The sequence below is a fragment of the Lutra lutra genome, chromosome 7, assembly GCF_902655055.1.
Source record: "Lutra lutra chromosome 7, mLutLut1.2, whole genome shotgun sequence".
Taxonomy (NCBI): domain Eukaryota; kingdom Metazoa; phylum Chordata; class Mammalia; order Carnivora; family Mustelidae; genus Lutra; species Lutra lutra.
Window position 1 is genome coordinate 87,499,154 of NC_062284.1, and position 72,089 is coordinate 87,571,242.

At 38.8% G+C, this 72,089-nt stretch overlaps 1 protein-coding gene across 1 annotated transcript; it reads right to left on the reverse strand.

Moving 5' to 3' along the window:
• Positions 1-25,678: 25,678 nt before the first annotated feature.
• Positions 25,679-28,743, reverse strand: CLEC14A (C-type lectin domain containing 14A). The gene has a single exon (XM_047738785.1). The coding sequence runs from the start codon at positions 28,641-28,643 to the stop codon at positions 27,174-27,176; it is 1,470 nt and encodes a 489-aa protein (XP_047594741.1). The 5' UTR covers positions 28,644-28,743; the 3' UTR covers positions 25,679-27,173.
• Positions 28,744-72,089: the final 43,346 nt, after the last annotated feature.

Consider the following 72,089-nt stretch of genomic DNA (forward strand, 5'->3'; position numbering starts at 1 on the left):
AGAAATAATAAAGATCAGAGCAGAAATCAATGAAATAGAAACCAAAAAAACAATAGAACAAATCAATGAAACTAGGAGCTGGTTCTTTGAAAGAATTAATAAGATTGATAAGCCCCTGGCCAGACTTATCAAAAAGAAAAGAGAAAGGACCCAAATAAATAAAATCATGAATGAAAGAGGAGAGATGACAACTAACTCCAAAGAAATACAGACCATTATAAGAACATACTATGAGCAACTCTATGCCAACAAATTTGACAATCTGGAAGAAATGGATGCATTCCTAGAGACATATAAACTACCACAACTGAACCAGGGAGAAATAGAAAGCCTGAACAGACCCATAACCAGTAAGGAGATTGAAACAGTCATCAAAAATCTCCAAACAAACAAAAGCCCAGGGCCAGATGGCTTCCTGGGGGAATTCTACCAAACATTTAAAGAAGAACTAATTCCTATTCTCCTGAAACTGTTCCAAAAAATAGAAATGGAAGGAAAATTTCCAAACTCATTCTATGAGGCCAGCATCACCTTGATCCCAAAACCAGACAAGGATCCCATCAAGAAAGAGAACTACAGACCAATATCCTTGATGAACACAGATGCAAAAATTCTCACCAAAATACTAGTCAATAGGATTCAACATACATTAAATGGATTATTCACCATGACCAAGTGGGATTTATTCCAGGGCTGCAAGTTTGGTTCAACATCCGCAAAGCAATCAATGTGATACAACACATTAATAAAAGAAAGAACAAGAACCATATGATACTCTCCATAGATGCTGAAAAAGCATTTGACAAAGTACAGCATCCCTTTCTGATCAAAACTCTTCAAAGTGTAGGGATAGAGGGCACATACCTCAATAGTATCAAAGCCATCTATGAAAAACCCACCGCAAATATCATTCTCAATGGAGAAAAACTGAAAGCTTTTCCGCTAAGGTCAGGAACACGGCAGGGATGTCCGTTATCACCTCTGCTATTCAACATAGTACTAGAAATCCTAGCCTCAGCAATCAGACAACAAAAGGAAATTAAAGGCATCCAAATTGGCAAAGAAGAAGTCAAACTATCACTCTTCGCAGATGATATAATACTATATGTGGAAAACCAAAAAGACTCCACTCCAAAACTGCTAGAACTTGTACAGGAATTCAGTAAAGTGTCAGGATATAAAATCAATGCACAGAAATCAGTTGCATTTCTCTACACCAACAACAAGACAGAAGAAAGAGAAATTAAGGAGTCCATCCCATTTACAATTGCACCCAAAACTATAAGATACCTAGGAATAAACCTAACCAAAGAGACTAAGAATCTATACACAGAAAACTATAAAGTCCTCATGAAAGAAATTGAGGAAGACACAAAGAAATGGAAAAATGTTCCATGCTCCTGGATTGGAAGAATAAATATTGTGAAAATGTCTATCCTACCTAAAGCAATCTACACATTTAATGCAATTCCTATCAAAGTACCATCCATTTTTTTCAAAGAAATGGAACAAATAATTCTAAAATTTATATGGAACCAGAAAAGACCTCAGATAGCCAAAGGAATATTGAAAAAGAAAGCAAAAGTTGGTGGCACCACAATTCAGACTTCAAGCTCTATTACAAAGCTGTCATCATCAAGACAGCATGGTACTGGCACAAAAACAGACACATAGATCAATGGAACAGAATAGAGAGCCCAGAAATAGACCCTCCACTCTATGGTCAACTCATCTTTGACAAAGCAGGAAAGAATGTCCAATGGAAAAAAGACAGCCTCTTCAATAAATGGTGTTGGGAAAATTGGACAGCCACATGCATTAAAATGAAATTGGATCATTTCCTTATACCACACACGAAAATAGACTCAAAATTGATGAAGGACCTCAATGTGAGAAATGAATCCATCCAAATCCTTGAGGAGAACACAGGCAGCAACCTCTTCGACCTCAGCCACAGCAACATCTTCCTAGGAACATCGCCAAAGGCAAGGGAAGCAAGGGCAAAAATGAACTATTGGGATTTTATCAAGATCAAAAGCTTTTGCACAGCAAAGGAAACAGTTAACAAAACCAAAAGACAACTGACAGAATGGGAGAAGATATTTGCAAATGACAACACAGAGAAAGGGCTGGTGTCCAAAATCTATAAAGAACTTAGCAAACTCAACACCCAAAGAACAAATAATCCAATAAAGAAATGGGCAGAGGACATGAACAGACATTTCTGCAAAGAAGGCATCCAGATGGCCAACAGCCACATGAAAAAGTGCTCCACATCACTCGGCATCAGGGAAATACAAATCAAAACCACAATGAGATATCACCTCACACCAGTCAGAATGGCTAAAATGAACAAGTCAGGAAATGACAGATGCTGGCGAGGATGTGGAGAAAGGGGAACCCTACTACACTGTTGGTGGGAATGCAAGCTGGTGCAACCACTCTGGAAAACAGCATGGAGGTTCCTCAAAATGTTGAAAATAGAACTACCCTATGACCCAGCAATTGCACTGCTGGGTATTTACCCTAAAGATACAAACGTAGTGATCTGAAGGGGCACGTGCACCCAAATGTTTATAGCAGCAATGTCTACAATAGTCAAACTATGGAAAGAACCTAGATGTCCATCAACAGACGAATGGATAAAGAAGATGTGGTATATATACACAAAGGAATACTATGCAGCCATCAAAAGAAATGAAATCTTGCCATTTGCGATGACGTGGATGGAACTAGAGGGTATCATGCTTAGCGAAATAAGTCAATCGGAGAAAGACAACTATCATATGATCTCCCTGATATGAGGAAGTGGAGATGCAACATGGGCGGTTAAGGGGGTAGGAGAAGAGTAAATGAAACAAGATGGGATTGGGAGGGAGACAAACCATAAGTGACTCTTAATCTCACAAAACAAACTGAGGGTTGATGGGGGGAGGGGGTTTGGGAGAGGGGGGGTGGGGTTATGGACATTGGGGAGGGTATGTGCTATGGTGAGTGCTGTGAAGTGTGTAAACCTGGTGATTCACAGACCTGTACCCCTGGGGATAAAAATATATTATATGTTTATAAAAAATAAAATTAAAAAAAATGTTACACCTATTTATTTCTATTTTCTATCAGATTTCATCACCACTTGAAGGTTAGTTTTGAGTTAGAAAACATGTTTTAATAGTATGTCTACCAAGTTAAAGACTCAAATAATATTCTTTAAAATCAAATATTCATGATAACATGACTATAAATAGCCTAGTTCTACATCTTTGTTTCAATTGTTTGTCAACCAAAACGATTTATTTCTTTTACAAAAATTACAAATTTTAGATAGGTTTGCAATTGTGGGTTCTTAAAATATATTGCTTTAAATGATTATATTCATATTGTTTCCTCACTGAAGTAATGCCCTATATATGGATTATCATCCCCAGATAAGTAACATTCATTAATAATTGTTTGTACAACTGAAGTGTTATGAGAAAAAGGTCTTTAAAAATGTGGTTTTTTTTTCCTTGGGATTTGTCTTTTTATGAAACTAGAGTCATCATTCATATGGGCTAGGAAAGCCCAGCCTTTATTCTTCAGGATAAAATTTCATTTGTCCTGTTACCGAACAAACAAATAGTCTAAGTGAAAATAGGAAGATGTTGAAAAATTTACATTTGTTTCACATATTAAGAGAGATAATTGGCAGTACCCAGTTTTGTTATATCTATTAAACAAAGTATTTATAGCACCTGATTTTTATAAGGGCACATGAGTCTTTAGGATACCATAAAAAATTGCTCAAGGGCACATGTGTGGCGCAGTCAGTTAAGCATCCAACTCTTTTTTTTTTTTTTTTTTTTTACTTATTTGTCAGAGAGACAGAGAGAATGAGCACAAGTAGGGGGAGCAGAAGGCAGAGGGAGAAGAAGGCTCCCCTCTGAGCAAGGAACTCCATCTGGGACTGGATCCTAAGACCCTGGGGTCATGACCTGAGCTGAAGGCAGATGGTTAACTGGTGGAGCCACCCAAGTATCCCAAGCATCCAACTCTTGATTTTGGCTCAGGTCATGATATCCGGGCAATGAAATCGGACCCCAAGTCAGGCATGGAGGCTGCTTGGGATTCTCTCTCTCCTGGTCTTCTACATGCACCACCTCCACACACTTGCTCGCTCTCTCTTTCTCAAAAAAAAAAAAATTTTTTTCTCTAAATTTCATGAATCGTATACCTGATGGTTGACAGATTTTTTTAGTTGATTTTCTCTTTTGTTGATAAATAACTAAATTAAAATTTTACCCGTATTTTCAAGATTCCTGTTTCCAGAATTTATTTTCCACCTCAGTGTCCAGAATTAAAGAAAATGACTAATCAAAGTTATAAATAAAACATTATCATAACTTAAGGAAAAAACAAGTACATAATAATCTCTTTGCATGAAACAATGCCATAAGAAATAATTTAAAATTATATTTAAATAAATCTTAATATATTTAAGTTTAAATCTTAACATTAAAGTTTTAATCTGAGGTAGATAAAATTATTCTTGTGGTGTATTTGTCTATGATTTGACTATATGTAAGTGATGAATCATTAAATTCTACTCCTGAAACTAATATTGCTATATATATTAACTAACATTTAAATAAAAATTTGAAAAGAAAAGGAAAAAAAAAGAGTGGATCTTGACATATAAAGGATTACTATTATTACAGTTCCTAGGCTAGTATTTGAAAACAGAGATTAAAGTAAATGCAGTGGTTTCTAAAACTTTATTGAATTCTAGATCTTCTTTGAGTTTAAATTAAAAAGAAAATCAATCTTATTTTGTGGCTAGGTGGAGAAATTTTCATCTATATGGCATCAAATATCTTGACAAACATGGAAATGGAATGAAGGTATAGTTGATAGTGAAAAAATAATTGTTGTTACTGTGCAAATCAATGTTAATTTTCTCACTCACACAAGAAATATTTTAATTACCTACAACCTTGAGCAAGACAATTCAGATTCAAACAAGACAAGAACAGGAATTCATATTCTAATGGGGTGAGACAGACAACAAACACATAAACATAAATATATTAAGAGCTATAGTGAAGATAAAACAAAGTGATATGAGATAGTGTTTCTGAGTAACTAAAATTGACTTGTCAGAAAATGACCTTCTAAGGGGGAGCTATTTAAGGTGAGACTTGGATGACCTGTAGATTATCCTAGAAAGATTGAGGGAAAGGGAATTCCCAGCTGAGGACCTATTATGGGAATGATATATTCCAGAAACCAACTGGAAACTGAACAGAAGAGGATGATCAGGAAAGAAAGGGCCAGTGAGGAAAGAGGAAAAATTAAGAGAGGAAAGTTTTTCTATAAAGAGAAGTTTTCTCTTGTGCCAGATGTTCATTAGAACTCCAGTATGATATGGACAATCAAGTGATATTGAAGGTGATAGAACATTGGTAGTTGCTGACCTGAGGTAGCACAGTTTCAGAGGATTAGGGGGTAAAGGCTAATTGGCATGGGTTGAGGAAAGAAAAGAATGGGAAGGAAATGGAGATAGCAACTTTAGTCAACACTTTTGAAGTTTTTCTCTGGGGTGCCTGGGTGGCTCAGCAGGTTAAGCCTCTGCCTTCGGCTCAGGTCATGATCTCAGGGTCCTGGGATCGAGCCCCACATCGGACTCTCTGCTCAGCAGGGAGCCTGTCCCTCCCCCTTCCCCGGCCTGCCTCTCTTCATACTTGTGATCTCTCTCTCTGTTAAGTAAAGAAATAAAAATCTTTAAGAAAAGATTTTCTCCAAAAGGGAGCTGAGAAATATAACAGGAGCCAGAGGAGGAACCAAGAGAGCATGTTTGTATTAGTGGGAAAACTTAAGTTAGGAGGGATACATTGATGAAAAGAAGAAATATTTCAGGAAGAGAGTTCCATAGTAGGACAGGCATGGGCTGGAGAACATGAACCCAAGTTTTGGGTTTGGCAGAAGCATGTTCATCTTTTATAATGGAAGATGTGAGAAAATGGGTACATAGAAAGTGATTTTCATCTTGTTGGCAGTTTGAGGAGATATGAAAATCATGACATAGTCTCATTTTGAAGAGTGGGAAGACAGCACATATTCAGGTAAAAAGATAGCCAAGCAATATTGACTACCCAGTAAGAATTTGTGGTCCTGAGTTAAAATTGGAATCAATCAACATAAATGCATGATTTTCTCCAGACTTGTTCAGCAGTCAATGTGATATAAGAAATAGTGGGATAACTAGAATTAGAATTTTTTTGAGGAAAAGTAATACAGAAGAAAAAAGAAGCAAGGTAGTTGCATCTTTTAAAAGTACATAGATATAATGCTGTAGCATGAAATATCAGCTGAATAAGGAATAAATAATAAAAAGCGATCAGTTAGAACAAACAAGAATAGGGGCGCCTGGGTGGCTCAGTGGGTTAAGCCGCTGCCTTCGGCTCAGGTCATGATCCCAGGTCCTGGGTTCAAGCCCCACATCGGGCTTTCTGCTCAGCAGGGAGCCTGCTTCCTCCTCTCTCTCTGCCTGCCTCTCTGCTTACTTGTGATTTCTCTCTGTCAAATAAATAAATAAATAAATCTTAAAAAAAAAAAAAAGAACAAACAAGAATAAAGATTGATGATTTGGAGAACTTGGTATGATCAAAGCACAGCTGGAGTGGGAATGAGAGAACGAAGAGCCGTAAGCTTAAAGAACGGAATACAGAAAATTGGAGGAACAGCACAGCTGTCCATGGTAATTAGGTCAAGGATGTAACTGTGGGTTTGGGAGTGGCCAGCTATTGTAAGATGGCGAAAAAGATGCCGCAGACGAAGAAGGTCAAGGAACTATGAAGTCACATGGAGGATGAGTTTTCACAAAGATATTGAAGTCACCAATAAAAATTATGGATACAGGCATAGAGATGACAGAGATCCACATACTGAAATCTTCTACAAACAGAAGGAAGGGACCAGGCAGTTAGCAGTTGCCAGCTACAGAAAAGCGGAGCATGGGGTGATATATATAATTGTTGAATCATTGTATTGTACGCCTAAGGTTAATAGAACACTGCATGTTAATTATTCTTCAGTAAACAATGGTGGTATAATTTGATATGAGTGCAAAGATGTCTGAAGGTTTCAAAGATGGAGAAGAAGTCACACAAAGCATAAAGAGAACAGAGACACCAACTACGCTGTCAGACCCCAAGGGTTATCTGTATTAATGTCCAAATTCTTCTCTTCACATCAAGTAAGTGATATTGTGTGGACAACACAATATTTGTTTCATCGATGGTTATAGCTGGACATGGATAGGATTCGTTGGCATTTAACCCTCTTGTTTAATTTTTCTTCTACTATATAAAGATATTTAAACTCACCCACATTACTCTAGAGAATAACTAGCTATTACACATAAAGTACCTGAAATTATGAAACACTCAACTCCATTATTCATTTTAAAGTTTTCCTTGTGTGAAATAAACTTTGACATCCCTGCACTGGACAGGAGTGGGGAATTGTGATATAGTGATTAGAAATATAAGACTAGGAAGAAGCTAGTTTTCATAGATAATAAGGTTGCATGCTTACACTTTCCTTTTCCTTCTCCAGCAGCAAATATAACAATTTAACACTAAAGAATCAACCTTCCTTTTGGCCAAGTGAAGCTAATAATGCAAAATAATCAGCATATCTGGGGTACAATTTACAGGAGCAACTTCTAATACACACTTCTTCCAGTTCTTTTGACAAATGTATGGCTCTGCTGACATCCTATGATGGATCTATTTCTACCTGTCTTCTTTAATAATGTATCTCACAAGAAGGATAAGCAGAAAACATATTATACAACACAACTGTTTGTTTTCTCATTTCACGTTCATGATTACTTGAGTCACGAATGACATATGATCCAAACCAGTAACATATGTCTGTGCCTGACAGAGGACATTTTTCATCTTCCGGGTCTGGGTTACATCTTCAGTAGCCTGTGTGATGAATCTGAGTGAAGTGAAACAAGCTTCTCAGGTTCCCTTCTCGGGTATGATATACTTCAATGTTTCATGGAACCAACAATGAAAGAAAAAGTTTTTTTTCTTCTGTTTTCTATTCTAATTCTAGTAAGACTTTAAAGCTTACTTATAGACTCTATAAACTTGGCTAAATAATTTTAATGTGGTGTTTCTTTTTTCAGTCAGAAGGTGAACACCTGGCTCAACTTTCCTGTCCTTTACCCCATCCCTTTCCTTGGCACACCTTTGATCTTTTTGGATCATACAGGTGTGGGAGCAGTTCCTATACATCAAATGATTGTTCATACCTTCACATCTTTCCTGATGCTTGGAATGCTCTTAGCTTCTTCAGCCACTTGGAATATTTCCATACATCCTTCAACTCTCTGGCAAAGCATTACCTTCTTCTTTTATTTTTTTTAAGATTTTATTTATTTATTTGACAGAGAGAGAGAGAGAGAGAGAGAGAGAGAGATCACAAGTAAGCAGAGAGGGAGGGGTAAACAGGCTCCCCGCTGAGCAGAGAGCCAATGTGGGGGCTCGATCCCAGGACCCTGAGATCATGACCTGAGCTGAAGGCAGAGGCTTAACCCACTGAGACCCTCGGCACCCCAAAGCATCACCTTCTTTATGAAGGCTTTTGAAACTACCCTATTCATCTCTCTTACAGTTAGTCATTCCTTCTCCTTTCCTTCTATGTGCATTTGGACTTATATTAGTTATTGTCGGGGTGGCCGTATAATGTATTGTCCAAACCAGGGCAATTTTGAGAGCACAGGGGTGCCTTGTTAATAACTACACTGGGATATCAGGCATAGATGACTGTCCTGGCTAGTCAGCGTATGTGGTTACCCTAATTACAGCACTTATGGCATTGTATGGTGGAACCATCCTTCTCCTGTAATGAGACTATGAGGGCAAGCCTATTTTGTACCTCACGCAATGACTGGTAGTATTTAAAAACTTAGTGGATATCTACTGCTTTGTTGTTACCTTTATTCTAGTAAAGTGTCTTTAGGGACAGCCTACTGCATTCTTTGGATGCTACAAATTCCCACCCATGTCATTTGGATGGAGCTGAATCCACCCCTACTTTGCCCTACGTGGGTAGAGTCATGACTTTGATCCCACTGGTCAAGGCAACACAAGTCACAGGCTAGTCTACATCAGTCAGTGATTGGTTCAGATCTGTACACGATGACCTAGAACCAGTTTGGGGGATTTTTTTCAAGCTGGAGTGGAAGCTCAGTGTCCACTTTGGTTTTCACACTCTGAGCCTGGAACAGCCAGGAGACCCCTCCCCTCCAAAAAGAGCTACTCATGAGAATGAAGTAAACATGGAAGAAAACAGAGCCAAGACCTGGATCTTCCAAAAAATCATTGCAGCTTTTATTTTTCCTCCAGTGTTGCCTGATGCTAGGTGGTTTTACCTTACATTTTTGAATTACATGAGCCCATAGATTCCTTTTTTGCTGAAGTCAGTTTGAGTTGTGTTTCTGTCTTTTGCAGAAAGTTAGTTTTGGTTGTCCTGATTGCTGAGGCCTGGGCTATAGGAGGCACTCCATAAGTCCCAGTTGAATGGGTTGAAATGGTGGTTCTTGGTGGGCAGTTTCAGGCCTGTGAATGACTACAGGTAACTTTCCCACTGCAACTCCCTAGACTTATGGCCAAGTTTTGTGGTTTTTAGGAGTGCTTTACCCAGCTCTCCAGGAGAGCTCCTGGAGCAGTCATCATTGGCTCTCATTTTTGTTTCTTTTTCTGTTTTATAGGCACTTTTGCCATGGGTGATTTGGTAGTAACTTTGGGACAGCTGGTGAAGTAAAAGGAGGTGCTACTTCCAGCTATTGCTTATAAAAGTGACCAGAAATTTGAAATATACTATCAACATGAAAACCATCTTCCCCAACCATTCTCCCATCCTTACCAAGACAAAGGGGCTACATCCAAGCACATACACACTTCAGAATGCCAATTTGGTCTTATTTGCACTATGAACACTGCTCTCCCGTGTCCTCTAATCGAAGAGGTCTTGAATAAAAATATTGAGAAAGAAACTATTTACGGGGTCCCAGATACCAAAACCTATGGAACATTTAGTGCTAGGGAGGGCATGGATCATTTCCTAATTCTTACATAAACAACCCCTACCTTGGTGAAAAGTCACCAAGGGTACCCCACATAGATTAGCACCATGGTGAACATGAATTAGTTCACTTAGTCAAATCATTCTGGATTTGTGGGTAAGTGAACTTCCTGACAAAATTTAACGTCAGAATCCAGATTTTTATTTATTTATTCACTTATTTATTTATAGAAAGAGAGAGGGAGAGAGCACAAGCAAAGGGAAGGGACAGAGGGAGGGGAAGAGAGAGAGAGAGAGAGAAAGAGAAGCAGACTCCCCGCTGAGCAAGGAGCCTGATGTGGGGCTGAGTCCCATGACCCTGAGATCACAATCTGAGCTGAAACCAAGAGTCAGATGCATAACCAACTGAACCACCCACGCACCCCAAGAATCCAGATTTTAAATTTTCTGAGGGCTGCAAGTAGGTGGAGCATAAGGAATGCTATTTTGATGAAACAGTATAAATGTGTATTTGGAATAAATTGTATTTGGGGGATTGTTGGATAAAAATTCACTTCTATTCCTCTAAACTAAGCAGTGAATAGTGTTAACATTAATATATAAAATGACAGGTTAATGTCATCCCACCCAACTATCAGTTATTAACCAACTTGTTTCTATGACTCATTTAGGCAGCAGGAGCTCTTACCAGTGATGACTATGATATAGGAGCTCTGCAGCTACATTCCAGAGACCCAAAAGATACTTTCTCCCTTTTCCTCTATGGCTTTGCCTATATGACTTATATTATCTCATATGGGTATTCATCCTCCATGCCCCAAATCTGTTCTCCTCACTGTTGAGTAAATTTATTTTAGTATTATACATTAGATCATATCTCTGCTTATCTTAAAACTTTTCACTGGATTTTTCATTCACTTAGAATAAAATCCAAGCTCCTTGGCATATTCTATCATGCCCTGTCTGCCTGGTCCCTCTACATTCAACTCATGTCATTCATGTCCTTACTCACTAAACTCCAGCCAGAGCCTTCTTCTGAAGTCTCAAATATGCTATGTTCATTTCTGCCACAGGGCCTTTGCAGATGCTGTTCCTTCTGCCCAGAAGGTTATTCCTTCTCACTCTCCTTACAACTATCCCCTCCACTTTTTCTGGTGTTAAAATCCTTTTTGGTTTTGGTAATTGCACATTTGTGTATTCCTTTATCTACTGCATCTCTTTACTGGAATGTAAGCTCTAGGAAGGCAGCCTGGGACCCAATCTGTTTTATTTATCATTCAGTTTGCCAGCACATAGAAGGTACTCAATAAATATTTGTTGAAATATGATAGAATAAATTCACACTGATGGCTCAGGAACACCTTCCCCATTCTAAGTGACCAGTAAGTGACCCCCAAGGACCACTACCCTCTCTTCACCAGTCCTGGATGGACTTGCCCCAAAAGAGGCTTTTTAAAATCATAAATGTTAGAGCTAAAAGGTACACTGGAGATTCTAGTTTACGGACAGAAAATGTTGAGTTTTAGAAAGCTGAAGTGACTTGCCTCAGGAGGGATCACTTCTCTATTCCTCTAGATTCCCTGATGAGGGAATGTTCCTAAAACGCTCCTGACCTCTTCCCCCTTGAAGGCAGAGTGAGCTGGAAGCTTCTGAGTTTGGGAGAAAATCTAGGCATGCAACTTCAGGACCTCAGGCTCTAGCATTAGGGGAATCTGTCACAGGACCTACACATTTTGCACTGCTCCCTGTCCCAGGTTTTCAGGGGTAGGCTCTGCCTGTCCTGGGCAGGGCTGCAGCTATCTTAGTGCTTCTGACTGGGGTTTGTGGAATAAGTTTGTCTCATTCTGGGTTCAATATTTGCAGGGCCAAGCTGCCTGTACACTTAAGCTCTGTTCTCTAATATAGCTTTTATTAGTTTAAAAGGAAATAATTTTCTGATTCCTCTGCCTATTTTTTTTATTTTTTATTTTTTAAAAATTATTATTATTTTTTTTTTACTTCTTTTCAGCATAACAGTATTCATTGTTTATGCACCACACCCAGTGCTCCATGCAATACGTGCCGTCCATAATACCCACCACCTGGCTCCCCAACCTCCCACCCCCGGCGCCTTCAAAACACTCAGATTGTTTTTCAGAGTCCATAGTCTCTCATGGTTCATCTCCCCTTCCAATTTCCCTCACCTTCTTTCTCCTCTCCATCTCCCTATGTCCTCTGCCTATTTTCATTGCTTCATAATTGGGTGAGCTTAGTCCCTTTGGATTTCAACACCAAATCTCTACAGCTGGTCACTGTAAGTTAAGGACTAGAATTCATATCTTCCCAAGCTCCAGCTCTGGTTTTCAATGTGTAGTGCACATACCTCACGCAGTTCCAGCTCAGCCACCCCGTCACACCTCAGCATTGTCTCTGCTACCTTCAGCACCCTCTGACCCATGCTACAGGGGCAAGGCTGTCCTCCAACCAATGTGTTCCCCTTGCTGATGTTGGCTAAAGACATATTTATAATAATTTCACCATGAACATGTTTTGAGACTAACAAAATAAATGTTTATAGAGCCAACTTAATAGGAAAATTAATCAGATTAATGAGATAAACATAAATATATCATTTTGAATTAGGTCATAAAACATTTTTTTATTATCAACATGTTTATTTTTATTTTTTTCTTAAATTATTTTGTTAATTATCTAATTTTTTGTTTTATTTAACATTGTTTCAAGTGGCCCCTTTAAGGCTATCATTTCTCTCTGACATTTGTCTGGATATGAGATTAGGATATTAACCCTCTTCTAGTTGGTGCATATTTCAGTTAATTGTTACTAACAAGAGAATTGTATTCTGCTTTATTATTGCCATAACATAATACTTGTAATATAGTATTTCTAATGGACAAACAGGTGAACCCTTTCTATGCTTAAGTGTAGTATACAAAATTATTAGGTATTATTATGACCTTACTTGTTGTAATACATTTCTCCCCGGTCATGCTACAAATAGAGGGGAAAAGAAAATCACTGATAATGAAAAAGCAAAAGAAACACAGCTCTTTACTGAAAATCCTTTATCACTCTCTACTGTCCCAATGTAAACAAAAAGCAAAAGAAATAATAATGTAAGTAAAATAAAACTTAAAGAGCAAACAAATAAAAGCATCTCCTATGTAGTTATGCTCTTCTTCTCTAATGGTGTTCAGAAGGGTGAAGCCATTTCACGTTGTGCATTTGGAGGAGCAATGGGTCAATGGATATTGCCACCTAAGTATCACCTCCTTTTCATTAGAAGACTGACCTTCCAAACTTTTGTGTGTCCAGGTGGTGTATGTCCTTCTCAATTTGGAGTACAGTTATATATATATATATATATATATATATATATATATATATACACACACACACACAGTTATACTTCAGAGTCCTTGTGTCTTTGATGTAGCTAGATGAAGATCTCTTACATTTTTGTTTCTTATTATTATCAATCAGCCAACAGTTATCTACAAAAGAACACCCTCTGGATGTAAAAATATGTTAGATCTTGAAGAGATCTGAAAAAAATTGTTTCTGTGTTTTAGTTCCTATTAGCTCAAAGTTTATTCTTGTGTTGGAAATAAACAGATGTGTCTTGATATTCCTTTTGTTGATTTTAATGCCATAATACTATTTCCTTAAGTAAGTCTTAACTTCAATTAACACCATTGTCTCCCTTGACTCCTCCTCCTTAGTTGGAGTACGGGCTAAGCTAATGAGAAAAACTTCAAGACACAGGGACTTGACCCTGATAGAAGTTTATTTCTCACTCCTGCAATGGTCTGGAGGTGGGAAGGCTGGTATAGTGGCCTTACTCCACAAAATCGTCAGGGACTCAGCTTCCTTTCATCTTATGGTTCTACCATCCCCTAGAGTGGTGGCCTTATTTTTAATGCCTCAAAAAGTTGAAAATAGAGCTACTCTACAACCCAGCAATTGCACTATTGGGTATTTACCCTAAAGATACAAACATAGTGATGCGAAGGGGCACGTACATCCGAATGTTTATAGCAGCAATGTCCACAATAGCCAAACTATGGAAAGAACCTAGATGTTCATCAACAAATGAATGGATAAAGAAGATGTGGTACATATATATATAATGGAATACTATGCAGCCATCAAAAGAAATGAAATCTTGCCATTTGCAATGACGTGGATGGAACTAGAGGGTATTATGCTGAGCAAAATAAGTCAGTTGGAGAAAGACAACTATCATGTGATCTCCCTGATATGAGGAAGAGGAGATGCAACATGAGGGGTTTGGGGGTAGGAAAAGAGTAAATGAAACAAGATGGGATCGGGAGGGAGACAAACCGTAAGAGACTTATAATCTCACAAAACAAACTGAGGGGTGCTGGGGGGAGGTGGGGTAGGGAGAGGGTGGTGGGGTTATGGACATTGGGGAGGGTATGTGCTATGGTGAGTGCTGTGAAGTGTGTAACCTGGCGATTCACAGACCTATACACCTGGAGCTAATAATACATTATATGTGAAAAAAAAAAAAAAGACTGGTGGATGCCACACATGTTTCGACCTTCAGAAAGTAGACTATAAGTCCACGATATGCAATTTCAGTTTTCATAAGTATAATAGACATAACAATATTTATACCAATATCCAGCTCTTTTTTCCTTAAGGGCACACAGAGGGTTATACCTCTTCACTCTTTGTAGTCAGGCACAGCCATGGGAGCCAATGAGGCGTGAGTCACTTTTGTGCTGCAGCTTTCCTTGCTGGCACCTGACTCTCTGTCCTTGCTCCCTTTGCCATGAGGACCATAAAACACATGTTGCTGTGGAGGTGCTAAGAGACAGGAACTTGCATGTAACCCAAATGAATGCAAAGAAATTCTCAGGCTTGCAGGAGATGTGAGCAAGACCTAAACTTATGCTGTTCATTCCACAACATAACCCATCTTGCGGTGACTATTACAGATGGTGACGTGGACACTGTACAGTACTTCTGTCCCCATGTTATCCATGAGAACATAGTCCCATGGGTAATCCTGGTTCAAGGGCTGGCTGGGCTGTTTATACCCTGTTACTTTAGAAACAAAGGGAAGCAGAGAGCTGGTGGTAGGGAGTGGGGGCAGAGCCTCATTTCCTTGTCTCACACTCCAGCCTTGTACCAGCTTGGGTTGCCCTCCTCCCACTTCTCAGGCTGTGCACATCCCACACATCCTCCAAAGCACAGCTTTCTGCAAACCCCTCCTCATTCTGATCTTTCTCCGCTCTAAATTCTGATGTCTCAATAGTTATAACCTCTGATTATGTGATTCATTCATTTAGAAAGGGTTATGGATGACTGACCTACCCCCAGACACTGTGCTAGACACTGGGTGTATGATGGCATAGTCTCCAACTACCAGAGCTTGAAGCTTCCACATGCCTAGCATAATGCCCTACCCGAACCACATGGTAAATAAATAATCCTTGGTTGAATATATGAATTAGCAATATGATGGCATGCAATTAATATTAAGTAGCAGAGCACTACTGTCAAATAAGACAAGGGAGAAAATGCCAAGTTAGATTGTAGGATACATGAAGATAGGGATCACGTCTGTCTTAAATTCTGCCTTATCTCCAGGGCCAATCACTGGGCCTGGCACAAAGTAAGTGCTTAATATGTTTCTATTGTTTTCATGGAGAACTGTGGTCTGACAGTGGTGTCTTAAAGACTCTTGGGACATAATGTTGGGCCAGTGCATAGGTAGGGCCAGATTTTAAGAAGTCAATCATGGATTTTTGGGTCATGTGCTATGAAACGAGAATCGTAAGTTTTTTTGTTTTGTTTTGTTTTTAAGGGAGCTGCAGAAAGACTACACTGGTTTTCTGAGTCGATTCGGATATAAATATTGCCTATGGCCATATCAGTCTAAATGCACTCAGTCTTGTCTGGATATGAATATTAAAATTAAAAAGATAACTAAGTGAAAGCTATGGCAATGAAAACCTAAAATGGAATGGCAATGGTGGATATCAATATAAAAAGGCAAACACAATGGACATGTCAAAGGGACGATCGATAGGAAGCGGTAACATTGAATATAAGAGTTAGGGACACTAATGAATGGAAAAGAATATTTTAGGGTTCCAGCCTGAAATTCTGGAATGAATATTGTACCATTAAACAGATAAATGTTACAAAAGGAGTCTGTGGTGAGTTTAATTTGAAGCCTGTTGTATTTGCTGCAGCAAGAGGCACTCTTTGTGGGGGATGTTGAGCAGGTAGCTGAGGCCTGGAGAGCAGGTGTTGTCAGTAATGAAGACATAGCCTTGGGAGCCACAGTCTGTGGACATGTAAGATCTGAACAGACATCTGCTCGGATTTTGTCTTTTCCAGCATATGTGAAGGTAAATAAGACTGTCGTCAATACAATTGTCAAGTGGGCCTGCCCTCTTGCAGACTCTTCCTCCATCAGTGGAACCCCCAGAACTTCTGTACATGTCAATGTAAAACAAAGAGAAGAAGATGCCAGATGGTTTAAAGAAAAAGTAGGGTAGAGGATGGAGGAGGGATAAAGAGTGGTGGAAAGAATGCATCTCAGAAAAAAACAAAAGGCAGAGCTGGGGAAATGCAAGGGGTCCAGAGGAGAGGCAACTTCATGACGTGAAAGACATGTGTATCTGTGTGTCAGTGTATGTTTGCGTGCACGTCAAATGCATGTGTATTCAGAAAAGATCAGCGAATGTGTCTCCGCCAACCCTGCCCCTTACCTACGTTTCAAACCACTTACCTCCATTTATTCAATAAGGACTTCATGCCATTTATGTGGACATGAAAAAGAACCAGGCAGACATGATTCCTGCCCTCACAGGACCTATCCATTAACGGTGATAGGGAAGGTGAATACATACTAATTGATTAATTTACTAAAATTGTGTTAAGTGAGAAGGAGAGAACTATGTGCTCTTAAATTCTATCAGTGTTGCCTCCTCAAAGTAAGAAAGTTAAATAGAGCTGTACGAAGCAAGAAGTACTTTAGGTGAACTAATACTTTGAAAATAGCTCATTTGGGAAAACACTAGCCTCAAGTCCTAGAGAGGAAGGCCTAACTGTGGACACACAGAGTCTTTCCTACCTCACCTGCCACCCACATCCGGAGATCCAGTACAAAGATGAACTCAATGAGAGGAGAAGCCTACCTTCAGCTTTGAAGGCCTGGAAATATCTATTAGCATTTTTCCCCACTTGCTTCCAATTTCAGTCTGTGGGTCTATCTTGGGGCTCAAGAAACAAGGGATATAAGGATGGTGGAAAGATGATATAAGTGGGCTATCAAGATGAGAACAATAACAGTAGAGGTTTTGGATAAGAGCAAAAGGACCATAGATGTACAAATTATTTTTAATTTGTTCTTTCTTTCTTTCCTTCCTTTTTTTTTTTTTTTTTTTTTTTTTTTTTTGTCTGTTGAATCACAGATTTGTTGGGTAATAGAGACTGGGTTGGTCTTGCTAGCTGGAACCACTAGAGATCCTAGTGCTACAGACTCTTGAGTGGAGAAGCCAGTGTGCCCAGAGATCCGTGTTCTCCTCAAGTTACAGCTATGGGACTGGAGACTGTCCCATTGGATAGGTCTTTCTACAGGCAATTTTATCCTCAGGGAGAGTCCATTGCCATGTGTTCTTCAGCTTAGAAGTTCACTGTCTTCCTTGGATCTACCCAACCTTTATTCCCCCAAACAATGGCACCTTCAAAAATCCAACTCTTGCTTTGAGCTGTCAGGACATCCAACACTGGTCTTCAGAAAGGAGGACGTTGGGTGTGGCGGATAGAGGGGGAAGGTGTTAGAGGGACTTTTTCAGAAACAGATTCCATCTGGATTTCTTATTTAGGGATGCCTTTGTAAGAAAAGAGGGAAGGAAGAGTGTCTCCATTTTTAACCATGTGGGAGGGAATGTGTGGGAACAAAGAAAGACAGACTTTCAGGGATAGAGAAAAAAGAATTCTGTTTCATACTTGCATGAGTTAATATGTACTCATCATGAAGTGGAAACTTGTAAAAGGTATCCAGGGAAGCTTTTGGTAATAATGCATAATATAATGACAAAATTCTTTTTTAAGAATTTAAAATTATAAAAACTTGATTATTCAGTGTAAAAATTAGTATTCATTTAAGCAAATTTATTATTTCTGCCTACTTATCATTTAGTTAGGAAACATCTATTGGTAACTTAAAATGAAAAGGTAATTTATTTTTTTACAAAACATGTAAGGTGTAATTCCTCACTTCAACAGCATGTAGTGTAGTTGGAAGATGAAAAAAATATGCACCAGTTGCTTTAAGAGAGATTCAAACAGTAAGGAATTGCAGAGAATTGGTTGAGTTTGAGGTGGCTGGGGAAGATATCTTGGAGGAGGTGGCATTTAAACTGGGATTGGTATTAGTACAGACACATTTCAGCACGCCAGCTGGTGACGGCTGGTATTCCAGGTGGTAGGAATGTGTGTTAAAATCATGGAGCTGCAATTAAGTGAAACCGAGTAATTCAGTTTAACAAAAACACAGGACACAATATGACGGGAGTGTGGACTCACTCGATAATGTCTTGGAAGGCCCTGAGCAAGGTTCGAGAATGTGGACTTCAGTGGAGGAGCCTGGGATCCTGCTGGGCAACAGAGTCAAATGATGGAGTAGTACATTATGAAGGTAAATGTAATACCAAGCTGGGGTAAGTCACCAGAAGGGGAGAGATGAAGAGGAAAGAGGAAAAGCACCATGATGAGATTTCTGTTTGTGGTGGTGATTTAGGATGGAGCAGACTTGATGTATAGTCCAAAGGGAAAACCAGGGCAGAGAGGAAAATTGAAGGTAAAAATGAGACAGTCTCAAATTATGGATGGGAATGTTAAGACTGTACATGGAAGGGTTAGCCATCCTATTGCTGCCTGCCCTGAGACCTGAAAAAGGGAAAAAAGAAGAAATGTAAAGGTTGTGTGAGGAGGTACAGATGAAGATGCTAACATCTGAAAGCAAGGATTTCCTAGCCTCGTTCTATACCTCTGCGTCACCTGCCAAATACAGGAGAAGCGTTGAGTAAGAAGTTTCGATTCTGACTTGGTTTTCACATAAACCAGTGAAGTTCAGTTAAATGTAGCTCCACCTTAGGAACATAGAAATTTTAATCCATATAAAATTCCTCATCTTCTTATGTTTCAAGGAGAAGAACCTCTTGTTAAAATGAAAAACCTGGCTGATCCGCTCTGATAATGGTCTCAATAATTCTGCAGGCCCCAGCTTGGGACAAGCTATCATAGACAGTGCAGATTTCTACCCATCTATCCTTCCCCTAGTTTAACAGGGATTTTGTGAGGATAAATAAAACAAGATAGTACATATAAAAGTATTTCTTTTGTAAAAAGTTGTTATGAGGTTATTATAGGTCTATAAAATGTGCTATGTGGATATTACCACATATCAGAATAATCTGGAACTATTTAGTTTGTTCTTTTTAATTTATATCCTACTTTTTTTATAGAATAACTTAAAGCATTTTTTCATGGTTTACCGTTTTTAAGAGCTTTCTGTATATGTTGATGAAGGGAGGAGTGGGAAAGGAAATATTTAAACCAGGCACAGTGTACTGGGAATAATGGCATCTGCTGAACAGTTCACAATTTTGATGGCACCACAATCACACCCCTGGATGACCAGGCCATCTGGGGCTTGTCCAGGCAATAAACTACAATTACTGCCTTCTGAGCCACTATAATTCTAGAACTGATCCTTTGTGGTGGGTCATTTAAAGGACATGTTCCTATCCAAGGCTTTGAGAGAGATGCTTCCAGGCCACTGTAAGTGTCCATCTATCTAGTGTCCATTGGCTGATACTTACACTTCCAGTTCTGCCATTTGAAATTTCAGAGGAAGAAATGTGGGAATTGGGAAGTGGTCATTTCTTCAAATAATGAGTCTTACTACCAGTTCCCATCACACCCTCATTTCACATAATAAGTTAGCTCACTTGGCAAAAACAAAGTATGTTTAGCTTAAGAGCATTGTTTGCTATCCATGGTCACATTTAAGTACTTTCCTCCCCCCTCCCCCCAGAGTTATGGGTCAGTAGTTATAGACTCGTTTTCTGGTTCTTAGGACCCTTGAATTATGTTCACTAGTTTGTAATGACATTAAGACTTCCTAAAACCCTGAATGGGTGTGGTCTGAGTGGTTTATATTAACTTTTCTGTCATCAGCAGAAACGGGACCTTAGAATTGAGTTCTGTTACTGAGAAATAAATTTCTGTGTACATACTTAGAAAAAATTATATATGTTCTTAGCTTTGTCTGCGAAATTGAGGTAATGTTAACTGCCTCCTACAACTGTTTTAAGGAAATGAATACAGAGACTTAGTACAGTAATCCGGAGTAGAAGTAAGCATACATCAAATGCCTTAGTAGCAGACGAAAAGGGAAGATATGAAATACCCTTATCGTGATATTTATAAATCAATTATTTCTGATTTTTCTTAGTGCCACCTGGTTAAATGGTCATTCTAGGATTCTATTCCTCTCCCTTGAGCACTTAACCATAGGGATGATCTAAGTTCTAGGGAGTTTACATACAGCCCTGGCAATGGGGTATAAATACCCAGTCCCATGGCTCATGATAACCAGATCTGTCCAGTCTGGTTTAGAGTGGAACATACAATCTCCTATGCTTTCTGGTTGTCTACATCTGTAGTTGCAAGTTTTATCAGTTTATATATAATACACATATATATGTTCTATTGTATATTTTATTATATACTATGTTATATTACACTTTATTTTACATATATTTACATATATTATATATTTACTATATATATCTATATATATTTGTATATATAGATATTTATATATATAAAGTCACCACAGATGATTTCAATGACGAGGAGGGTTTAGGAACCACAGGTAGAGTAAATTGCCATTCAGGCAAGGCAAGCCTATGGCAGCAAATTAATTGGTGTAATTTGAGGAGACTATCAGACTATCAACATTGCTCTGCCCTATTCCCATTCTCTACTCGCCAGCCCTGAAGAAGCCTTGAAATCCAGCAGAATTACAAAGTACTTACAAAAATCATCAGTGTATCAGCCACTAGAAGAGGCAGAAAGGTTTGGAACTTTCTGAGAGCTCTATCCACAGAGAATTATCACTATTGGATCAGTCTGTAATTGTGCCACCTCCCCCACATATCTAAGTCCTAACTCCCAGTCCCTGTGAATGTGATCTTATTTGGAAATAGGACTGTAATAATTAAGTTAAAATGAAGTCATATCAAATTAGGGTGGGACTTAAATCCAGTGACCAGTGTTCTTATAAGAAGAGGAAAATTTGGATACAGAAATAAATAAGAGGCACACAGGAAGGTAAGCGGTTCATGTGGTAACAGAGGCAGAGTCTGTAGTGATACAGCTATAAGCCAAGAAATATCGAGGATTGCATCAACCACCAGATGCTAGGGAGACGAAATGAATGATTCTTTCCTAGAGATTTCAGAGATATCAAAGCCCTGCCAACACCTTGAGTTTGGACTTTATCCTCCAGAACTGTGAAAAAATAAATGTCTGTTGTTTTAAGCCAGGCAGTTTGTGATAATTTGTTATAGCAGCTCTGGAAAACTAACACAGGTGGTGATATCAATGCAATAAGCCAGAGATGGAACAAAAACTAAAAAGGAAGATTTGGGGAAAGAGATGTCCATGGGGACTTTGCAATGCTCCAACATTTTTCTGGGAATCTAGGAAGGCAGATGCATGTGTAAGGCTGTGTATTTGCCAGGGAAGATATGAAAAGGCCCTAATTTCTCCAACTCTAGTGATGCTGAGGTCTTATGATAGCAAGAAGTGAAGCCTAAAGCAAATTTATAAACTGTCTGAGCATGGAAGGCCTGGTCCCATCCAAGAACCCCTCTACAAATGGTGGCAGATCTATTGGTACAATCCTTTAAAGAAATCTCTATTTAATCATTAGCTGACCACTAAGCTAACTGAGCAGAGTTACAGTTAATTCAGTGGTTACATATCACAGGGAATTCAGACCTTTCAGAATCAATCAAGGAACGTTACCAAATAAAAATCAGGAGCCAAACAGTGGTGTGGCTATCAGGGCATGGATTTACAGATTTGCCTGTTTTCAACAAAATTTCATGAACTATGCAAAGAAACAGGAAATCAGTCACAGGAAAGAAGCTCAAAAGTAGCAAGAGAAAAACAATCCAAAATATACGATAAAATTAACTAGCTTTTATCAGAGATCATGAAGCCCAGAAGTGGGATGACTTAGGCAAAGTGTTACAAGGAAAAGATGACCAACCCCCAATTCTATATCTAGTAAAACTATCTATCAATAAATGAAGAAGTAATTAAGGCATACTCAAACAAAAATTGAGAGAATTTCTCACCAACAGACATGCCCTATAAGAAATACAAGCAGAGTCCTTCAGGATGATGATGAAAGACAAATTATGGTACTGTCCTATAACCAGTAACAAAACCACACAAAAATAAAGAGCACTGGTAAAGGTATCAACATAGGTAAATATAAAAGACAATATAAATGTATTTTTTCATTCTATCTGATTTAAAAGATAATTGCATGATAGAGCAATAATTATAAAACTGTGATGATGGGCTTATGTTGTATAAAGATGTAATTTGATTGACAATAATAGCACAGAGATGGAGGGAAGGAGCAGGCCTTTAGTTAGACTAACCCCATCCCCAAAAAAGGACATAGCTATGTTGGAGCAAAATTGTTGTACACTATTGAAATTAGTTTGTATTAATCCTAATTGTATAGTATTTAAATTAAGATGTTAATTATAATCTCCATGGCAGTCCCTTAACAAAAATCTTTATGAAAGTATAGGAAACAACAAGAGAATTAAAATGGTACTCCAAGAAATACTCAATTAAAAAAAAAACAGTAATAGAATGCAGGAACAAAAGAGAGGTAAGACATGTAGAATGCAAGTAGAAAACAGCAGATATAAATCCTACCTTATCAGTAATTACATTAATCATAAATGTATTTAACATCCATCCAGAAGGCAGAGATTGGATAATGGATTAAATAAAACCATCCTAACATATACTGTCTATAAAGGAAACTTTAGATTCAAAGGCATAAATGGTTTAAAGCTAAAAGATGTAAAAAGATACAACAAGAAAAAGCAACCATCAGACAATTGAAGTTGCTCTACGAATATCATGCAAAATAGACTTTAAAACAAACAATGTTACTAGAGATAAAGAAGGACATTTTATGAAAAAAAAAAGCCCATACATCAGGAGATATAACCATAAGCATATATGCACCTAATAACATTTAATACATTTAAAAAAACTGGCAGAACTGAAGTTAGAAATTGATACTATAACAATAAAAGAGACTTCGGAAGCCCTCAATGAAGAAAAAGATCAAACTGAAATAAAGGACTCGAAAGACATTTTAAACAAGATGTTTACAACAGACTCCTATAGTACATTTCCCAAGCAGCAGAATATACTATCTTCTCAAGTACCTGTGGAACATTTGCCAGGATAGACCATAAGCTAGGCTCTGGGACAGACCATAAACAAGACTCAATGAATTTAAAAAGTTTGAAACCATACAAAGTATGCTTTCTAACTGCACAAATTATGCTTTCTAACCACACAAAATATGTTTTTTATCCACAAGGGAATCAAATTAAAAACAGAAGGAATTTAGGGAAGTTTGCAAATACATAGAAATCAAGCAATACACTCCAAAATAACCGATGCATTGAAGAGAAAAATCACAAGGGAAATTAGAAAATACTTTGAGATGAATGAAAAAGAAAATAAACTTGCCCAAATGTATCACATAGCACTAAAGCAGTGTTTAAAGGAAAATTTATAGCTATAAATACTTATATTAAAAAAAAGAAAGATCTCAAATCAATAGTCTACTTAGCACCCTAAAAAAATTAGAAAAATAAGAACACAATAGACACAAAACAAAGATAGGGATGGAAATAATAGAGATTAAATGAGAAATAAATGAAATAGAGAATAGAAGCACAATAAGGGAAAATCAACGAATCCAAAAGCTAGTTCTTTGAGAAGATCAACAAAATTGACAGACCTTTAGGTAAACTGATCCCAACCCCAAAGAGGAAATACTCAAATTACTAAAATTAGAAATCAGTAAGAAGACATCACTATGAACCTTATGGAAATGAAAAAGAATTATATGAGAATACTGGGCAAACAGTAATGATTTACTTTTAATCAGTGACAAAACTCAAAAGTATAGCTCTCAACATATGTGCAAAGATATGGATGTGTGAATTTGTGATTTCATATGTAGAGCATTTTCAGAATCATCTGAAAAGCTAAGTTGTGGCTGTTGGATTGGATGACTAAAATGAAGGGGAGGTCTTTGGAAGTGAGGCAGTCAACGAACTGAAATGTACAGGCATTGGAAGAATCATACATGAGGGCTTTGAAATTGTGTAAAATAATGGCAGGACTTAGGCTAAAGACAAAGACTGTAAATTAGATACCAAGTCTTCCTTTGAAGCAGATGACTGAACAGGTAGTTATAGGAGATGAGTGTGGGGACAGAGGCTTTTAAGTGAGAAAGGATTGAACTTCAAAGAGACTGGAGAAGTAATGAAACAGTAGTAGAGAAGTAGTAAAGTCCCTAATCTTAGCTCACAAGAGATGAAGCTTGGCTGGCCTGATTCTGCCATGGATTCGAGATTGTATGGAAGACTTCATAGCCAGAAATCTAAGACAGTTGTATGAAACTTGGTCTGCAATCGCTATCTGTCAGGAAATCAAATATGAAAACAGATGGTTTTCTCTAATTCTTTCCTGACCTACTTACAAGGGGAAAGAATGACAGGTAATATTTGAGTAATTGAGCTCAAACCTATTTGTTTTTCACATCAGGGCATTTGGACCCCAAGATTTGTAATGCCACAAGGTCATGTTGCATACTAAGTTAATGAAGTCTAGTCCATTGTATTAGAACAATGATACAAAGGCAATCTACTTTAAGACAAAGCATGTGTACACACAGAAATATGCACACACAGATATAGATAATTTTAGATATATTTATAATTATAGATACAGATAATTTACAGTTCAGTTCATTTATAGAGGAGCCTATTTTTCAAGTTACAAAATAAAGGATCATATATTCTGTTCATATAGTTACCTTCTTACAGAAAGGTCATGTAATAAAGAGTGAGGATAAAACACCACAACTGAGGTGAACTGAGGCACACTCTGACAAGTTAGGGATATTGAGTAAGGCATTACTTACCCGATTTTAGTTCTCTTGTGAAATGATTTTATTTAAAATTCCTTCAAATGTTAATTCTAATTAATTTGTGATTTTATTTTATATATGACATATATTTAAAATTTTTTTTTATTTATTTATCTGATAGAGAGAGATCACAAGTAGGCGGAGAGGCAGGCAGAGAGAGAGGGGGAAGCAGGCTCCCCGCTGAGCAGAGAGCCCGATGCGGGGCTCGATCCCAGCACCCTGAGATCATGACCTGAGCCGAAGGCAGAGGCTTAACCCACTGAGCCACCCAGGCGCCCCTATATATGACATATATTTAATATATGAAGCAAATTACCTGCTACTTTACTCCTCTAATGTCACAATACCATATATATTTTATATATGTATTTTATACATTGTACACTTAAGAACATCAAAATGGTCCCATGAAAACATAGCGCAAACTTCCTATTTTCATTCTTCCTGGTTACTAGGCTTGTTTTTCTCTCTGCATGTCACAACCCTCACACATTTCGTCTTAAAGTCTTAGCATACTATAGAAGTGGAATCTTTTTTAGGGGTCTCAACTCCACTAGATAATGATTATTACAACGTAATTGTTTTTTAGATGAATGTGTCATTTAGATTACTTTCTAATGCTCCAAGTCATAAGAAGATGATAAACATTTGTATTTACCACTGACTTCTTATGCTATTAATTCTTAGGGAGAGCTGTTACCATGACTGTTATTATAAACATTCCAAGATAGGCATGTATGGTCACTGCACACACTTTTTAAAAGGGAGGTAAGGAAATAGTTTGGAATTCAAGTTTTTTTTTTCATGAAGTAAAGAGTGCATGAAAACCTAGCAACTTTGGAAGAAATCCAGCTCATTTTTGCTTTAATGCACCCAAAAGATTTCAAATCAATACTTAGCATTAACGTTTTAATTGGAAATTAACATTGCCATAATTGGAAGTGAGGATCAGCATCCTGATGCTTAGGAGAGGGCTACTTGGTTGGGAAGGTCATTACACTGGAGAGCAAATGTTGGAAAAGGAAAACACAAATCATTTGTTTCCTTGAGCAAGGACACACAGTAAACACTTGAATTGGTGGTCAACTCTAATTTGCTTCCAGAGCCAGCTACTCTGGCAACACTACAGTTTGGATTTATAGCTGAGCACATAAGTAGCAGTGACTTTGAAAGCAAAGTATAAAAGAACTAGGAAAAAGGTTGCTGGTTGTTAAAGAGCGACTCTTCGTTACAAGGACTTGAAGATTTCCCCTTCAATCTGAGAGAAGGAGGTGCCCTTGTTTCTATGCTCAGCATGTCCCTCAGCTGTTTTTCCTAAATAATCAATCCTCCAGAAGACCAATGATATCTGAGTGTGGGTTATCAACAATCCTTTATTTTTTTCCTGGGAACTTCAAACAAATATATGTCCAGCCTGAAGGAAGCAGACAGTTTCCTTTCCAAGTTGGTTAATTTTTTTTTTTTATTGTACTGTTCTCTGTTTGCTTCCCATATCTCAAAAGTCCAACCACTTCTCCAAATCCCCCAGAATCAGCACAAGTAAATACCACTCCCCAGTAGGATTCTGGCCCCCAATCCCACCATAAGGCACTTCGACATCTTCCATCTTCAGGAAATGAGTGTCTAGTTCAGATTTGGCTCCTTAGTGGAGTAGAGGGAATTTGGGGGAAGGGGATTTCCTATAAGAATAGTTAGTCCCATAAATAAGGGATTTCTTCTCCCTTTTCATTGAAAGTGAAAAACTCTGCTCTGAAGTGCCCATTGTTCCATTTCCCTATGTGTCACCAGAGCCAAGAGAGGACCCTGTCTGGGAGGCGCCCTCTGCTGGGTCCCGCAGACTAGAGGCCCCCACCTTCACCCCATTGTCTGTGCAATGTACAGAACTGGAACGCAGAGCAGCGGCTTCAGTATCACTCTCCATGCCCTGCTGGGTCAAGGGTTCCTTTCTCCGCTGGGAGGAAGGGCTTTTGTGGAAGCACAGTTTGAAAAGCCCCAGTACTGTCATGGTCAAGATAACCAACACTACGACCGCTATGCTCACAAGTATGAATACCACCGTGGAGGAGGAGTCGAAAGTTTGGGGAATGGCAGAAGAAGACGTGGAATTAAACTTGGGAGTCACGCTTCCTGAAGAGGTGGTGGCGGCCTGTGAGCTGGCTTGAGGGGAGATCGGAAGGGTAGACGTCGTGCTCTGTGCTCCCCAATGAGGAATCTCGGGAAAAGATGTTGCTGAACTGCCTTGTCCAGGGACATGGGGTATATCTGCTGGCTTCTCCTTTACCGTGGGTGCCCATGTTCTCTTCGGGACGGGGCTGGCAGTAGCGGCCGGCCTGGTGGGCACCTTGGTCCCCTCAGGGGCCGGCTGTCCTTCCCCACTGGTTACACAAGAGCGTTGGTCTTTCCCCAGCACGAAGCCCGCGGCGCACTCGCAGGCAAAGCCTCCCAAGTCGTCTAGGCAGTTAGGGAGCTCCGCGCATTTGCCAGCACGGAGGTACCTCCCGGGACAGGGACAGAGCTCAGCCCCGGCGGGTATCCCGTCCCAGCGCGCACTGACCGCGTCCGCGATGCAGGTGGCTATGATGGAGAGCTGCCCGGGGCAGAGCGCACTCACCTTGGTCCCTGGGGGACTGAAATCCAGCGCCGCGCTTGACAGCTGGAAAGGCGCGCGGTAGCTCAAATTAGAGGCGGCCCCGGGGCGCGGAGCGGGGCACAAGCCCTCAAACTTGTACTTGCACAGGTAACCATTGGCGCGCGAGTGGCATCGCATCTCCTTCCAGCCTGCGGGCTCGACCCCCCGGGTGGCCTGGAGTCCCGCGCAACTCCGAGAGGTGCAGGAGCGTTGGGGTTCCTCCACCCATTGCAGCGTGTCGCTTTCGGACCCACTGGCGTCGGGGGACAGCCAGGAGAAACCCCGCAACGGCTCGTTCTCCAGGGTGCAGTGGGATCGCCCGCGTTCCAGCGCCACCCAGAACAGAAGGTCTTTGGAGCCCCCTCCGGGTCCCGGGCCTGCCCGCAGGAGTGCAAGCACCGCGCGGAGCTCTGCGCCCCCGCGCACGGTGCTGAGCGCCCCGCCGCGCAGACTGCAGGCCTCCTCGGCCGCCAGCCTCTGGATGGTAGCGTGGTGCAGGCTGTAGCAGGCCCCCGAGGCCGAGCAGCCCGCGCGGTCGGCGGTGGGGTGCTCGCCCCAGCCAGGCCGAGGCCAGAAAGCCTGCCAGAGGAGGCACAGGGCGAGCGTCGGCCTCATCTTGGATGCCCGGGTCCCACAGCTGTTCCCAACTTGGATCTGTCCCGCCCAGGGCGCGGAGCTGTCCCAAGAGCGCGGTCACCGCCCCCTACAGCTAGCTCTCCCCCTCTTCCCCCGCCCCACTCCCGCCAGAGCCCTCTACTGCCAAGAATCCCCACCACCCTCTTGGCGGCAAACCTCTTCCCTTAGGCCCCGACAGGAAATGTGTCCCGAACTCTGGCAGTCCCGGTGCAGCCCTGATTTATTCTGGGGTCAAGAACACAGCTGGCGCCCAGGGCAGTGGGAACACAGTCGACCAGGTCAAACCTGGTCGCTTAGAGCAGGAGAAAAAGACGTTAACTGGGAAGAAACTTATCATCCCCCGCCCCCGGATTAGAAAGTTTCAGGAGCTCAGATCCCAAAGCACTTTGGTGAATATTGCTAGGAAGGACTGGAAAGGAGGAACTCGCTGACAACCCACGCCCACCCATTGTGCTTCCTGTGGGGCAGTGGAGTTGGCTTAACAATGGGTAGATGGCTGGCTGCAGTCTTCTCAGGCGGGAGACTGGACGGGGGAAAGAATCTAGCGGGAAATCCCAGCATTTCCCTGACCACCAGAGGCAGCACTACAATAAGCGCCAGTCTCCAGGGCTCTGCTTCTCTGTGCTGCCAAAGGAGATTCCTGTGGGCTAATTACTAGTGGAAGAATTTAGGGTTCCTTTTGGGTTATCTCAAATGGGTAATCCTGCCTCTTCAGTCACAGCTTGCCTTGAAGTTTATTTTTTGCTTCCATTTGTTTCTCCTTGAAATGGCCATACTCAGGAAACGAAATGTACTTCTAGGCCTAAATGAAAAATAATGGTCACGGATCGTAACTGTTGTGTAGTTAGGTTTCCTTACCACTTTATTGGTTCTTAACTTTTTCGGGCTTATATGTTCTATAAAAATGAGATGGTGGCCTTATTAATGTGTGAGAACAACTACCCCAGGTGTAACTTTATCTTTGAACTATTTTAATACCATTTTCTCTTGTGATTGAGGACTAAGATTTATATCAGTAAGTTGTAAAAATAGAGTTCCTATTCTTGAATTATTTATTACATTATAATGCATATCATATACTGTAAAAAAAATACCCTGTAACTTAAAAGATGGGTGAGTCAATCTCTCCAGAGTTCCAGTTTTTTTTTTTTTTTTTAAATAGAAGCAACTGAAGGACATTAGGAGAAGGGGAAAATGAAAGAGGAGAAATCAGAGTGGGAGATGAACCATGAGAGACTATGGACTCTGGGAAAGAGAGAGTTTTAAAAGGGAGGGGGGTGAGGGGAAGGGTGAGCCTGGTGATGGGTATTAAGGGGGGCATAGATTGCACGGAGCACTGGGTGTTATACACAAAGAATGAATCATGGAGCACTACATAAAAAATAATCATGTACTGTATAGGGACTAACATAACACAATTTAAAAAACTCAAAAATATAAGCAATTAATTCAATTGGAAGTAGAGAGGAATTAAAGATGAGTAAAGGAAGACAAGTTTAAACACTGCACTGCACTGTTTATGGAAAGATTTTCTTGTTAGCAACTTAGGCAATTCTATATCATTTTAGGAAATGCATTATCTATCTTGGCTCACAGTGACCAAATATATTGCAATAGAGGTGCAAACAGTTTCAACTGAGCCCACTTAACATGTATGATGTTTTTGAATATCTACAATCAGAATGAAAGTTGCCACTCTATGACTAATTTATACCACACTTATAAACTCACTTTCTTGTGCAGAATTAGACTGTTCAGATTTGAGGAGGGTAGGAAAGAAGGCCTCAGGATCATATCTGTATGTCCCCACCTCATTTTTAATTTTTTTTCTTTTCTTAAGGATTTTACTTATTTATTTGACCGACAGAGATCACAAGTAGGCAGAGAGGCAGGCAGAGAGAGAGAGACGGGGAAGCAGACTCCCTGCTGAGCAGAGAGCCCAATGCGGGACTTGATTCTAGGACCCTGGGATCATGACCTGACCCGAAGTCAGAGGCTTTAACCCACTGAGCCACCCAGGCGCCCCTCCCCACCTCATTTTCACCACCACTCTCACTCTTCTTTTCCTCTTGGAAAGTCTATGTTTGTTAACAAGTGATAATAAACACATGAATCACCATCACATTTACCTTGATTTTGCTAACTGTGGAGTTTTGCAGCAGGATTTCTCTATTACCCTTGCTGTTTTCCAATTTAAAGGACATTCATTAGTCCTTCATTTCAGATGGCCATGTCGCCTTAAACATGACTTTGCATTTAAATTAAGTAACTAAATGTCTTATGAGAAAGGAACATGAAAATCTAGAAATCTAATTGAATGGATTTTAAAAATACTTAATCATGTGGGCCAACTCTATATACCTTTGCAATCAAATGACTGTGTGTTCATAAATGTGTCTATGTAGCACTATAAATTTTAATAAAATAAAGCCTTTTATAAACCTAAGTAGGCAATGGAAATCTCTCAGATATTTTTTAAATCACTTGGGATGAGGTGAAGCTTCTAGAGTAAGAAAGAATGAATGACTAGAGAGCTTATAGCAAATACATGATCTCACTCCCTGGCATTCTGCCATTCAGGAGATGGGATACTCGAAGAGAACACAGTGGCTAAAATGACTGCATATCACAATCCTGGCCATGCTTGCAGTAATGTGGGAGAAGAGTTACCCTCCCCAAATAAATAAATAACTCAAAGTAAGACATAGGTTATTTTATAATTAATTACTTTGTATTGATCTATAAACCAATACCACATTTTGAAATATATAGTATTCCTGAAAAAAAACTAGAAATGAAGGAATGTTTTTATTTTGTTTTATTTTAAATATTATGTATTTATTTACTTGACACAGAGAGAGAGAGTGCGCACAAGCAGGGGAGCAGCGAGGGAGAGGGAGAAGCAGGTTCTCCGGCTGAGCAGGGAGCCCAATGTGGGGCTCCATCCCAGGACCCTGGGATCATGACCTGAGCAAAAGGCAAACCCTTAACCAATTGAGCCACCCAGGTGCCCTGAGTATTTTTATTTTAAAATAATGTTTACTAAGATGATAATGGGATGCCACCATTCTACCTCCACTGGATTCCAAATATTTAAAATTCTGATAATATCAAATGTGGATCCACAGGTCCTTTTAATTGCTACAGATGAGAGCAACAACTTTGGCAAAGCTTGGCATTTTTTTCTTAAAGTCTTACATTCTCTACATGCCAGCACTTCTGTGCCCAGGTGTATTTTCAACAGAAACTCTTGCATGTGTATAAGAGAAGGTATGTAAATGGATGTTTATAGCAGCCCTGTTCGTATTTAACAAAAACCAGAATGAATCCAAGTGTCCAGCAACAGACGGTAGATAAATGAACCGTGATACATTCACTCAGTGAATATATTGCCATGTGAAATGAATAAACTATAGCTGCAAGTAACCATATGAATTAATCTCATCAATAAATACTAAATGACAAAATTTCTAAAAGGTTATACAAAGTGCAATATTCTTTTTGTCAGTTAAAAACCCTATTAAATACATATATTTGTGTATGTTTTAGGAAAAAAAATAATTACAATACAATGAGATAAAAGGAAGAATGAGTATCTGGGTGATGGGTTGGTCCTGTGGGTATGAGAGAAGAGAGGGATGGAGCAGTTGGGGAGACAGGATTTGATGTGAGCTGTTGTTAGACTCTCAGATTTGTTTCAGACAGTGACTTTGTGGGTGACTATTCCATTATTAAAAATAAATAAGTAATTTACAAAATAAATGAATGTGGCTATATCTAGACAAATGAGAAAATGAACGAATAAAAAATTATAATTAATCTGATTCTGAACATCTGAGTTTCAAAATGTAAAATAAAAATAAAATCAAGATGTTACATTTTCAAAACATATTTTCTTTTAATCCCCCTGTTCTTTTGCAGGTAACACATTTCTGAATTTAAGCTAATTATTAATCTGAAAGAACATAATAAAAAATATTTTCTCAATGTTTCCAGACTTTTCAGACAATCTGTGTATTATTAGTAAGAATCATGTCTGATATTTATTGGTTCATTCATTTAACCAATGCCATCCAAAGACCTAAAGAGAATATATAAGAAGAGTAAGTCTAGTCCAATATTTTAATTTTATTTAATTTAAAATATCTGAAAGAAAAACAAAGATAAAATTTTGCTAAAATTTCAAATCTTAAGTAATCTCATAAGTTTATAAAGTTACTGATCCTCACTGAATAAATTCTGTAATTGTAGAAATAAAACACCTGGGTCTTAGTTATTTTTCAGTTCACTTAAGATGTATAAAAATATTCCAGAGAAAATTGAAAAGGAGACAGCATTCCATTAGGAGAACATGGCATTCAGAAGTTAATCTAAGCTAGAGACTAAGAATTGTGAAAATACGTAGCCTTTTAGAACTGTACTGGATATTAACAAAATGATCAGTGACCAATATTTTTACACTTTTAACTGATTTATGTCCCAACTGTCCATGAAATGCTTAAAAATGATAAAGTCTGGTAGCTAATCATCCTAATCATCATTATGGTTTAATCAGAATATATGGTTTGACTCTTAATCCAACAGATCTTACAGGCTCATAACCTAAGAAATTTATATACACCAGACTAGATAGGTTTTTTTAGGTAGTGTTGTATTTATGATATCTGCATTCATTCATAGGTAGTCAGCTCAGAAATGTACGTCACAACAATAGGTACCCTTGTGGGTTAATGAACAACATGACTAAGTACAGAAATAAGAAACTTAAAAAAAAAAAATTAAACTTGCAGCTCCTTCATTCAAACTGCTTTCTAAACAGATGGTGCTGACCTTATTTCATGTATGCTGGAGGTAATATAAAAAAATTATTCTCTGATGGCCATCACAGAATTAGTACACTTCCCCACCGCCACATTTATAATCAAGAAATAATGGAGGAATGAGTCATGCACACAAAAGGCTTGTTATAATCCAAATGCCCAACAAGTTCTAAAGTATTAATGTTTATCTTACTACCTAGATATTTTTTTTTTTCAAAATTCCCTACAGGGCCAGTTGATGAGCCACCCTTGAAAATCAGTCTCATTACTTTAAAGTCACGCAGTTTCACGCAGTTACACTCACAGCTTCCTCACCCAGCCCTTTTTTTTTTTTTTTGGACAAATGACAATGAAGGTGAAACTTGTAGCATTAGTTAAGATCATCCAGCAAACAAACTACAGCTGAATGGCAGTAGGGGTGTGGTGGGCGGCTTGCAGACCTCCTTAGTGGAAGTTTGGCAAGCATCTCATCTGTGGCAACAGGTCCACAGATCTTGGAATTCTTCAGGACCTGGTCCTGGGTCCTATTCTCTTTCCACTGGACAATCTCTGTCCTTTAATTTATTTCATATCATTCTATGGTTTTGGATATCAGCTCTTTGACAGTGATGTCCAAACTTATAACCACACTCCATTCCTCTTGGCTGAGCTCTTAATTCAAATATCCACTATCTGTCCATCAAATAATGAATAGATAAAGATAATATATATGAATACTACTCAACCATCAAAAAGAACGAGATCTTGCCATTCACAATGATGTGGATGGAGCTAGAGTATATTATGCTAAGTGAAATAAGTCAGTCAGATAAAGACAAATATATGATTTTACTCATATGTGGAATTTAAGAAACAACACAGATGAACATTGGGGTGGGGGGAGAGAGAGACAGAAACAAACCATAAGAGACTCTTAATGATAGAGAACAAATGGAGGGTTGATGGAGGGAGGTGGATGGGGGATAGGCTAGATGGGTGATGATATTAAGGAGGGCACTTGTCATATTGAGCACTGTGTGTTGAATGTAAGTGATGAATCACTGAATTAATCCTGAAACCAATACTGCACTGTACGTTAATTAACTAGAACTTAAATAAAAATTTGAAGAAAAAAAGGAATAAAATTAATTTTAAAAAACAAAAACAAGTATCCACTATCTACTCAATATTTGATATCTCATAGGTATTTCAAATTCTCATTTTCTCAACAATACTTTGGTTCTCCCTGAGCCAAATCTCATCGTGCCTTCATCTATTTGGTAAATGGCATACCTATTCCTTCACATGCTCACTTCCAGCTCCCTCACCTCTTAAACCGCCCAGGATTTTTTCAGTTAATTGACAGAAATGTAACTTGAACTAGCTAAATGCAAAAGGGAATTAATATGATTTGTGTAACTGGGAAGAATCCTGAATTCCAACAGTCAAATAAAGTACTGCTAAAACCACAGCAACCAGGAGATGCTATTACACAAGGATTTGTCTCAATCTCTCTCCCTTTCTCCTCTCTCTTCACAGTCGCATCCTCTTCTGCTTCCTTCTGCCTTTCTCCAAACGATCTTGAATACGATCACTAGCAGTTCTCATGGCATCACAGCATTCTACTATAGAAGGACAATCTTCCCCTCCAGCTCCATTAGGAATATCCCAAGAAAGGATTCTGGCTGGTCCAACTTCAGTCATTTGTCATTCACCAGCCAAATCACAGTAGCTAACAAGATAGGGCCTAGTGACTGATGATTTCTTTTAGGGGGTAGGGTCTATACCGGAGTTTATGGAAAGAATATGCAATTCTAAGTCTATAGTATAACTTGGATAGATCCAGTTGTATGTCTCTGCTCTGGCATCCTAGTCAGCCCCTACCATGTCTTCTCACTGGAAATCATTCATCACAGAGTCATCAGGTTGATCTTTAAGAACTGTAGTATGATTATCTCCCTCTTCTGCGTAAATACCTTTAATCACTTTCCATTGCTCCTAAAATAAAGCTCAAAATTCTTACTGAGGTTTCCAGGCACTGGCTTTTATATCCCTTTCCAGTTTTATCTTCTTGTTCTTTTGATCTCAGTTTTATTAGCAGGCCCTCAGTGAGATCTTTCTAGGTGACCCAATCTCCATTATCTCACCAAAAACCCCTCCCCGCCAGGGTTTTTTCTGTGACATCAACCTGTTTTATTTTCCTCATAGCAATCTTTAATCTCTGAAATTATCTTGCTTATTTATTTGTGGGTTTTTCGTTTGTTTGTATGTTTGTTTGTTTTTGCCTGTCTCCCACCCAATGAAAGCTTTATTAAAAAGGTAATACTGGTCAGAAATGAGTAAGTGAATGTATGAATGAATCTTCCACCATTCTCCCCATTGTTCATCATGCTCCAGCCACACTTGGCCTGTTCTCTGTTCTTCCAAAACATCTACATAATTCTTATGTGATTTCCCTTTGCCTAAATCGTTCCTCTCTTGTTCAGATTTTTTTTTGAATTGCATTTTGAAATATTGTGAAGTATAATGCACATATAAGAAAGTTCCTCAATCACTTATGTACAGTTTTCCAAGCAACCATGAAACTACCACCCAATTCAGGAAATAGAGCCAGTTTATGTTTGCAGTTTGCTCCTCTTTCCCCATGAGGTCATCAAAACAGAAATTCGAGATTACTAGGGTTGGGGGCAAATGTCCAAAAGCAAAAGTGTCCTGTGTTCACTTCAGGTTTCTGTGTCTTTCTTCCCCTTAGATTTCAACCTAGTTGTGTATGTGTGTGGGTGTGTGTCTGGGTGTGTGTATGCATACACACATATATACATATATGTGTGCATATCTATCTATCCATCTATCTGTCTGTTGAATTGTTTATACTCCTTTCTGAGTGGTTAAGTTTCTTAATCTGAGTTCCCTCAAAAGCAAACCCTGAGACAAGGATTTTGGGGAAAGTAATTTATTTGGAGGGAGATCAGAGTCATTGACCAGGAGTAGGGATTCAATACAGGGAAAAGAGGAAAGTCAAAGTTAATATGAGTTATAGCTGTAGACCACTGGGGCACAACCCTGCTAGGAACCCTCTGAGAGACTATGAAACCCAACTGAGTATGTCCCACTAAGGGGTGGTGAAGCTAGGATGTTTATTTATAAATCTTGTCCCCAAAGCAAATAGCGCTGGGGTATTTGGTTTTAGGTACTTATAGCAATCCCAGAGCACAGGTGAAAATACTCTGGTGTCCAGAGAACACCTCCAGGCAGAAAGACACCAAAGGTACGTGTGACATCTACTGTAGTTGGCCTCAGTAGCTCAGACTGACCTATTTCCACCATTCTTCGGCTTTGGGCTTACATAGTCCCTCCCCTAGCCCTGAGGCAAAGCTTGGGTCCCCCATTTTATTTGATCTCATAGATCCTTGTGTTTTTTCCTTCATAGCACTTACTACAAATGTAAGCATATAGTTATCTGTGTGATTTAATATCTGTGTCCTCCGGTATTTGCTACTCAAATGCCAGCAACATCAGCATTAAAAGGGAGTATATTAGAAATGCAGAATCTCAGCCTTACCCCAGACACACTGCAGAATTCGCATACTAATGAGATCCCCAGGTGATTTGTATGCACATTAAAAGTTTGAGAGGCAGGGCTCCTCTAGACTGTATTTTCTTGGGGCCCTGACTGTGTCTCTCTTCTCCAGCACTTATCCTAAGTCCATAGTAATGTAGCTGGTAGATGGTAAGCACTCAAGAAATGACAGGTGACTGCACACACACACACACACACACACACAGTGCATACCCATATATGGTACATGCAAATACAATAAACATGCAAAATTGTAGTGTGTTCATAATAGAACCCATTGGATTTTCTAGTTTTTTTTTTTTCAAGGATCATAATTTTTCTGTGGGGGCAGCAGTTCTAGGTTCATTGGCTAGTGTGGATTGATCTAAAATCCTGCTTTAGAAACTATTGCTAAGAAATTCTTACTGGAACGGTCAGTAGCATTTTTCTTTAGCATATGCCGGTGCCTGATCCGACCCTAGTTTCATGGTATGATTTGGTCTTGGAGGATTTGTATGGTAAGTGTCCCTGATCATCAGGGCATGTCTTAAGTCTGAAAGTGTGCGTTTGCTGTTGGAGCCTGTACAATTTCCACTTCACAAAGCTGGAAGAAAGAGGGGGAAAAAAAAGTCACAGCTATTTAAATTCAAATCCTATTAGGCTTATCTGTTATCACTTTGTAAGTACTGAGGATAATCAGCAGTTACCTAAGCATTTACCTTGTAGAGGCAGTGGGAACCTTGAAATTATTATTAGTCAGACTTAGTATCTGGACTATTTTAAGGCCTACATATCTGACAGATTCACACACCCCTGCCCAACAGATTCTAAATTGGCTTCTCGTTCCCAGTTTTGTGATTTATTCTTACTATTATGCAACATTGCAGATCTGATACATTCAGGAGACTTTTGTATGACCTTCAGATTTAGTATCAGGAGTTTTTGTTTTACAATAACAGTGATTTAGGCAAATCTAGTCAATAAAATCAATGCCATATATCTTTTTGATACACTACCTCTTTGTTTTGTACTGAATTCACATAATATGACATGATTTCTGATAGTGGGAAGAGAGGGAAAAGTGCTACTTGCTATATACCTTAGTTATAGTACACGCACATCTATCTATGAAAAACTGAAGATCATTATTACTATATTTTTGCCAAATGACACCTTCTGTGAATGGTCTTACTGTGGATTTGACTTTGCAGTTATTGACAGATTGGAATATTCTGTACCAACTGTCTTTCAAACTCTTATATTCAGCCTAGGAATTCACAATTTTAAATGTATCTGTGAATATGTCATTGTTTAACCATAACCCTTGACACACACAGTGTGATTGGGCATTGCTAATTAGAAGTCTAACAGGGGAATCCTCTGGAGATGTATTCTGTTTGACAAGGTCACCCTGAGTCATAGGAGATAGAGATGGAAAGCAAGGTAGGAGCTCGGAAACACACTGTCTGTTACAGCCTGGGGTGTCTTGAACAACTACAGCTTTCTTGGAATGGTATCAAAATGTGCATTCACAATGAGGCTGGAAATATGGGGGCGGGTGTGGTGTGCCTCTGTGTGCTTTGGGTCTTCTGCCCAGTGGCATGGAAAAGCAGCAGAAACACTCAGTCAGGGAAAAGGCTGTATAAATCCTCCTCTCTCACTCCTAGACCCTCCTTGAGGAATAGCAGGACTGCGGATTTCAGCACAAAGAAGGCTTCACCAGCAGAGCAGGAAATCCTCTTTCCCTCTCTGTACTGAGAGAATTCAGAAAAGGCTCTGCTGGGTCCCCTTTGTTAAGCAACAGATACACCAAGACTTTGCTCCACCTGGGAGTCTTAACCCAGTAGTGAGAGGGCAATTCCCTTGGTTCCTCTTTGACTCTCTCTTCAGGACACAAAATAAGCTCTATGTTAACCCTCTTTAAAGATGAGGGATAAGAATTCAATTTGCTGGCCTCTTGGAATAAACAACCTCTACCTTTGCTACTTCTCAGCCTTGAAGAGACTCTTTCCCGTTCTTCACTCTCCAAATCTTCTCCACCTGGGAAGACACACACACACACACACACACACACACACACACACACACACGCACACACACACACACACGCACACACGCGCACACACACACACACACACACACACACACACACTATATTTTTAGTCAACAGGGGATAAGTATAGTACGTCTACTATTGAGAGTATATTGATGTTCAGGAAATTTGTTCCCTACAGTTTTTGAAAATGTTAAAAAAAAATACTCTGGATTCTTAAAAGAGCCCAGAAATATGACGGAGGTGTCAGAAGCCAATATCCTTTGGATATTTTAAGTTACTGGCATCCCCATCAGTATTGATAATTAGGGTACAGGAGGCTTTAAGGGAAGATCAAATGGTGAAAGAGGATGAAATCATTTCACATCCAACCTGGGATGGCTTAATGAAAACAAAACAGTAAACAAAGAAAGGCCAAATGAAATTTTTGAGATTACCTAATTTTTTTCATACTACTTCACAGTCAGTCTTGAAACTGATATAGTCAGTAATATTGTAACAACTTTGTATGTTAACAGACAGCAACTAGACTTATTGTGGTGACCATTTTGCAATGTATATAAATATTGGATCACTGTGGTGTATACCTGCAACTAATACAATATTGTATGTCAATTATTCTTCAATAAAAACAAGAAAAACTGGTATTTAGGATTTCAGAAGCACTGGGAATACATTAGTCCATCTGGATAAAAATTCTGGGTAGTGATAAAGTTAGAATGGGTTTATTATCCAACTGTCCATCCTCTCCCCTCTGGCTCCTCATTGAAATACTTGGCTTCAGAGGTGTCAGTACCATCCAAGGAATCTGTCAGCTGAGACGCTACCAATGTGCTTGGCAGCAGCACCCAGTATGTGACCAATGAGCACTTCGATTTTTTTAAATTGTGTTAAAAAGCACTTAGCGTAAGATTTACCACTGTAACCATTTTTAAGTGTATAGTTTAGTAGTATGAAGTATATTCATGTTGCTATACCCTACTGGTGGTAATACAAAATGGTGCAGGTGCTGTGGAAAATAGTATGGTGGTTGCTCAAAAAAAAACAAGAATAAAATTAGCATATAATTGAGCACCTTGTAATTTGAATCTGAGTACAACTCTGACTTAACTGCCAAAATAGAGCATTTTTTGCGGCCTGTAGTATAGCATTCCCCAAAGCAAGAGATTAGAGAAAGCTTCTATCACCCCATATTAAGTCACTGGGATTATCTTCTCCATCTCTGATATCTAGTTAGACATTAAATCCAGCTATATTTCCCCACCATTCTTTTATCTTTCACTTCCTCTCTAATCACATGAGATTGACTATCAAACTCCTGTTCATGGAGACAGCATGTGAGGTACCCAAAGCATCAAAGGCAATGAAACTGACAATTCATCCATTCATTCAACATATATCATTAAGCATCTTCCATGTTCTTGGCTCTGAACCCCATACTGGCAATACAGTAATAAATAAAACAGAAACATCTCCATGCTTTAAAGGAATTTATGATTTTGTGAAAGACAGTAAGTTAACAGGTGGATGGTTACAAAGTGTGATAAGCACTATGAAGGAAAGGTCCAGGCACCTATAAGAGGATCCAGACAGCACACATTTAGACTCACTGGTCCTGGGATTGGGAGGATGCATCATTGAAGCTGAGATCCAAGTCCGAGAAGGTATTGTAGAAGTAGAAACAGGATCAAATCCCATTGAAGGAGTGAGTGAGAATGGCAGATTGACATCTAGTCTGTGCACCCTCAAAGAAATGTTAGGGCTCCCTTTTCAGGAGTACGGGGTGGTGAGAACACTGCAGGCAGCAACCTGCTTTTCAGTTTTGAATGTATATCACCTGTAGTCAACTGGGCCCCGAGATAAATCAGAAGTATGACCTACAGTCACAATATTTATGTGGGTGCTCCAACATCGAAAGCATTCTGCCTTTAGACTGAAGTTTCATTATTTCTTACTCAAATTACATCAACTGCCTATTTCAAGTTAAGGTCCTTCTCCAAAGGAGAAGCCATAGATAGCCTTGAATCTTTCTCTTTCTCTCTTCTGGGAATGATTGGCCACTCTCTCCTGCAGTTCCACCTCAGACATGTCTCTTAATTGTGCTCTTTCCGCTCCCACCACCTCTGCCCTAAGTCACTTAAGGCTCTTATAATAGCTTCCAAATCAGCCTCCTGGTTTCCACTCCCACAACTCCCCATTGCCCCTCCCACCGTGCACACCACTTCGCAGGATCTAACTTAGGTCACACTCCACTCCTCTTCCCTCCCCACTCTTTCTTCCAATTAAAAAAAATTCTACGTGGCTTCTTGTTTCCCTCTAACAGCACCATTAGAGTAGGCACTTCAGTTCTAACAGGATGCCTGGCAGGCAGCAGAGAAAAAGTCATGGCCAGCTATCAGGAAAGTCAGAGGCCTGTCTTGGCAGCACTCCAAACAAAGCCAACAGACCCCAGATCAGAGCAGACAGGCCCACGATGGCTGACAAAATAGGCCAGAAACCCCTGCCAAATAGGGAAGAAAAGGCGTGAAACCCTGCTTCCAAGAAATTCCTGCCCCAAGTCATGATATTCCACTCCCTTGTCAACAACTGTCAAGAAACTATAGAGACCCAGACCCCAGGACATACAGCTCCCTCTACATAGTTCACCTGCTCTCAGATCTCTGGAGGTACTTTTGCTTTAAAAAACTTTCCTGTTTATGTCTCTCACCCACCATGTCCCGTCTGTCCTTGAGTTCTTTCTTGTGATGATTCCAAGAGCCTTCTGTGACAGCTCAGGGATGGCCTAAGGCCTCACTGGGCAACAGAACTAGAAACCTTTGCTCTATGAACACAGCACCTCGTATTATTTGCAATTGTTTCCTGTGTGATAGTCCTGTTTTCCTAATTCTATGTCTTGGAGTATTAATTCTTTGTAAAGGGACTGTATCAATATCTTCCAGAGCAACTACAATAGCAAAATGCAGATGGTTTGATTAATATCAATAGCTGATAAATGAAGTTCACGGATGTCCTGTTTTATTGCTAGAGGCTGCTTAAAACTGTAACTTGCTTTTCCATAATTAAAATAATAAACGCCTGCCTTATTTGAGCAATCAAAATGTTTGGTTGCCTGTGGAGGTTAGCTTTCTTTCCTTTGAGCCCTTGGTCTCTACATGCTGGAGGTCATTTTTGCGAGGGCACTTCGCGAGCATTCATTGTATTTTAAATCATCCAATCGTTACATCAGACACTGCTCACAGAGGTTAGCACACTGATGTGCTCTCCTTTCAGAGGAGCTGGAGAGAAAATAGCTTCAAGGTATAAATCTTTTAATTTCTTGAGTATAAAGTGGACAAGTAAAACATGCTGACAGGTTTAAACTGTGTATGCTCTCAAAGGAATTTGGTTGCGATCCTTCTTATTAATAATGGACACAAGAAGGGGGGTGTGGAAAACACATTCTTCATTGACATGATGATGGAGAGAACTGCTTTCTTTCCTTTTTCTGTTAACATACTCTGAGAGTTTAATTCCAAGCCTGCCAAGGTTTTGGTAAACTTCCACGCTGTCTTGAACAGTCATCCGGGGTATATCGCACCTTTTAGTAATTTCAAGTATTCCGAAGTCTTAAGTGAAGATAGGGAAATTTTAGAAACAACTGAATTTAGTAACAACTATCTCTACCTGAGACTCCTTGGGATAATAGTCAAGATGCTCCTTAGCTAAGATTTGGTTTGGTTTGGATGTCACCATCAGGAAATTTCCTTTGATTTGCAGACCTACAACCTCTTCTCAGGAAACTGCTTCAGTTTCTTCTTACCCCAAATGCAATGGATTGAAACAATATTGTTTTTCTTTGCATTATGTTGAACTCTAATCTCTTTTAACTGCAATTTAACTTGCTTGAAATTATAATTACCAGGTGGTCTGATGCATTAGATACAAGAAACAGTTACTTCAAGTCAACAACTACATTCATCTAGTATTTTAAAAATCCACTTGGAAAAACTTTCAATGAAATAAATCTTTTCATCCCTTCCCAATAATAATGAAACCGTCCACTAATCTCCATTCCTGGAAAGCTAGACGTTCCACAGTAGAGATGATCTCATTCCATGTAGTTGCTTCCTATTGGCCCCTTGCTGCTTATTGTGATGTCAGTTTTCCTGATCTACACCCATCACCTTTCTGCCACTGGCCACACTGCTTCTCCAAAAGGAATTACATCATTGATTTTTGGCTCTAATATTTACTCAGTTTTAAATAGAAAATGTCAGTATAGCAGAAAAGACTTGTCTGATATTTAGAATTTTTCTAAGAATCCCTGTCACATTTTTTTCTGAATTAAAAAAGTGCATCTTTGAAATTTCAGAGTGCATCTTTTACTCAAACACAGTGAGGCTAAGTATGGCATTTATTGCCTCATACCATTATATTTATGATCTTATAAGGACAATGTTTGGTTTTTTGTTTTTTTTTTTAAGATTTTATTTATTTGAAAGACAGAGATCACAAGTAGGCAGAGAGGCAGGAAGAGAGAGGAGGAAGCAGGCTCCCCGCTGAGCAGAGAGCCCAATGCGGGCTCGATCCCAGGACCCTGGGATCATGACCTGAGCCAAAGGCAGAGGCTTAACCCACTGAGCCACCCAGGTGCCCCAAGGACAACTTTTTAAAATGCCTTTTAATTTGTATGTTCCTGCAAGTTGTGCTTGTCTCCTTTGTCTGCACATATAAATGAGTCTTTGTTGTTTTCAATGAATCAACTAAGACCCTAATAAAGTTAAAATGCAAAAGGGGACCTACTGTTTTGGAGAAATGAAAATCAATTATTATATTTATGAATACTGATTTTTTTTTTTAAAGTAGGCTCCACGCCCAGTATGGAGCCCATCACAGGGCTTGAACTCATGACCTTGATCAAGACCTGAGCTGACAGTACAGACAAAAGGCTGATATCCAGGATCTATAAAAAACTTCTCAAACTCAACACACACAAAACAGATAACCATGTCAAAAAATGGGCAGAAGGCATGAACAGACTTCTCTAATGAAGACATACAAATGGCTATCAAACACATGAAAAAATGTTCATCATCACTAGCCATCAGGGAGATTCAAATTAAAACCACATTGAGATATCACCTTACACCAGTTAGAATGGCCAAAATTAGCAAGACAGGAAACAACGTGTGTTGGAGAGGATGTGGAGAAAGGGGAACCCTCTTACACTGTTGGTGGGAATGCAAGTTGGTGCAGCCACTTTGGAGAACAGTGTGGAGATTCCTCAAGAAATTAAAAATAGAGCTTCCCTGTGACCCTGCAATTGCACTACTGGGTATTTACCCCAAAGATACAGATGTAGTGAAAAGAAGGACCATCTGTACCCCAATGTTTATAGCAGCAATGGCCACGGTCGCCAAACTGTGGAAAGAACCAAGATGCCCTTCAACGGACGAATGGATAAGGAAGATGTGGTCCATATACACTCCATATACACTCCATATATGTTATGGAGTATTATGCCTCCATCAGAAAGGATGAATACCCAACTTTTGTATCAACATGGATGGGACTGGAAGAGATTATGCTGAGTGAAATAAGTCAAGCAGAGAGAGTCAATTATCATACAGTTTCACTTATTTGTGGAGCATAACAAATAATACAGAGGACATAGGGAGATGGAGAGGAGAAGGGAGTTGAGGGAAATTGGAAGGGGAGATGAACCATGAGAGACTATGGACTCTGAAAAACAATCTGAGGGTTTTGAAGTGGGGGGTAGGAGGTTGGAGGAGCCAGGTGGTGGGTATTATGGAGGGCACGTATTGCATGGAGCACTGGGTGTGGTGCATAAACAATGAATTCTGTTTTGCTGAAAAGAAAAAAAAAAAAAAAAGACCTGAGCTGAGATCAAGAGCAGGACAATTTAACCAACTAAGCCACCCAGGTGCCCCTATACATACTGATTTTTAATGGCATTTGATCAAAATTCCTAAGAGTTCTATTCTGAAAAGTTCTTATATGATCATTGCCCTAAATCTTTCTTAGCTTTACTCTTTTGTTAAAGGTATAGTATTATTATATCCATATATATTCCTTTTTTGTTGTTGTTCTTTCAAGTAATTTATTTAACACAGAGTGATGTTTACTAGAGATGATCTGAAACTACTTTGTAACTAAAATGTAAGATTACTGGAATGGAAACACACTGAGGTAAATCTCTTCCAGCCAAAAGATTTGCCAACATATTTTGGTGATAAAACTATTCAATTTATAAGACTGTTGTGAGGATTAAATATAGTGATATATATTCCTTTTAAATGTTGTTTTGAACATGATGAATAATCACTAGTTATTCATGGGGGAGGATGTTGGGGGGGAGGACAGAGGGAAGGGGCGGGGGTGGGGGGGTTCTGCTTGTTTTTCTCTATCTCCCAATAGGGTGCAGAGTTGGAATTGGTGGACTAGGGCTTCCTCCTTACCTCTATCACTGGGGAAACTCAACCATAACCATGGCTTAATACAGAATCACCAGGTGAAGTCTGAGGAGTTAGGTATGAAAAGGAATAAACATGGTGCCATTGACACATGTCCCCAGTGTTGGGGCCTGGACTAGGTTTTCCCTGATGGTGCACTTGGAAAAGTATTCTAGAAATGGATGGTGTTGGGCACTGCTGGTCCACATACCATATGCTTTATCTTGTCTTAGACTGGTGGCATACAGATGGATTTGGTAGGAAGACTACTGAAGAAAGGTAGAAATTCTCTATCCCTTTTCTTGTTTCTGAAACAGTTGAATAAGTCATTTTTGCCCAGGGTGTAAAAATAAAAGAGGGAAAATTCTTCTTAGCAAATAACATGTTATATAATTCATTTGATGTTCCTATTACAAAATAAGCATTTTGACTAAACAAAATTTGAGACTAAAGTAGCTTATGACTGTGCTTTTTTTTAACCTTATGTTGACAGCTATTTTAAACCACTGAAAACTCAAATAGTGTTTTCCTTTGAATTAACAAATTATTCTTCAAATTTTAAAAAAAGCATTTTATTCCATTTATGACTGCCTCAAACAGGAAGGAGATTTTGCAAATGAACAGGGAAACAAACACAAAGAATGTTACATGGATCATTTATTTTCTAATAGTTGTATCTGAGAAATGAAAATTGACTGTTGACTGTGGGTGGTGAGTGTTGCCATAGCAACCTATTCCTTAGCTGAAACTGGAGGATGCTCATGGTGACAAGGGTAAAAGTCAGGAAACAGACTAATCGAGATATATTTTGGGGCATTATGAGATCACGGATATTTTCGTTCAAGGTATGTGAGGGAAAGCAGTTCTGGGAGAGTCAAAGATCTCAGGCGACAGGTGCAATGCTGTGCTTTAGTCCAAACACTTGGTCCTTATGGGATCTGGTTGTTTTGGTTCACACAGTGACAATTTTTGCATTAGGCAGCTGAGTGATACCAGCCAGAGTGAGAAAGCATTCAGACTATTTTCTGATACCTCATCATAACAACAGGAGCCCACACCAAAGTCATCAGGGGCTCTCTTGGGTGTGCTTGACACGTATTATTCTTTGCAATCTTCACAAGAACACGAGGGGGTAGGTAGTATTGTTCTCCCTCTTTATAGATGGAGCAACTGAGGCACAGGGAAGTGCAATCACTTTCTTATGGTCATGCAGCTGGTGAGTGGCAAATAGGAATTAAACCCAGACTATTCGACTCTGTGCTGTTCTAACTCCTGTCATGGCGCCGCTCGGCTTGACAGGAGCAGCACGAGCAGCACAGTGTGAATGAGGGAAGTACAACTGTGTTTGTGAGAAGGTTCCACTTTCCATTTCCTCAGAACTTAAAGATCATCTTGAATAGAGGGAGGGTCCTAGTGGCAAAATCCTTGAGTGGAACAAATGGTAAGGTATTTGTCCTTACTGGACATTTTAAAAAGAAAAAAGAATATAAGGAAGGGCCAGTCAGAGACTATTGGCTTGAAGCTATTAGTTCTTAAAATATATGTCAGCTAAACACTTTCTACAGTGTTAAGGCAGAAAGAAGGTCTATGGTCAGGAGTTGCAGTGCCCTGGGTTCATGGTCGTCCTCTAGGTGACAAAAAGGCAAACCATTTTTTAAAAGACAAACCATTTTTTTTTTAAGATTTTATTTATTTATTTGTCAGAGAGAGAGAACACAAGCACCAGCGGGGAAGCAGGTTGCCCACTGAGCAGGGAGCCCTATTCGGGGCTCCATCCCAGGACCCTGAGATTATGACCTGAGCTGAAGGCAGACGCTTAACCAACTGAGTCACCCAAGCATCCCAAAAGGCAAACCTTTTTAAGCCCTTTGTGCTTTAGTTTCCTTATCTTTCAAAAATGAGAAATAACAGTTGGCCACTTTTGTTGCAGAAGTGTTGTGAAAATCCAATGATGCAATGAATGGGAAAATGGCTCATAAACTGAACAGGACAAAACAAACATAAAGGGAGTTATTAGAGTTAATGACCATCAGCATTATTTTCAGCTTTTCTTGGCCTTGATCATTAGTGTATATGTATTTGCTTATCTAGGGAAGATGTGAGGCTGGAATCTGGTTTTCAAAGGCAAACAGTTCTTGCTGGAAGGTTATTCAGACAAAGTAGAGAGAAAGGAATCAGTTTTAAAATGGCTTTGTAGGATTTGTAGCTTTTTATAATAAAAGCTAACAGGCACTGACAGCTCACCACTTGCCAGGCACTGTTCTAAGCACTTTTTGCCTGCTTTCATTCATTTCTTTTATACAATAGCCCTATTCACTAGATACCCTTTCTATTTCTCTGCCATTGATAGATGAGGACACTGGAGCAATTAGGTAAAAAATAAATTCATTCAAGGTTGCAGGGATTGTTTAAGTTACAAACCCAGGTCTTGAGACCTGGCACTGGACTCCAAAGCCAATGCTTTTACCTGTTGTTCTGTACTCTCTCTCTATTACATAGTGTTAATATATTAAAAAGAAAGTGTAATATACCAGAATATGTGTGTGCAGATTATTTTAGTTATTTGTTTTCAGTCAAAAAAGAAAAGACTTTTCCAAGCTACCTGAGTGATACACGTCTTAACTATTTAGAGAACTGGAGAACAGTAAGTTTTGATAAAATGCTGAATTTTTAAAATGTCAGTTATTTCACAGATGAACAGATTTATGGAAATGACAGTCAAAGAGAAAGAGTTAATTTCTAGCCAAGATGCCCGCATTATGCTATCATCTGTTCAACTCTATGAGGCAGCAGCTCAGGATACCAAGTGCTCCCAGGAATAAAAGATGCATTTGTTTGTATACCTGCTTTCTGGGAGCCTTCAGTCTAAATGTGGAGCTAAGATGTGTGCATGATAGGAAAAGGTAGCATACAAGAAGTTCAAATAAAATGCTAAAAGCCGTCAAAGGAATATCAGTACTTCTGCTGTGGTTGAGGGTAGGGCATGGCCATGACCTGGCTTTCCCTTCCCTTTTAGTTTTAAGTAACATTCTTATTTGTTCCATTACATAGTCCTTTAACTCCATCATTAATATGTGCTATAGGTTACTAACTTACTCATGGGTTCTGCCTATGTCTCACAAGACCTATTTCCTCACTATCCATACTTACTATAGGCTGTGAGTTTTGCCTGCATGTCAAAAGCTACCAACTTACTATCAATGCTTAAAACTCCTTTTTTTTTTTAAAGATTTTATTTATTTATTTGACAGACAGAGAGAGAGAGAGAGAGAGAGAGATCACAAGCAGGCAGAGAGGCAGGAAGAGAGAGAGGAGGAAGCCGGCTCCCCACTGAGCAGAGAGCCCCGATGCAGGGCTCGATCCCAGGACCCCGAGATCATGACCCGAGCCAAAGGCAGAGGCCCAACCCACTAAGCCACCCAGGCACCTCAAAGCTTAACACTTCTTATGCATTTCATCCATCTTGTGTTGTAGTTTTTATAGCAGAATCTCAAATAATACAGCAAACTTCCATTAGCTATGATGGGGCATGATCTGTCTTCAGTGCTTATGGAAAGTTCAAAGCAACAGAATGTGAGACTGGAGAGAATGGAACTAAGGATAGGGGTGCCTGGGTGGCTCAGTTGGTTAAGCAACTGCCTTTGGCTCAGGTCATGATCCCGGAGTCCTGGGATCGAGTCCCACATCGGGCTCCCAGCTCCATGGGGAGTCTGCTTCTCCCTCTGACTTCCCCTCTCATTCTCTCTCTCTGTCTCTCAAATAAATAAATTAAAAAAAAAAAAGAATGGAACTAAGGATAAAATCTAGGGGGATTTCCTTAGATAGCCAAAAGGAGAAGGGAAGTAATTCAGGATGTGGAGAGGTACAAAAGCTAAGATACTCTCTTTCCAAAGTATCATGGAAGTCAAAAGAACAGTTTCAAGTTGAGGAGATGCAGAAAATGTGAGATGAGGGAATTAAATCAAAAGGGTCCTCCTGAAGACACTGGTAAGAAACAAGTCCTTCCCAGAAGACAACTCTCTGCTGAGGATTTGGCTGTATCCTGGCTCTTGGGAAATAACGGCAATAAGCAAGGAGTAGTACAAGTGAGGAGTGTAGACTTGGGAGGGCCGGACACCTATAACATGGAAGCTAAATGCACAAGGTATTGACATCCATCGGATCAGGTCCCAGCTAATGAGCTGACTTTGGACAATTTACTTAACTTCTCAAGACCCAATTTCCTCAACTGTAAAATAGAGTAACAGTAGTACTCTTAGGGCTATAATAAATTGAGATAATATACACAAAGTAAGGAACCAAAAAATTATTACCTGTTATTTTTGAGAAAAACATTAAGAATATAGGAGAATTTTTTTTTTTTTTTAAGAACAAAATGATGGCTCCTCTACAGTCACAGGACTGAGGTTAATAGAGTGTAAGTTGAGAGTATGGAGGGCAAGATCTGGATTGAATGTGGGGAAAGGTGAAGGTTGGGGTTTGAACGATTGTATCTAAGGCTGGATCTTTGGGTAGACTTCTCCTAGCTGCCATTTACATGGTTCCATCCATCTATAACCCTAGAATAAGATGACTAGATTGAATACCTTTATTCTTGCCAGAAGCTATACCTTTGGGACAGTACCAGGGATTGCTTCATGTGGGATCCAGATTCATGATAAATCTCTTCTTTAATAATAAATGGAATAGTAAACTGGATCCACAATCATTTAGACATTATTTTAATCCTGGGAGGTAGAAATCAGTCTAGATAGCCCTTTTTTTTTTTCAGGTACTGTGAAATTTTATTACAGAAAAACAATTGGAGAAATAAGTTAATTCACAGACTCCTCTTACTAATTATCATTTGAATAAAAACTCATTTCTAAAAATTATCCATAAGCTTATGCACAAAGTTAAAATTTAATCAAAGTTTAATCAAAATAGCTCATTTGTGGATGCTTAAAAAATCTTGAGTTCATAAACCCATTGATTCCTTTGAAAGCCTAGAATGAAATTTAATCTTGACTTAAAATTCATTTCCATTCTCTCCCACCAGGTTTCTATCCACCCATTATAATTCAGTCTTGCTGGTTTAGTCATGTGAGGTGGATGGATGACAACAGGATAGCAAGGCAGATGCAGTGTGGTGTGAACTGAAGGGAGCAGGCATGTTTGAGATAATGCAAAAACACTCCAAGGGCACAATTACTGAAACACATTTGAATCCACAGAAGAAATTTGCACATTGTTATCGGTCCCACTGAATAGGTCAAGGAAACTACTGACATGGAGGAATGGCACTTTAATGAGGACATCTTATTTTCCAGGATGAAAGTGACAAAGACAGAAGTTCCACCAGAAAAAAAATTCTAATTGCAGCATATATAGATGAAAACTTGATTCTTCCTAGAAGCACCACAGTTAAGATAATTTAAAGATGAGTAAGAGCTTTCTAACCATAGCCCTGCTATTTATGAAGGAACAATGCATACAAAGATCCCTACAATCACCAATATACAAATAATTTAATGGTAGTCAAAGGATGATTCAACAGCCCCAAAATGAATACTCTTAGAGTAAATACTTCTTTTATCCATTTTCAAGTATTTTCAAAATATTTATATTTGAAAATATTTGGGAAAGTATAAACACAAGTTACATCATATATCCTGAAATATCTGATTAAATAAAGAAGATACACTAGGACTTCCTGAATTTGTACTTTGCCTTGCTTTTACAAAATGGGAGGTAGTTTCAGGGCACCTGGGTGTCTCAGTCAGGTAAGGATCTGACTTTCGATTTTGGCTCAAGTCATGATCTCAGGGTCACGAGATGGAGTCCCTGCTTTGGGCTCTGTCCTATTGAGGTTGAAGCCTGCTTAAGAATCTATCTCCCTCTGTCTTTCTCTCTCTCAGGACCCCTGCTCGGTTTCCCCCTCTCCCACGCCCCCTGTTTGTGTTCCCTCTCTCACTATGTCTGTCAAATAAATAAATAAAACCTTAAAAAAAGTGGTGGGGGTCGTTTAACATACACTTGTAGAAAGTGGAAGTACTTGGTGTAAACAATAAACAGTCTTCTTTAACCTAAGGATGAAGAATAATATTTTTCAGTAGTGTCATTTATATCCAAATGATAAATATGCAAATTACATAGACCTGCTACTGTTGTTTCCCCTCTTAGAGTGGATGAATTTCCCAAATCAAGGTAGTTCTTTTTTTTTTCTTTTTCAAATCACGTTATTTCTTGAAGCAAAGATATGATTTGACAAGGTCACATGAGGGGGTGAAGGAATTGATTATTGGACACTAAAATTTCCCTGGAAAATCTGTATAATATATGGGGTATTTATCTTTTCTTTTTAATTTTCTATTTTTATTAAGTTCGTGCACATGATGCACACAGTATAACAAGGCTTGGTACTGAAACAATCCTCCCCTGACCACTGCTCCTATTCACCACTCCCCACTCCTCACTATTTGTCTTTTGAAATTGACCTCTTTATCCTTCTTTCTTCTGTCCTTCCCCCCTCCCTCCCTCCTTGTCTTTCTCTCTCTCTCTCTCACATTCTTTCTTCCTTTTCTTTCTTTCCTCCCCCTCTCTCTCTTCCTTTCATTATTTCTCACTTTTTCTTTCTTTCTATAGAGCGAGAGAGCATGTTGGGGAGGGGCAGAGGGCGAGGGAGCCAGAGAATCATAAGCAGACTCCACATCCAGTATGGAGCCCAAGGTGGGGGCTCTATCTCATAACCCTGAGATCATGACCTGAGGCAAAATCAAGAGTCTGAAGCTTAACCCACTGAGCCATCCAGGTGCTCCGACCTCCACATCATTAAATATCAAGCTTATGTTTTAACTTCTTGATGTTCCAATTCTAGACTGAAGAAAAATAAGGGTTTAATTCTTCAGTCACCACCATATTCATGCATACTTCCCTGGTTCTAATTTGTCAAAATAGTTTTATTTTTTAAATAAATTTTTATTTATTTTTTTTAATTAATTTTATTTTTTATAAACATATAATATATTTTTATCCCCAGGGGTACAGGTCTGTGAATCACCAGGTTTACACACTTCACAGCACTCACCATAGCACATACCCTCCCCAGTGTCCATAATCCCACCCCCCTCCCAACCCCCCCTCCCCCATCAACCCTCAGTTTGTTTTGTGAGATTAAGAGTCACTTATGGTTTGTCTCCCTCCCAATCCCATCTTGTTTCATTTACTCTTCTCCTACCCCCTTAACCCCCCATGTTGCATCTCCTATCCCTCATATCAGGGAGATCATATGATAGTTCTCTTTCTCCGATTGACTTATTTCGCTAAGCATGATACCCTCTAGTTCCATCCACGTCGTCACAAATGGCAAGATTTCAAATTTATAATTTGGAATTATTCTATTTTATTTACTTATTTTTAAAGATTTTATTTAGTTATTTGACAGAGAGATGCACAGTGAGACAGGGAACACAAGCAGGGGGAGTGGGAGAGGGAGAAGCAGGTTTCCATTTGAGCAGGGAGCTGGACACAGGGCTTGATCCTAGGACCCTGGGATCATGACCTGAGCTGAAGGCAGATGCTTAATGACTGAGCCACCCAGGTGCCCTTAGGATAATTTTAGATTTACAGAAAAGTTGCAAGGATAGTACAGAAAGTTTGAGCATACCTTGTACATAGTTTCCCGTATTGTTAAACTTCCTTTTCATTCATTAAATATACTAGTGTACCACCCTTTCCTTCTTGAAGAGGTCTTTTAGATCCTCACTATGCTCTAATTCAGGTTCATCTCTAAGGCTGCTGGGGCTCTGCAGTCTTGGAACCTGCATTCACCTTTGTCTCTTGTGTTATTTCCTTTCTTCTTTGACCCTTTGTCTCTGTCTCTCTGCCTCTCTCTCTCTTTCATTTTTGTTTATTTACTCCTTCATTTTCATAGAGCACAGCCTCTAAAGAAACTTGGCATTTCTGACAATGATTTTATTTCACTCTTGTGTTTACTGGATATTTGTTGGGTCAGGAATTTTAGAAAGCAGTAATTTTTCCTTAGTATTGTGTGACATTGCTTGATTGATTTCTATATTCCAGTGTTGTCCTTGTGATATCCAAACCATTCTGCTTTATGTCCCAGCCATTCTTCTTAAAATCTTTTATGAAACCTGTTTTTTCTTCCTTCATACTTGATACTTGATACTTTGTCCCCCATTTATCTTTGAAAACTTCTGCTCTGTTCTCTAAATATTATAGGACTCTTGCCTGTTCTTTTGGATTTAAGAGCAATGCACTAACAGTATAATGAAAGCTCTGTGTGCAAGTAGGCAGTTTATTGTCTGAGGGCCTTTCTATCATAGAACCTTCAGTAACAGCCAGAGTTCTGTGATCTTTCCTCTTGGCTGTTAGACTAGACTCTGGGAGTCCTCAGAGGGGACGCTTTAATCTCCTGCCTACAGCGCCAAAGCCTGACTGCTCACCCCCTATTTTAATATCCCGTCCTTCACTCTAAAGATGGTATATTTATATTTTGCCGAGATGAACACTCCTGAGAAGCCCTGCGAATCTGTTTTTTTAAGGACTTCCAGTTATAATTTAGTTTTTAGTCCCAGTCTTGCCCCCAGAGGTTAGTGGCATCATTAATTTGAATCTTTTGAGATTCTTGAGTATAAATTTAAGTGGTAGCTCAGATGCCCATTGCCAATTTAGGATTTAATTTTCTAATTCATCTGCTTGTCAGTTCCCCCAAATTTGTAACCTCCAGTTATTTCTGTCCTTGTTATGCTTATTTATTTATTTTTAAAAATATTGTTTTATTTATTCACTTGAGAGAGAGACAGAGAGAGCATAAGCAGGGTGGAGGGACAGAGGGAGAGGGAGAAGCAGACTTCCTGCTGAGCTGGGAGCCCAACACAGGGCTCAGGGTATGATCCCAGGACCTAGAGACACTTAAACTGTGTGAGCCACCCAGGTGCCCCTTGTTTTGCTTCTTTAAAAAAAAAATCCCTTTAGGGGCACGTGGGTGGCTCAGTGGGTTAAGCCGCTGCCTTCGGCTCAGGTCATGATCTCAGGGTCCTGGGATCAAGTTCCGCATCGGGCTCTCTGCTCAGCAAGGAGCCTGCTTCCCTCTCTCTCTCTCTGTCTGCCTCTCTGCCTACTTGTGATCTGTCCCTGTCAAATAAATAAATAAAATCTTTAAAAAAAAAAAAAGAAAAAGAAAAAAAATCCCTTTATCGTTGTGTTACTGTGATTTGAGCAAGGAATAGAAGCTAGTGCATATGGTCAACCCACCACTTTGGAAGGTGTAACCCTGTCTTTAACCCAATTAGAGAAAATGTATTAGAAAAGGGGGGGGGGATCACATTTCCATCACATTTCCTCTTCTTTAGTGGGAAATTAGGAAAGAAATTAGAGCAAATGAAGAATAATTAATGATTGTAGATTTGCCTAAGATCTTCAACTGGACATTTGAAATTCATAAACCTTTCCTAATTGTTTAAATTCAGTCTGAATGTTATGAGTCATTAAAGCCCAGAGTTCCTAAGAGGAAAGCAGTTACATCATGCTCCAAAACAACTCTCAGTGTTTACTGGAAAATACTTATTCCTTAAGGAGAGAAGGTTAAAACTCCAGGAAGCTTATCTTGGTACTCTCAGATCAAAACTATTCACACACACACACACACACACACACACACACAAACTATTCACACAATGACTGAATAAACATATTGGTTAATGATGAAGGCAGAGGTTCTGATATGATACTTTAGGAAAATAACAAATCTTGGAACAAAGTAACTGTGGAAAGTATTAAGGATATCCTTAGGAAATAACTTTTTCACTGCATAGGTAGGAGTGTGCTACCTTGTCAATCTAAGTATGTGCTGGTGTGAATCGTATTACCGAAACTCTTATGAGACAATTGTTCCTTGAATAATCATTTTGGGATATTGTCTTGGACTATCATATTTATGTGAAAATAAGCTGCTTTCAAAATCTTTAGAATATATATTTATTTATGATACAAGGCCCAAACTGATACTAGTATTAAGTTAAGCAGTATCTGGATTGTTCCTTAGATTCTTTATATCAAAACAATGTATAACAATGGGATAAAGGAGGTTAGCTTTCAGTCTTGGAATTGGAGATTTTTTTGGGCAGGACTTTTTATGCTTTTATTCTTCTTGCACAAATGGAAGCATGGCCCGTCTTGAAATAATTATGCTCTGCTCCAGATACCTGTCCATGAGACCTACAGATAAGAATTGATATAGAGGGCACCTGGGTGGCTCAGTGGGTTGAGCCTCTGCCTTCGGCTCAGGTCATGATCTCAGGGTCCTGGGATCGAGTCCCGCATCGGGCTCTCCGCTCAGCGGAGAACCTGCTTCCTCCTCTATCTCTCTCTCTGCCTGCCTCTCTGCCTACTTGTGATCTCTCTCTGTGAAATAAATAAATAAAATCTTTAAAAAAAAAAGAATTGATATAGAAGCAGCTTTTTAAAAGAACAATTATACAAGAGTTTCCAAAGTCCTCTAATTTCCAAATCCCTCTAATTTTTATTCCAAAGGAATTTTTCCATACCTCAGATGACAGCCTTTCTAAGTACATCCCACATGAGAGATTAACACTCTTTGTTAGAGGAATCTAAGACCATAAAACTCCCAAATGAGGCTGTGCCTCCCTTCAAGTTTCTGAAGTGCATACCGGCTCTATGACAGTCTTCTACAGGTGAGAAACAAAAAACTAAAAAGGAGAAAGACATTTTTTGAAAAGGAAAGATGGCCAAGCATTTTACGAGGCGTTTATGATAAATGTTAGGTAAAGAGTTCCTTCTTAAAAACCAGGAGCAAGAGAACTGGTTTGGGAGAGAAATCAGGAACCACTCTGCCCTGGAAAATACTAGAAAACTTTGAGTTCATTGTTTGGGTTCTACTCTGGGACTTCTGCTGCAAATAGCCATCAAAGCATATTCATAAGTCAGGTGTTTATTGCCTGATTTTTTTTTAATGGCAGTAAGGAAAAATCTTAAGGAAGGATATAGAGGCAGGAACCCCAAATATGAAGCTTAGAGCTGCTAAATTTGGGAGTATCTTCTACTAAAGGAAATCCTTTGTAGAAACATTCAGAAGATTCCAATCCTACCCACTGCGTCACCCTAGTCACCAAATCTTTCCAGCTGAGGCCCTAGCTGTTGTAGAGAAGAGATAAGCATTGCTGTTACATGAAAAAACCCTTTTTAAGCCACTAAGTTTGGGATCATTTGTTATACAGTATAGTAATTGGTGTTCTGCCATTCCCGCATTCTTCTGAGCCTTTAATTTTGCCTCATAGTCCTTTCTACCACTTCATTTACTAAAATGCTTTCCACCAGGCTTGAAGAGGAAATATTTCTTCCTTAAGAATTACCCTTTTCAGGGCGACTGGGTGGCTCAGTGGGTTAAAGCCTCTGCCTTCAGCTCAGGTCATGGTCCCAGGGTCCTGGGATCAAGCCCCACATCGCATCACATCGGGCTCTCTTCTCAGCAGGGAGCCTGCTTCCTCTCCTCTCTCTCTGCCTGCCTCTCTGCCTACTTGTGACCTGTCAAATAAATAAATAAGATCTTAAAAAAAAAAAAAGAATTACCCTTTCCATAGAGCAGCTGAGGAGATGTGTTCTCAGTATTCCTTGCCTCTGCCTCCTCTCTCATCCTGTGGAGTCTGCAAGATATTAGGAAGCCCAACGTCACTGTGTGAGCAGGCTAAATATTGTAGTCAACATCGAGAAGTTATGGTCTTCAACCAAGATCAAGGGACTCCCTATCAAATCCCTGCTTTGTGAGCATGTGAAGGAGGTTGCTGAGAAACTGAGAGGGGGGGAGTAGGGAATGGGGATGTGTTGAGGGTAGGGAGGAAAGGAAAAAAGCCAGCAGTGTCCTGGTGGACCGAGGCTTAGTAGTAGCATGAAGAAAGGTGAGCTTTTAAATCCATGGCAAAACAAGGAGTGCTGTTCAGGTAATCCAAAGTGTTAGTGTTATAGAAAAATTACAATGTTCAAACCTTTACCAACTCCCAGTTGATAAAAATCATTTAGTGATCTGAAGAGTGTAGAACATTAGTGAGTAGCCAGATACCAAATCTTGAAAGAACAGCCAGGCATTGTAAAATGGTTTCACAAAAAAAAAAAAAAAAAAAAAAAAAAAAAAAAAAAAAAAAAAAATCTCCAATTGTTCTATTGTTCAAAATCCGTAACTGGAGATTGAAACTCAGTTTTATTTTTCTTGGACTTGAAGCTCAATTTTATCTTCAGGAAATAACCTGGAAGGCTATTCTTATTCATTTCCTGCTTTGAATATATCAAATTTCAATCAGGAAAATCAAAAGGGAGGAAAAGAATGAGGTATGAATTCAAATAAAAAACTGGACTAAAATAACTCTCCCCAAATGAAAACAAAATATGCTAAAATCCAGTAGGAATGTGTTGAGAAATTAAGCGAGGAGAAAAATCAAAACAAGAGTTTTGTTACCATGTTCTTTAAACCCAGGCTTTGGGTTTGGGTTTGCCAATGGGCAGGCATTAGTGCTTTCTTTTTTCTTTCTTCTTCTTCTTCTTTTTTTTTTTTTTGGCATTAGTGCTTTCTAATGAAAACTTTAAGAATAATGTCTTTTTTATAATAATGCCTTATCCTCATATTGCTATATCATACTATGGTTTTCTTTTTCCCATTAGACATTACAGAGGAGCTTATTTTTATAAAAAAGGACTGTTACTAAGAAAAAAAAAGTTAGAACTGTTGGACATCTGACCTCAGAAACTGCCTCTTGCATGTCAAATGTTGATTTGGGTTCCTGCTTTATAAACAAGGCTGTTTGTTGACAGTGAATAAGAGAGCAAAACAAATAAGATACAGAGGGGAAATGAGAATTTCTTGCACATAAAAGGGCACACTGCTGAATAAATTAAATGGAACTAAGAAAAGATGAAGATACCAGTGCTTTAAAACCAAAAGGCATAAGTAAACAGAACCAAACAGGGCAATGCTGACTGGATCAAAATTTACACTAACTTGCCATTTTCATCAAATTTCAAAATGGATCACAGTGTCAGAGTCTAGTAATCTTGCCAGTAAGAGTCTTTGACTGCTTATGGAAAACCTTCCTTTTGTCAGGCAACTGCTATCATCTATATCTCAAAAAGAGTCCATCATAGTTTTTTTTTAATTTAAATAATTTAAATTTAAATTTATTTATTTTTATTATGTTATGTTAGTCACCATACAGTACATCATTAGTTTTTGATGTAGTGTTCCATGATTCCCTGTTTGTGTAAAGTTGTTTTTTTAATGACATATTTCTTGTGATTTGTCTTTACAAATCAAAATTAAGAGGATAGGATTCTTACCAAGTTTCCCCCAGCAACTGGTAATTTACAAATGCCTAATGGGAAAGAAGAACAAAAGCAGTCCCATTACCTTTCACAGAAATAAAGTACAGAGACTGCCATTTCTGAATTCAAATTCGTTGCTACCAAAAACATTCCTGCTTCTTAGGTATAAAGATATATCTGGTTTTGCCACAGTTGTCATCAGATAATCTTCCAGGGTTTGGTGCAATGTCTGCTTTTAATAAATGTCTTTTGTTTTGTTTTGTTTTGTTTTGTTTCCTCCCACACAGGATATAAGAATCAACAGTGCTTCTCCTCAGTGGGTTCTTCCAGCAGTTCTGGACCCCATGAGAGAAATCTCAGAAGTTTGCTAGTCCCCCAAGCACTGTGTAAACTCACTGAAAATCCCAAGTAATGGGGTAAACAGTTTCCTGTGGCTCACTGATTTTAACACTCCCATACTCAAAGACTTTCCTTTGCCAAAATAAATAAATCCCAACACAATCATAAATGCTGAAAATTTCATGAACATATTAAAAGTATCTCATGTATTATAAATGTTTTCTTTGTACACTCAGCTCGACTTCTCTGGAGCTAATTAGCCCCAGAATATTTCTGAATTTGTTTTTTAACTCACTCTTGAGATCAGTCGACTATAGCTGCATTTCTAATTGCTTAGAATATTCTACTTATATGTCTGATTGTATGTATCCAGTTCTTTCAACGTTGGTGATTGTGTTCTTCCTACAAACAATTCAATAGAAGAGAGAGACTTCAAAAAATCCAAACTCACTTTTATATATGGAATATGGACTATACATGGTTCTCCCATTTTTTCAAAGTTCAAGTCACAACACTTTGCCTTTATGGAAAGCCCTACATTAGTGCCTGTTTTCACTAACTGAAAGAAATCTGAAGAGGATTTTTGCTTTTAGAAAAAAAAAAAAAAGGAGAAAAGTGAAGATAGTGTTCAGCATTTGTTTGGCAGTGAGCCCTTATAGAGGCAGCATGGGTCCTGAGCAGCAAGTGTGGTGCTACCAGCTTCTTCCCTGGGAACCACATTCAGAAATTGAGCATCAAGCCACCATAGCTTTGAACAGTATCTGTGAGCATCTCTGTGCTTTATCATGATGTATTTTGTGCATCTGTTAGCAAGATGTGTCCTAAAGTATCCAAGAAACCTAAGAGAGACTATTTTGGGGGTCTGGGAATGTTCAGAACACTTTCCATCTCAATTAATGGTAATTGCTTCTTTGCTTTATGCCATTCAGAGGAACACTCTACTTTCAGATAGCAGGGGGAACCCATCATTGTTTTTCATAAGGAAGTTCCATAGGTTTTTTGGACTCTTTATGTCTCCTACTATCACACTGAGAAAATTGGGTTCAAGGAAATTTGTATTGTTTTTCACATGCTTTTAGTGATATCTAAGTACATGGTGTTCAGTATCCCAAATGTCTAAGAGACAGAAGGATTTCGCTGAAGGATCTCCTTTTTCATTCAATGGCAGATATTCCTGGCAGGATCTCCTTTTTCATTCAAAGCCAGCCTCCTCTGGCTTTCATTCGTTTAACAAATGTTATTGAAAGTCACCAAGTTTTTAGGCATTTAGTTTTGAGGACCATGAACAAATTAAAGAACATCCCAGTCCTCCTGGGGCTTACAGTCTAGAAGGAAAGAGAGACTATAAACAAATAAATCAATATGCTAAACAGTATCAGGTAATGATGAATGTTATGAAAGAATATGTAGGAAGAAATTAGACAGTGACTTTGAAGGGGCTATGTACTTATTTCTTTCTTTCTTTATTTAAAATTTTAAAGTTTTTATTTAAATTCCGGTTAGTTAACATACAGTGTAATATTAGTTTCAGGTGTGCAATATGGTGATTCAGCAATTCCATACAACACCCAGTGCTCTTCACAACATGAGCACTCCTTACATATTTAACCCATCCCCTCACCCACCTCCCCTCTAGTAGCATCATTTTATTCTCTAGAGACTATAGTTAAGAGTCTGTTTCCTAGTTTGCCTCTCGCTCTCCATTTTCTCCCCTTTGCTCCATTGTTTTGTTTCTTCAATTCTGCATATGAGTGAAATCATATGATATTTGTCTTTCTCTGACTGACTTATTTCCCTTAGCCGAATATTCTCTAGCTCCATCCACGTCATTGCAAATGGCAAGATTTCATTCTGTTTTATGGCTGAGTATTATTCCATTGCATTTATATAGCACGTCCTCTTTATTCATTCATCAGTTGATTCTAACTTGGGCTGTTTCCATAATTTGACTATTGCAGATAATGCTGCAATAAACATCAGGATGCATGTATCCCTTTGAATTAGTGTTTTTGTATTCTTTGGGTAAATACCTAGCAGTGAAATTGCTGGGTCATAGAGTAGTTCTATTTTTAACTTTTTGAGGAACCTCCATATTGTTTTCCACACTGTAGCCACTGGGTTCGCATTCCCACCAACAGTGCACAAGAGTTCCTATTTCTCCACATCCTTACCAACATTTGTTGTTTCTTGTGTTGTTGATTTTACCCATTCTGACAGGTGTGTGGTGATATCTCATTGTAGTTTTGATTTTCTATTTTGCTGATGATTAATAATGTTGAGCATCTTTTCATGTGTCTGTTAGCCATCTGGATGTCTTCTTTAGAAAAATGTCTATTCATGTTTCTGCCCATTTTTAAATTGGATTATTTGTTTTTTTGGGTGCTGAGTTGTGTAAGTTCCTTATACATTTTGGATACTAACCCTTTATCAGATAGGTGATTTGCAAATATCTTCTCCCATTCTGTAGGCTGCCTTTTAGTTTTGTTGATTGTTTCCTTCACTGTGGAGAAGTTATCTTGATGAAATCCCAATAGCTTGTTCTTGCTTTTGCTTCCCTTGCCTCAGGAGACATACCTAGAAAGAAGTTGTCATGGCCAATGTCAAAGAGGTTACTGCCTGTGTTTCTTCTAGGGTTTTTATGGTTTCAGGTCTCACGTTTAGGTCTTTAATCCATTTCAAATTTATGTTTGTGTATGGTGTAAGAAAGTGGTCCAGTTTCATTCTTTTGCATGTTGCTGTCCAGTTTTCCCAATACCATTTGTTGAAGAGACTGTCTTTTTTCCATTGGATATTCTTTCTTGCTTTATCAAAGAATAATTGACAGATTAATCTAATTAATGGAGTTGTGGGACCATTTCTGGCTTTCTATTCCATTCTGCTAATCTATGTGTCTATTTTTGTGCCAGTACCATGTTCTTTTGATCACTACAGCTTTGTAATATATATTGGAGTCTGGAATTGTGATACATCCTGCTTTGCTTTTCTTTCTCAAGATTGCTTTAGCTATTAGGGGTCTTTTGTGGTTTCATACACATTTTAGAACTGTTTGTTCTAGTGCTATGAAAAATGTTGATATTTTGGGGCGCCTGGGTGGCTCAGGGGATTAAAGCCTCTGCCTTCGGCTCAGGTCATGATCTCAGGGTCCTGGGATCGAGCCCCACATCAGGCTCTCTGCTCAGCGGGGAGCCTGCTTCCTCCTCTCTCTCTCTGCCTGCCTCTCTGCCTACTTGTGATCTCTGTCAAATAAATAAAATCTTTTAAAATATGTTGATATTTTGATAGGGATTGCATTAAATGTGTAGATTGCTTTGGGTAGTATGGACATTTTAACAATATTTGTTCTTCCCATCTATGAGCATGAAATGTCTTTCCATGTCTTTGTGTCATCTTCAGTTTCTTTCATAACTAAAAATCTCAAATAAATAACCTAACCTTACACCTAAAGGAGCTAGAAGAAGAACAAATGAACACTAAAGCCAGCAGAAGGAAGAAAATTACAAAGATTACAAAGATTAGAACCAAAATAAATAGTATAGAAACTAAAAAACAATAGAACAGATCAATGAAACCAGGAGATAGTTCTCTGAAAAAATTAATATAACTGATAAATCACTAGCCAGACTTATCAAAAAGAAAAGAGAAAGGACCCAAACAAGTAAAATTACAAATGAGAGGGGAGAAATAACAACCAACACCACAGAAGGGGCTATTTTCAATAGGTAATCAGGAAAGCCTTCTCAAAGGAGGTGGCATTTGAGCAGAGACACTGGTTTGTGCTTCAACTAATTTGTGGTACCTTCTGTAATTACTCACTAAATGCTACAACTCTTACTTCTCTGTTATGCTTGAGCCCTGTTAACGGTAATATAGTGAACATAAACTCTGTATCTGAATAGGGACCAACTACTTACTAAGTCTTTCCTTATATTCCTGAGACATATTTGGATTTGTAGCAACATAGGTGGAGTTGTGAGATCAACATTCAGCTCCAAGGATGTAATTAAATTTAATAGTAGATGATGATGATGATGATGTATAATCAAATGTCCTCAAGATACATTTTTAAACCTATTATAAGTACACAATTTGTCCTTGTTTTAAATACTTCACTAGGCCTGGGGCACCTGTGTGGCTCAGTCATTGTCTGCCTTCAGCTCGTGTCATGATCCTAGGATTCTGGGATTGACCTCCCCATTGGGTTTCCTTCTCAGGGAAGCCTGCTTCTCCCTCTCCCACTCCCCCTGCTTGTGTTCCCTTTCTTGCTGTGTCTCTCCATCAAATAAATAAACAAAATATTAAAAAAAAAAACCCACAGTATTTCAGTAGGCTTTAGCATTCAACATATTTTCCCACTACTGTTTCTATAAAAGTAAATATTGATGATTTTCACCTGTTAATTACAATGGACTAATAGTGGACCACTGCTCAGTAAATCCTATGACAAAAATAATGGGTAATTTTAAGATGGAGTCATTTTAATACAACCTTATTACTTTTTTATGAATACATCTTTCTCTACTGGTTCCTTTGAAACTAGCATTTAGATTGCAAGCATTCCTGGATAGTGTAACGACGGTTTCAGTGGCAAAGTGTAAGCTGTCATTTGTATGCTAGAGGCCAAGTTTCTTAAGAGGACTTTGGTGAAGTAATAGGGAAAATCCCAATTTACAAAGTTGTTGGAGGACAAAAAACCAAATATACTATTAATGTTGTCATAACACTTTTTTAAAAATTTTACTTTTTATCAACATATAATATATTTTTATCCCCAGGGGTACAGGTCTGTGAATCGCCAGGTTTACACACTTCACAGCACTCACCATAGCACATACCCTCCCCAATGTCCATAACCCCACCCCCCCTCTTTCAACCCCCCTCCCCCATCAACCCTCAGTTTGTTGTGTGAGATTAAGAGTCACTTATGGTTTGTCTCCCTCCCAATCCCATCTTGTTTCATTAATGTTGTCATAACACTTTTATCTTTTATCTTTCATTGGTCTTTATAACGGTTGTGTGGTTGTACTCAAATTTAACATTTGATTTATTTTCTGAACATGATTATTGATTGCTTATCTTGACTTTTTTTTTTTTTTTTGGCCATTTCCCATGGCTGTTCATGATATTTAAATAACCAACTAATCGGCAGACATTTCTTCTCTTTTAATTATGGTGGTTATATTGAAGAATAAATTAATCTCATAGAAATAAGAAAAGTAAATCTAAATTTGGTCATCTATTCTTTGTTAGTTTATAAAAGAATGGTTGGTTAACACTAACTTCTTATTAAAGTTAATTATACTTTTTTTGTTATTTAATGTCCTTTTTACTTACTGACTTTTAAGGGACTCGACTAAGTGCTACTAGTCCAAGTGATACAAGACCCTAAATGTTTTTCCTGTGAAAATTTGGCTTATCCATCAAATGGAAAAATAGTTCTTAAAAGAATATTTTCTAGAATAACCCTGGGCAGAAGATGGTTGATCTTATGATTTATTAATGCTAACTGGACAGTTATTTGACTGAGAACTTTGGTACGTATGACTACAGAGTCTTTTTCAAGGAACTTGAGCTGAAAACTCTAGAATGATAAGATTATAGTTTATAAGCTGAATGAGACTTTCACCAAGGGTGTCTGTATACTGTGTTTTTTTTACAAAGATAACTTTTTTAACCTTTTAATTATGCTAGAAACTACACTTTATGGTGCTTTACTACAGGTAAACAAACTGAATTCTGCTTCAAACAAAAGAATAAGTAGTACATGAGTTTTCAATAAGAATTTATCTTTTGGATCCATAAAATGAAACTGAAATTAGAGAAAGGAAAATGCTATGAATTGCTGCCAGTTCAATTAGGAGTCAAAAGAAGAACTCAGAAGGAGTTGGACCAACAATCTGGATTTTATTTTATTTTTTAAAGATTTTATCTATTTATTTAACAGAGAGAGATCACAAGTAGGCAAAGAGGGAGGCAGTGGGAGGTGGGGAGGGAGCAGGCTCCCTGCTGAGCAGAGAGCCCAATGTGGGGCTCAATCCCAGGACCCCAGGATCCTGACCTGAGCCAAAGGCAGTGGGTTAACTCACTGAGCCACCCAGGCGCCCCAACAATCTGGATTTTAAATAGAAGTTATCGAGGAGACACAGAGTGATAGAATCTTGAAATCTCTGAGGTACCTTAAATAGGTACCTTAAATTGCATGAAATAACCAACTATCTAATGCTTATCTCCCCTAAACTGCCTACCAGTTGGTTTTCTTCCAGCCTATGACTGAACACATACAACAGATAATTCACTACCATATTCTAGCTTTCATTTCTCTTACTAAAAAGTTATTGTAATAAAAATTAAAGCTGTTGATATTCATCCCAATTTTATACTTAGGGGCTTAAATAGAACAAGATTTATCAGATAGAACATATCAACAACACCCTCTTTAAAGACAGGAGTGAATATCATAGAGCCGAATGAGGCTACCACTCCTTTATTCCAGAGTCTAGAAACCATTTCTATTAATGTGGCCTAGCTGACATTAGCTTTTGTAGGTGGACATCACACACTTGACACAAAGTGAACTCAGTTTCAACAATATTGCTGTCAGGTCATATAGCCCAATTAAAATGATTTAGAATCGAATTCTACCTCCTTTTCAGTTTTCAGTTTCGTCTTCTGGTCTTTTCAAAATCACATTACATATATCAATGCATTGAGCATATGTTTATAATTTGGTACAAACCATTGACAAATACTTGAAAAGAAGAGGTGTAAAGACCTAGGCAAGTGATATACCCTTAGAAACTTCTAGATTTATGTTAAACCTTCAATCAGTGTCATATGGTCCAGTGATTTAACCAGTTTGTAATCTATCAAATTACAGTAGAATGTACCTATTTTCCCACTTTGGCAAGAAAAGTATCATTGAGATGCCTATTATTTATTAGATGATATCCAGATATCCTGCCTGTTACAGATGATTTGTCTTTGAACTTAATAATACCATCAAAGAAAGAAATAGGATTGTTTACTTTTTATTTCCTTTTCTTCCCTCCACAATCCAGTCAGTTACCAGGTACAGCTGATAGTCTTCTAATGTATTTTCTATTCTTTTCTCCTTCCATGCTTCCGCCTTTGTCCAAGCATATTTCACCTCTCCTTCTTACCCTCTAACCACAGGCAGATCCATGTTTGAGAAGATCTGAAGCTTATACAATTTGTGGGGCCCTCTTAAAGAAAAATAACACAAAATAATAAAAATAAAGTTATGTATATTCAAAATGACCTTACCAGGGAAAAGGCCTAAGGCTTAGCTTCCCAGTGAAGCTGGCTTTGGGCTTCATCGATTTGTTAGGGCTTTGGAGGAGAGCAGCAAAATTGACAAGCTTCCTGCTCCCATGGTGCTCACATTCTAACCATAGGAAATAGTCTGCTTCATTAAGACCAGGAGCAAGTCATGGTGTTTGGGTGCCGATTTGATATGAGCATAATGTGGCCACTAAGATGGGAAATTAGCCCTTAAAACAGACTATGATTGACAACTCATTTCCTTCTCTCTTTCCTTCTTGGTTTCTTTCTTCCTTCTGCCTTCTTTTCTTTCCTTTTTCTTTCTTGTTGACTTTTGGTGGGGATGGGCAGGATTCAGATCCCTCTTCATCCTGACTAGACCCCCACCAGAGCTACCTTCCTGAACTTGACCCTGATTTCTGCTTTCATGTTTTAATTTAAGGCATCTTTCCCTGGGAAGCTATTTTCCAAACTTTGGGTTCCTAGTATCCTGTCTTCCTCCTCAGAGCCACCAGTACCAGAGGATGAGCAGGCAAGTAAAATGTGAGGTAGAAGCAGGGGCTGGAACTTCATGCTTTGTGGTCTTTGCAGGGGCCTAGATCCTTGTTGTGGATGTCAACAGACACTGTGGAACCATATTTGTGTTTATGCTCTTCTAGAAAAGCTGATATTCATTATGATAGTGATTATTTGGACATCAATTTAATACTTTAAGTTGCATGTACATGAGACCCTTGACATTTGCTGTATTCCAAGTTCTTTCTGAATGTCACTTATACACTGTGAAAGTTATATTCTGAATAGCATTATTATATTATCTCTTAAAATGTAAGCCAGTGAAAATGAACCACCAGCATAAGGAAGAACAAAGATGCTTTTAAAAATCTGATTTCTAGATTGCATCCCACTGTGTGAAAGAGAGAGCAGCAAAGGCCTTCAAGGAAAATGACAAAGCCAGTCGTTCTCAAATTTTGACAAGCACCAGAATCACCTGGAGGGCTGATTAAAACAGATTGCTAGACCTCAACCCAGGAGTTTCTGACTCCATCAGTTTGGGGTAAAGTCTGAGAATCTGGATTTCTATCAAGGTCCCAAGTTATTCTGATGCTGCTGGTCCAGGGACTATGTTTTGAAGGACATTGCCCTAGGCCTTCCCATAAGTTCAGTGACATGCGCAGTGCCAGGCTCACAAATTTACCAAGAACACCTCTCAAAGAGACACCTCAGCAAAAGTACAAATCAGCCTAAGTCACAGACTTAATAATCACTTACATATTGTCAATTTTAAATCTATAAATGCCAACTTTCAACTTAACTTAATTTCCTTTTGTATAGCCAAGTGCTACACTGAAGCATAACTTTTGTCTCTTTTCTAAAGGACAAATGGTTCTTTTATTCAAGTACCTGGGCAATGCTATAACTAAGATGATGAAAATCCAGTGACAATGGACCAGATGCAAATATCAAGCTTTTGTATAAATTTCTAACTGACTACCTTCTATCTGTTAGAGCTAAAATAGTTCTTTATTCAAATCTATCACAATATGGTGAGGACTGTGTGTTACCAAATTTTGCTAGGATATTTGCGTTAACAAATAACTGCAAAATCTCAATAACTTACAAGGATATTTCCACTCTACCTATTTTCTTGTTCTGGAAGCCAGGCTAAAAAAAAGCAGTTCCTACCTGGCCATGCCCTTGTCAGTGCAGAGGGAGAGGAAAATGAAGGAAGCACACCACGGTTCTCAAGGCTTTTGCTTAGACATACATGGTGTATGCCACCTCTGCTTGGATTCTACTGCCCAAATAGTCACATGGCTCAGACTGATGTCAGTGTGTCATGTGACTGCCTGCGGGGATGTATAGTCCTATAGGTTGGGCATCAGAAAATTAGAAAGAAAGAACAATATTGCACATTCGAAACTAAGATTTTCATTTAGCTCTAAATAGTCCAGAGTATGATTAGGGATTTTGGTGATTGACATAAGAATCCAAAACAAAGAACAAATATTTGTTATCTGCTCACTCTGTATTAGGAAGAAAAAAAAAGGACAAGACCAAATGATGGACAAACTGAAAGGAAAGAACATAACAAGAGTCTCAGCTAGTCAGTCCATCCCTAAAAATAGAAACTTGGATAAGCTCTTTAGTTTCCCACCTGCAATGCAGAATTACAAAACATTCCATAATCTTTTAGGAATATTTTAAGGATTCATTAATTTCCAGAGAGGTTAGTAATTTCTCCCAAGTTATTATTATTTTTTTTAAGATTTTATTTATTTATTTGACAGAGATTACAAGTAGGCAGAGAGGCAGGCAGAGAGAGAGGTGGGAGCAGGCTCCCTGCTGAGCAGAGAGCCCGATGTGGGACTCGATCCCAGGACTCTGAGATCATGACCTGAGCCGAAGGCAGAGGCTTTAACCCACTGAGCCACCCAGGGGCCCCTCTCCCAAGTTATTTTTAAGATCTATGTTTCTTCAGGAAAAAAAAAATATTTCTCAAAAGTCTAAATTTAGTTTTAGCTGTTATTAAAGTCATGACATTGCACTTACTCTGAAAAGAATACCTGAAAACTTAATTTCTGACCTTGTTAAAGCAATTTTAAATTGCTTTAAACTTTTTTTTACTTTGATAGATTATGTATCCTCTACCATTAAATGAATAGGGCCAAGGGCATTTGATAATAAAATTAAACTTGTTCTCCTTTCTAAATCTAATAGAATTATATTATATACTAGTTAATATATATAATTAATACTTTGAATAACACATTTTGCTCTTCTGGCATAGCTTTCTACTAACCTATTTTCTACACATACTGAAAGGAAATGTTTATTTATTGAGATTTTTTTGTTCTCTAAGGAATAAATTCTAATTACTCTTTATGATTGGCAACAGCTGAGATATCAAGACAATAACTATGATTAGGGATGCCTGGGTGGCTCAGTTGGTTAAGCAGCTGCCTTCGGCTCAGGTCATAATCCCAGCGTCCTGGGATCGAATCCCGCTCGGGCTCCTGCTCAGCGGGGAGCCTGCTTCTCCCTCTGACTCTGCCTGCCACTCTGTCTGCCTATGCTCGCTCTCACTCTTGCGATCTCTCTCTCTGACAAATAAATAAATAAAATCTTTAAATAAAAAAAAATAACTATGTTTATACCAAATGGCACAGAGTTGTCTAATGTGATGTAAGTGTCTGCCTGGACTTTCACTGGTGGTTTTCTGTTAAGACAATACAGAGTTGCTACTAAGTTTTGTAATCTGGTAATTCCCAAATACCAAGTGTTATTGACATAAAATTAAGGGTGTTCTTTGTTTACCAGCTGCCACACCAAATAGGAAAACTAGTAATTTCCATGACTACTGGAATCCAACATTAATGGAAGGGTTCTTGGCCAAACCCAAGTGGCAAATTCAGAACAGCTCTCTGGGGTCTGAGACAAGAATCATGACAATAATTGCCAATATGAAAGGAGTCAGCCAGAAATGGATCATCTCATAGAGGGCTGCAATGCCTGACAGGCAACAGAAAACAGTAAAGTAACATGGCTGTGATTTACTGAACCTACCTGTACATTTTCCTTCTCTTAAATTATGTTTTTTCTAACTTATTATTAATACATGGCATGTTACCTTCAAATATCTCCTCATGCATTATCTCATTCTCTCCTCACAGCCTTTCTGGTCATATCTACTTTGAAAATAAGGAAATATGTTTCAGAGAATGAAGCAACTTTTCCAAAGTCATACATCTAGTTAAGGAAAGTATTAGAACTTGAATCCAGGTTCTCCATTTCATATTCTGATGGCCTTTACATTAAACCATGGCTGCCTACTCCTGATTTTTAAAAAATAATCAAATTGCCTTGCAGTCAATTCAGTTTCCTCATTAAAATTTATGGGAGCATGAACTGATTATTCTTAATCTCAAGTTCTTTATTACATAGAAATGATCTCTATGTCTATTACATACCCATTTATTAGAAGTGTTTAAGAATAGCCCAGTCTTCCTCCTGGGCAAATGATCTATTTACCAGAGCAGGGTAGGCAAATGTTCAGAATTACAGAAAGTGTTTCTTATAAGCATTTTGAGTTTGAGTTTGCCAGAAGTTTTTACCAGATATCTGAATCACATCCCCCATAGGTGAGACACCAAATATGAGCACAGATGACATATCTATTATCAAACCCCCTGCCCATACCTCTCAAAGCTACCTGAATAAGTGAGAAATCAATTAAGACAGGCAAAGAGATGCATTTTAGGAAAAACAGGAGTTGTTAACTTTTAGTCTACTGCTTTTTCTAGGTCACCTTGCTAGATGTTACGAATGATATGATGACAAATATAAAACCTGGTTTTTGCTGTAGAAGACATACAATCCGGGGAGAAAGATGGGAAAAATACATCAGTGATAACCAACAATGCATATTAATTAATTCTTTCATCACATACTCAACAAATATGTATTGAAGACCAAACTTATAGCAGGTACTATGCTAGAGGTGATGGATACATAAAGGAACAAAATAGAGGAGACAGGAGTGCAGAAATTAAAGCAACATGGATTCCATGCATTCTCAAATAACACAATATAGGAGCACCTGGGTGGCACAGTTGGTTAAGCTCTGATGGTTGATTTTGGCTCAGGTTATGATTTCAGGGTCATGAGGTCAAGCCCTGTGGGTGCTTGGCATGGAGTCTGCTAAAGACTTTCTCAAGGGGAACCCTCTTACACTGTTGGTGGGAATGCAAGTTGGTGCAGCCACTTTGAAAAAGTGTGGAGATTCCTTAAGAAATTAAAAATAAAGCTACCCTATGACCCTGCAATTGCACTACTGGGTATTTACCCCAAAGACACAGATGTAGTGAAAAGAAGGGCCACCTGTACCCCAATGTTAATAGCAGCAATGGCCATAGTCGCCAAACTATGGAAAGAACAAAGACACCTTTCAACAGATGAATGGATAAAGAAGATATGGTCCATATATACAATGGAGTATTAGCCTCGATCAGAAAGAATGAATACCCAAACTTTTGTATCAACATGGATGGGACTGGAGGAGATTATGCTAAGTGAAATAAGTCAAGCAGAGAGAGTCAATTATCATATGGTTTCACTTGTGGAGCACAAGGAATAACACATTGGGTGAAGGAGAGGAGAATTGAATTGGGAGAAATTGGAGGGGGAGATGAACCATGGGAGACTGTGGACTCAGAAACAAACTGAAGGTTTGGAGGGGAGGGGGATGGGGATTGGGTGAGTCTGGTGGTGGGTATTGAGGAGGGCACGTATTGTATGGAGTACTGGGTGTGGTGCATAAACAATGAATTTTGGAACCTGAAAAAAATAAAATTAAATAAAAAAAAAAAGACTCTCCCTCTACCTCTCCCCCCACACGTGTGTGCATGCTAAGATAAATACATAAATCTTTTAAAAAAAGAAAGAATCTAAGACTTCACTGTATATATTGAAACAATACAGATGCAATACTTCCTAAGAAAGCAAAATACAAGGAGAGTGCTCTGTAGAAGTTAAAGCATCATAGATGTCACACACTTCAGGCAAATGAAGGATTAACCTAGTATTTATGTGGAAAGCCAAATGAAGCCCTAAAGA

Bases quoted from the DNA above. Each gene is read 5' to 3' on its own strand.
- CLEC14A (XM_047738785.1), bottom strand. From the start codon at position 28,643: ATGAGGCCGACGCTCGCCCTGTGCCTCCTCTGGCAGGCTTTCTGGCCT.